Genomic DNA, 64,735 nt, shown 5'->3' on the forward strand with positions numbered 1-64,735 from the left:
AGGAAGAAAAAACAAGAAGCAAAAGAGTACAGGCTTTGTATATCTTCTAAATTATTATTGCTATTTTGCGAGGGTGTTTCTCCGGGGAGCGGCAGGTTGCTGTTGCCATCGACCTGGCAAACACTTATGAGTGTAGGGTCAGTAACCTCATCCACAAGTCACTTAGGTGTGATAAAGAGTGATATTCGCCTTGGAATATATATATATATATACATATATATATTTATTTATTTATTTTAAAATAATATATATATACACACAGCCTCAAAAGTGAGTAAACACCGGCGAATTTTTTGATTTTTTTTAAGATCATGAAAATCATTATAGTCCGACTTAAATCTTTTTTTTCACAACCGAATCTATATTCAACTCAATCTCCAACAAACCGAAACATTAAAATTTTGAATCGACGAATAAATTTTAGGATTTTCATTATCTAAAAAAAATCAAATATTTTTTGGTGTATACTCACTTTTGAGGCTCACTGTATATATATATATATATATATATATATACAGTTTAATTTGTAAAAAGGCATTTAATTTGTGTGCTCTTTTGGGTAAAAAATAAAATATCCACAACAACATCAAGAAACTGAATGAATTGTGTGTATTTTTACGCTCTATTGTTCACATTCGGGTTGTTTGACGAAAATCATCGTAACCTCAACAATATGAACGCCTACCATGGATGTAGAGAGATGTTGGCACTCAGCCCTGTGTAATTCTTATGGGAAGATGTTAACATCTTTGCATTGAATGGTAGATGTTAGATGTGCGCTAGTGTAAAAACTATTAAATTGATGTGGCCAGCATCAAAAGATTTATTTCAATGATTGATATACCGGGAATAATAATCACTATCAGTCCAATTATGAAAAAAAATTCCACGGGAGTTTTTTCCCTTTTTTTATTTTTATTTTTCCTATTCAAATTCTATGTTAAAAAAACGAAAAGGGAAAAAACTCCCGGGGAATTTTTTTTTCATATTTGGGCTGTATTACTTGTTGTTTTAATTATTCACTTTATTATTATTTGATTTTAAGTTAAATTATTTAGTCGGCAAAATATTTGTTTTTTTTTCATCGATCGGAATGATAACTACGGAATTGAAACCATTTCGAAAGAGATGACAGTTTAATTTTTGTTGGTCATTTGAAAGGTTTGTTATTATATACAGTGGTGGCCAGGAAATTAAGACAAAAATTGTTAAATTCCATGTGATTCTCAATTATTTTTTCAAATATTTCCACATATATGAATGCATGAGGACTGTTTTAACACACAAGTGTGTTTTATTCAACTGTGTCAATTCATACATATCCACCACGAACACATACGATTTTTCTACAACGTGACCAACAAAATTTTTTTTAAATATAGTTTCTAATATTCAGACCAAATTTCGTATTTTTAGTTCCATTAGTATCGCTCATATCATGTTATTAACAGCGGATGTTCGCTGAGGTGGGCCAACGTATTTCCACATATCTTTGTCCATATATGTTGTACCCATATTTCCAAAAATTTTTGAGAAACCAGAAATATTAATAATAAATTTAATACCCTTAGGTCCATTTGTTTTGGCTCTATCGCACTTAAAATTCAGTATTTGTCTTAAATAGCTGGCCACCACTGTATAATATATGATCTGTTTAAACGAGACTGAAATACATGATTATGTAATATCAATTCTTTTATGGAACTTTTTTTCATAATATGATAATTTAAATTTGCATGTTGTTTTCGCTCTTTAACTTCGAACAGCTTAAATCTTCCTCAGCACTGGAATAATCCTTTTTCTAATGTTTAAATGATTGCCGCTTAATTATCAAATAAATCAAAATATTCGTCGACCCAAAAGATTAACACGTTAACAGTCCACAGCTCATATATGAACTTTAGAATTATAGACTCTGAAAGCGATTTATAGGAGATTTTGAGCCCATATTTGCGCTATTAAAAAAACACCCTTTAGCTATTTATATACATTTTAATTTATGTAGATATTTACATATATTTATTGGAGTTTACACCGATTTTGAACAAAAAAAAGCGGACATGTGAGACAATTCTCAGACGCTGCCTTCGGCTGTTAACGTGTTAAACTTAATTTAATCGTCAATCAAATGCCCTAAAAACGTGTGATCGATGTTTTGGTTCGAAACACATTAACTAAAAACGGATTTCATAATAATAATAATAATCAGATAATTAATGAATAAGTGAAAAAAGCCATTCGTATTTTTTGTTTCAAATTTTATTTATAATATATTCATTTTTATCTATCGTATAATTGTTTGTTTTTTATTTTAAATAATAGAAGAATAGCTCGGAATTGAAATATATATATTTATATATATATATTAGAGGCCTGCACAAATGTATTTAAACACCAAACACTACCGCTTGTGTGTATGCATTTTTACAAATACTGTCTGATAAACTAACTCATTGTTAGTAAACAGTAAAAAAATATTTCAAATCCTTAAAGTATTTGCTTATATACCCATGTGTATCGTATAGTCGAACATGTGTCTAATAATTTTTGCATGTGAAAAAATCGTTTTTTTATTTTAGTCTCAAAAGAATGCTTTGTATTTACCATATTATAATTTTATTGAAATATTACAAATGTAATAATTAGTTTTTATTTCTTAACACATTAATAAAATATTGTTAATACCTATTTATAAAATAAACATACATTAACTATATTTTTGAATAGTTGTGCAAAATTCAATAATTTTTCAATAAATAGTTGATATACATATAATAAATGTTGTTATGTTATTCCTTAATAATGTACACATATCGTGTTTATGTCTTGTGATCTTATTTATTGTGCCAATTATACTATTTACTTAATAAGGCAGATTTGAATATTACGTGATAATTTGTTATTTTACAGAAAATGAATAGCATGAATATTTTAATTATTTGTTGATCAAAAGCAGACATCTATTTAACTATTTTTTGATTTGTATCTATAAAAAATAAGAAAAAAATACATAAATTGTAAAAAGCCGTTAATAAAATATATAAAAACAACAAGAAATTATAACAAAATTATTTTTTGTTTAGTTGTTGCATTTTATTACTTTGCATCAAAATTTTCAAGTCAACATTTTTTGCCTTTTAATTTATATTGGTAGCCCAAAAAATAAGAAAAACAGGTACACAGGAAAATATTTTGGAAACTTTAGTTTTTCTTCAATTAACGATCTTCATCAAGTAATGGAATTATACAAAAAACGATATTACCTGATATTTCCATATAGGGATACATTTATTGGGTGAGGCATACGTGCTTAAATTATAGAAAAACTGCAGATTAAAGAGATTTGGTTTTCTCAATGTCTCATTTGCTTCTATTCTGTCGCAAAGCTAACCCGACCCCATCAGCCAATTATTTATTTATCATACAGATAAATTCAATCAGCTGACTGCTGTTCATAGTTTTTATGTGTTTGTAAACGAAATTAATTAGATTTTTAAAAAAAAAAATTAAGAGAGGAATTAACATTAATTTGATGGAGGATGAACTCGAAGAACATGAGTTCCAAGTGAATGATGAAAGAGTTTATCATGCCAGGCCTAACTACCTGGCAGACATGCAGGATAATGAATTTTTTAAAAGATTCCGGCTGGCGATGGCCACATTAAACAGCTGATTTATGAAAACATGTTGTCACTTGAAGGCAGGGTTCCAAACTTTCACATCTATTTTGAGGGGTATTGTCTTCTGAAAATAATGTATTTTGTCGGTATATTGAGAAAACCAAAATTGTTAAACGTCAGTTTATCGGCCTAATAAATTTATGTCGACATTTAGTAACAGGCAGTTTGTCGATACTTTGAGAAAGCGGGCCATAAAGTACCAAATTCGAGTTTTTAAACTAATTATTTAATATTAGCCCATCTAAAAGTATTTTACGATGTAAAATACCTAGATGTTTAAATTAATATCTAACGATTAGAATTACCAAACTTTTTTTCAATCATAAGTAACTACGCCTCGATAGATATACATAATTTGTTAAAATTATAGGCACTAAAATTATATTTATATATGTCTTTATTTACATTTAAATCTCAATACTGAAAATCAATTATTATATCGTTCACAATATCCAACATGTATCTTGCAGACCTGAAAAATACAAACTCCAAATAAATAAATCACTTTTTTGAAGAAGAAACAAATACAAAAATGCCTTAAACATGCGTATGTATCTTCTCTTCTGCCATAAGCGCCTTTAGTCTTTGCGTTCTGTTACGTTTCTGTACTGTTCTGTAGCCGGTTATTTTTTTCCATAAGAACGTATCAGCTGTGTGAAATAAAAACCAATTTGGTAACTTTCGTACAATTTTTAGTGTATGCCTTAGGCCGTGCAAAATTTGTTGTAATTATTTTAATGATTTAATTTGCAGAATTTAATTTAAACAAAATTTTATTAATATTTATATATTTCAAATTTGATCAAATAAATTACATTATACATAAGTACAAATTTATAAGTATTTTATAAAATGCTGAACAAAATTATATTTGTTATCCTTATGTAAATGTTAAATATTTCACTCTCAAACATTTTTGGCAACACTATCTTCAAATTGTTTGCATTGTTAGTTTTAATACACTCAGCCTTTCAAGAATTGAATCGAACTTGCATTCAATTTCTCATTCAAGTAGGTGTTTCAATTTTCAATCAAGAAAACAACTGATGACATTTTTTTGCACAATTTGTACTAAATTTTTTTTAAAGTTGCGTACAGCCTACGTCACAGCTTTAAATTTTTATAAATTTTGACAAACAGTAAATGTTTGTATATCAGCTATTTTAGCTGCAACTTAATGTAGATTACAAAATTCTTTGCGCCTGCAATGTTCCTGTTCTGTACCGTTCTGTTGGTAATTTATCCGTAGTAACGTATCAGCTGTTTAAAAAAAAAACAACTTTAGTTTATTTAAATTTATAACTAAGTTAATTTAATTAAAACATTAAGTTGAAAAAACACAATAATTAAAACCGAACCTTTTAAATTTGATTTAATTCAAAACAAAAATGTTTGTAATACAAATGCGTTTGAGCAAATTATTTTTCGTTGTATATCGATTAGTGGTGCCAAATTGTTGAGTTTCGCACAATTTGTAGTGGTTTAGTCAGTTTTGTTTAAATAAACTTGTAAAATATTATATAGCTGATTAAAATATTTGAGCATATATACGTGTAGAGTTATAATTTTATCACAATAATAATAATTTCGTATATTTATATTTTTAATTTTTTTTCTATATATAGTCACTAGATTTTTAAAGAACCGAAAAAGTGTTTTTGAAAAAACCGTTTTCTATTTTAGGTGACGAGATAAACTAACGACATATATGGACACTGCTACACGTTCAATATATGTATATTGACCGCAAACCAGTGTCGCGATATTGCAGTATTGATGGATCGCAGAATAGCCTAATATTCCGAAATATCACAATATATATTGAACATGTAGCAGTGCCCTATATCTTTCAATAAGCGAAAAACCACACAGCTGATTCGTTACGGATTGGAACATACCAGTCGCAAAGTAAGTCTGGGTTTATTAACAATTCGTAATCAGGACCGTTTTCGAAGATAAAGGCTTTGCAAAATAAAAAAAAATAAAGAATGGAACATACAAACTAACTCATCCGCAACAGAACGACTACGTTACAGAAAAACTAACGACATATACAAATTGACTTAACCTAAAAACAAAACGGTTAATTTGTTTCGGAACGAAACATACAAAGTTATTACCCCTTTATTCACCCATCAATACACATAACGAAGTTTTGTTTGTGCATCTTCATTTACACAAACATACCTAAAATATTTCTGGACAGTACTTGCAGTATTTGTTTTTCGCGACTATACAACAGTAAAGTATTTCTTGACTTGTCATGATAGTGCGTTAAAATGCATTTGTGCAGGCCTCTCATATATATACAATTATGTATATTTATACATATGTACTTATTTCCTTTTAAATTTATTTTCTCACATATAATTTATAGTATCCAATACCCGAACATAGAAGTACACAGTTAATAATTTTATTATTATAGACTTTTTTATAATTACATACATTTGTTCCATTATCGAAGTGTTTGTTTCTCCTCCATTTCCAACTATAAATTTGCGAAAATGCGGAAAGGTTACAAAACCAATCCACCAGACTGTATGTGATGATAACACAAATAGTTTATCATTGTTTATATAAACGGATGGGTTCGTATATGCATATAATTGCCTCGAAACAAGTGTTTCCGCGGTCAAATGTATTGAGTAACTAACAATAAGAGAGAGAGATAATTTGTTTAAGAACTTAATCGATTTAAGATGCTTAAATGTAAATCTAATAATCCACACTTTTTGTAACACAATTAACATTACATTATGAGATAATATTACTAATAAGAATTGCATTTGGTTTATTTGATCTGAATGAGCAACTACCTTCCCTAAGCTTACATAACTTGGAAACATGATTCATTTCATTAGGACACTTAGCGTAGTAGGTGAGTTAAATATGCCCTTTAAACTCTATTGCGCCTTCTCTAGCATTTAACAACAAAACTAACTATTAACTGAATTAACCAAAAAAAAAAAATAAATAAATAAAAAAACAAATTGACGTCTAGAAGTTTATACATAAATGTATGTTTGTACCTGACTTTCTATGTAATTTGAATAAACAATAGTTTTAAAATTTTGTAAATGTCATAAATAACAGTCTTCATTTTTATGTCGCTGGGTTCCTTTTGTTTCGTTTTATGATATATACAATTATTTGCTTTAAATTTTTAATACAATCTCGTTATTTATTGTTTGTTTTATAATATGTATATAGTTAAAACTACTTGAGAAATCTTCTATATGGTTGTTGTAAGCTAGGAAGTAGTAGTGGTATTTGAGGAAGTGTGATAGTAGAAAGAGGATTTGAGGGAATTGGTTTTAAACTAGTAAGCCTTATCTAGTCATCCACAATCGAACACACATATTTGGAAATGAATTCGAAGTCATCACGTCCACCGGAGGGTCGTGTTTGAGAATTTTGTGTCTGTTGGGGCTGCTGGGCAGTAGAACGCCACCCCGCGTTGGTATTAGCATTCGAAGGATTATTTGTTGCAGCATTGCTGTTATTTGTAGCAACATTTGATGTATTTTGTGTACTTATATTTGGATGAGAATTATGATTGGATGGTTGATTTCCGTTTTGGCCGGAATTAGCGTTGTTGCTGCCATTATTAGCTGAATTAATATTAGAGGCATTGTTTGCAGGATTGTTAGATTGTTGATTAATCCCGTTAACGTTGCCACCCGGTGTCGAGGGATTTTGTGACCCTGAGGCATTGTTAACATTGTTGGCATTTGTATTTGAGCTGCCTCCACCACCTCCACTTACTCCTCCTGTATTATTTACTGCGGATGGGTTATTATGGGCTGAGGCTTGACCCTGTTGTTGTGCTTGTTGTTGTTGCTGTGTGGCAGTAGTATTGGTGTTCTGTTGAGGCAAATGATGCAATATTGAATGAACTTCATTCTCGCTGGGTGACTCAGCAATAATGGTCGTGTTGCCTAAAAAGCAATTATTCAAGGTCATTTGTGCTTTGCTTGCTTCCTCACGTGTTGCGTATTTGCATAGAGCTATGCCCTGATTCAAATACAAATGAAAATTCAGCAATGGTCCATGCTGCATGCATAAGGTACGTAATGTTGAGCTATCAATCTACATATTAAACAAAGAGAAGAATGCAAAAATAATTGTTATAAAATATTGTTATACATTAAACTTAAATGAAAGGTTTAATTCGTTCGAGCATCAATATCTATTTAAAAATATTGTATTACCGTATACAGTTATCATTATCAAAAACTATGTCTTATACAACTATTTTGCTGCCGAGATACCGTTAGTGGTTTTGTATTAGGTGTGCATTGGTAACCCCAATAATGTCCTACGTTTAGCTTTGAATATACTCATTTTTCAATATTGGGTGTCATATGTAAATTCGTGTGCTCGTTTCGTAATCTTATATGAACATTTCAATAATTAAATTGACTTTAACATTGTGTCCTCATCGCGAAAAAGTTTTCACAGTCAAAGAGGTTAGAAAACCTATAGCAGGCTTTGATTTCCAGAGATAATCAGCTTTATTCTGGTTGTCGTCGTCGACGTCGTCGTGGTTTTTGAGTCGACATCACTTTCTGTCGACGTCGACGCCACCTCGACACTATTTTGGTATTCTGTAACCGTATTGTGTAGACGTCGACTGTTTATCGAAAAATGCAATAACACAAAACACAAATCTCTAATATTTCAGTCAGATGATTCATTTTGTTTTATATTTAAAAAAATAAACTTTTTTATTTCTATTTTAAATTGTGATACGGGCGTTATTTTTTAAAAATGTTTTATGTTTATGATTCCAAAAAAATAAAGAAAACTTAATTTTACAAAGAAAACTCCGCCAAAATTCTGATATCTTTAAACTTCCAGATAATAAGTGAGAAAAAAATTAAAATATGATACCTCCATATTGCTTATTATGATATTTTTTCTAAAGGTTTGAATGCTACTTTCGACTAAATAAGGCCGCCTTTAAGAATGTTCTGGAAACAATATCGCCTTATTTGAAAGATGGAACTAAATCATCATTTATTTCAAAAACAATAAAATTGGCAACAACTTTAAGATTTCTGGCACAGGTGTTGGAAACGATTTTAATTTGGGTTTGTCGCAACCTGCCGTTTCCAAAATATTGACCGAAACTCTAGATGCTTTAGAAATGAGAGTTTTTGGAAACAGAACTGGTTCTTTTCCTTTTCGGAGTACAATATTCTTGTTGAATTGTGTCCAATTCAACAATGTCAGGGTGGGCCAAGAGCATTTAAAACTTTGGTCATATCTTCTCATTGAACTTTAAAATAGCTTGGAACATTTCCTCGATTAAATCTTCTTGCGAGCGATGGATTTTTCCGCAACTCCTCAACAAGTTTTTCAAATTAGTAAGAATTTGTTACTTTAATTTTTTTCCATTTTTTTGATTTTTAACTTTAAAAAAACAACTAGTCGTCACCAAAAATGACGACGACAAAATCAGTGTCGACACAATACAATATCGACGCCGTATTGACTTACAGAATACCAAATGTGTGTCGACAGTCATCGATAACAGTCAATTACGACAAACAGAATACCAATTTTAAATTGTCGACGCATGTCGACGACGACAACTAGAATATGGGTGAATATAATACTACCTCCATTAACACATAGAATTTTGACTTATGATGCAGTATTTGAAGGTATTTGATAAAACTGGTCCATATTTCAAGAAAGTTGAGTACAGAAAGACAAAAGGCTGGTATTTTCGATGGCCCGCAAATTAGACTTTTAATGTAAATCTTGTCGTTATGAAAAATTTCTTAGGAAAATTGAAGGAATACGAGGAATCAGTTCAGCTTTATAAATTTTGGATGTAATATGAGCATAAAAGCACACTACATATGTGCACTAGTGTGGCCCATAAACAAAAGTTTAATGTGCACTAGGGTGGCCCATCATAAACAAAAGGATTTTGGCCAACTTTTTCATCCTGAAAAATTGTTAGGTATATCGGTTGGGGTTAACCCTTTGTCGACCGAAGGTACTTATAAGTACCATAACAATAATAAGCTTACAAAATGAAAACAAAACATATTTTGTCCCTTTTTGCCCAAAAGTACTTTGAAGTACACTATCATCTTTGGAATAATATATTTTTTTGCCAATACATATATTAATAAAATTTTAACAATAATCTATGATTTTTTCTTTCTTTTGGCTGATGCTGACCTAACCAGGTCCCTCCACAAAGTTAAAATTTTGTAAATAACTTCCTGAAGTCCTTATTTTCAATATTTCATAAAAAAATAAAACATTTTCAACGATTTAAAGCCTTAGGTTTTTACGGAAAGAAAAATTTACCATGCATACTTTTACGCCCACTTTTTTTCGATTTATCTAAAATAGAAAAACGGCTGCACCGATATGGCTCCAATCGTAGTAAACCAATTTAAGTTTTTACTAAACCAAAATTTACGACGCCCACTTTTTTCGATATATCTAAAATCGCAGAACGCCTGGACGAATTTGGGTAATTTTTTGTTTAAATGATTGTCCACGCCCACTTATCAAATACATCTGCAAATATGTAACCAAAGGCAGTGATTTGGCTGAGTTAGTGCGGAGAATTCCAATGATGAAGTCAATCAACTTCAAATGGGCCGCTATGTTAACTGTAACGAAGCAATTTGGGGCATTTTTCATTTGCCATTCATGAAAGACATCCAACTGTTGTTCATTTAGCCGTACATCTGGAAAATGGCCAAAAAGTGTACTTTACTGAGGAGAATGTATTACAACGAGTTGATCGAACGCTATCTACAACATTGACCAGAAGTTTAGAAATGTGCCGAAATGCTGAATTTACCCGAACGCTTCTATACTCCGAAATGCCAAGATATTACTTGGAATCATTCGACAAAAAAATATCAATGGCGAAAACAAGGAAATCCAGTTCCAGGTTTCCCTCATTTATTTTTATACGACGCATTAGGTCTCATATACACAGTCCATCCAAGAAACGATGAGTGTTTCTATTTGCGTTTGCTATTAGTCAACGTTCGTGGCCCAACATCATTCCGATATTTACGAACTATAAATGTTGAATTGTTTAACGTATAGAGAAGCGTGTCAACGCTTGCTATTGTTAGATAATGACACTCATTGGAAACTCCCTCGGAGATGCAGTGCTTTCGTCAAATGCTCATCAAATATGTACATCTCAACATATGGGAAGCATGTTGTGATAAAGCGACTGATTTGTGAAATAAGTACAAAGATGCCATGTGTGATATTTTGCATCAGAGGCGTATTAGGCTTTGATATTAAGTAATTGAGGACATGTGATTGATGTTGTCGTAAAAGGTATTATCTGAGTTAGGCATGACGCTCTTATGAAAATTATGAAAGATGGAATTGGAAAGATTTTTTTTGCACGCTCCCGGTTGAATGGGAAAAACTTTTTGATCGCATAATGATATTGAACTTGCTTCATCAGAGTGCTCATTTAGCACTCAAGTTGCCATTGAATATTCAAATCAATGAAAATCCAACATGCATCTGATCGTTTGGGATGAGTGTACAATGGTGTATAAAAAGTCTTTGGTGGCATTAGACAAAACGTTGCAATATTTACGAAACAATCAAAGCGGGTTTTGAGGTGCGATGATTCTGTTGGCAGGTTATTTTCGGCAAACACTGCCAGTGATTCCACGGTCAACGCAAACTGATGAACTTTAAACATGCATTTAAAGTCGTCCGTTTTGTGGAAACACGTCAAGAAACTCAAATTGACTGTGAACATGTGTGTCGAACTGCAGAACGATCAATCTGGAGAAGTATTTTCCAAACAATTGCTGGACATTGGCAACCGAAAAATCCCGATTGACATTTCGAACGACTGCATTTAATTTCCCATCGCTTTCTGCAGTTCACCGAATCAAAATCCGAACTCATCCGAAAGGTGATCCCAAACGTTGCAAAAAATTACAAAAATCATGATTGCTTGAGCTAACGTACTATATTGGCTGCGAAAAACATTGATGTCGACGAATTGAATTTTAAGATTTAAAGTGATATTGCAGTCTAATATGTCGAATGATGACATACAAATCGGTGGATTCTGTTACTCCCCAAGATGATGTCGTCAACTATCCAACTCGCTGGAATTACAATCTCCAACTGATAAGTCTGATCGGATCACGTCTTTGTATTGGCACCCGACTTGCGATAAAAAACCTGATCCATAACGTCATCGAAGCAACAATACTTAAAGGAAATACAAAGAACAAGACGTTTTGCTACCACGGATCCCTATGGCTCCATATATCGTCTGTTCTTGTGTTGGAACACCATCAGCATTATTTGTTTACGTGCCAGAAAATAACAAAAAAATTTCGTGTATCAATCGAAAAAATGTATTTCTTTATTTTAATTGGTTACCTGAACAGCGATCTTTCAATTAAAATGTAAATAGAACACCATAAGTTTCGTTGTACATATATTAAAATCAAATGTAAATCAAACATTATCACTCAAAAATACGTTTTTTTCTATTTTTAACTATTTTTACACATTTTAAACATCTTCACACATATTCACAAATCGATATTTTTTCTAATTTGGACAGGACAACGTCTGTCGGTTCAGCTAGTGATATATAAAACAAGTAATAGTGCTATATTCGGCTGTGCCGAATCTTAAATACCCTTCACCAAATTATACTTCAAAATTTTAAATATTTTTAGGTAAACAAAATTTAATTTTTTTTACAGTTGTTTTTTGAATTTTTTGGAAAAAAAAAAATTTTTTTGTTTGTTATTTTAATTTTTTTTTAAATTTAAAAATTATTTTTTTAAAATTTTAAATTTTTTTTTTTAAATTTTAAAATTTTTTTTTTTTTAAATTTTAAAATTTTTTTTTTTTAAATTTTAAAATTTTTTTTTTTTAAATTTTAAATTTTTGTTTTTTAATTTTTTTTTTTTTTTAAAAATCTGGTTCAAAATTTTTTTCCCGATTTTGACCCATTGTAGGTCCAACTTTCTATGGTCTTATATACGTCGTTGCAAATGTCTTTGAAATATCTATCATTAGATATCCATATTGCCTATATTAATGTCTTAGTAATCCAGATATAGGTAAAAAAATAGGTCAAAAATCGAGGTTGTCTTGGTTTTTTCCTCATATCTCAGCCATTTGTGGACCGATTTTGCTGATTTTAAATAGCAAAATTCTCGAAAGCATGTCTGACAGAATTATTGAAGATTTGGATCCCGAAGATATCTGGGGTCTTCAGAAAACTGATTTCAACAGACAGACAGACAGACAGACAGACAGACGGACATGGCTTAATCGACTCCGCTATCTATAAGGATCCAGAATATATATACTTTATAGGGTCGGAAATGAAAAATGTAGAAATTACAAACGGAATGACAAACTTATATATACCCTTCTCACGAAGGTGAAGGGTATAAAAACGGAAATTGCTTAAAAAATTTTAAAGTTATTAAAAATTTCCCAGGCCATTAACGTGTCTCAGGGTCACTACAACAACAATTGTTGGAACAAAATTAACATATTTTAAGGAATATTGAAATAAAAGCTCAAGGTTTAACGTTTTCCAATTTTAATTTAATTTTAGTAAAACTTTCTGAGTATATTTATAATTATCTGGACTATAATATTCTGAATAGGTTCTACTTAAACTGTAAGGAAATTGGGCTCATTTGCCAAAAATATGGCCAAATAATTAGTTTTTCTCGAAAATTGCAAAAATTTAAATCGCAGGTACGGAAAAACTATAGGAAATATTTTCATATTTGAATTCCCTACTAGCTGATCCGACAGACGTTGTCCTGTTCAAATTAGAAAAAAGTTTATATTCGAATTTTGAATTTTTTAATGATCATTTTGAAAATATGTGCAATGAATCTTATTTACATTTTGATTGAAAGATCGATGTCGGTCGGAGCCACTGGGATCCGTAGTATCAAAACGTCTTCTCCTTTGTAATTTCCTATAAGTATTGTTGCTTCGATGACGTTATTCATCAGGTTTTTTACCGCAAGTCGGGTGCCATTACAAAGACGTGGTTGGTTTATGTTTCGTAACATTATGATTACCGATGAATTGATGATAACAATTTCACTTTGAATCTTAAAATCCAATTCCTCGACATCAATGTTTTTCGCATTAATGTTCGCTCAACCAATTGTAATTTTGTGAAATGTTTGGAAACACCTTTCGTATGAGTTTTGATTTTGATTCGCTAAACTGGCAGAAAGCCACGGGAAATTGAATGCAGGCGGACGAAATGTCAACCGGGATCTTGCAACGCTTTGTCTAATACATACAAATACTTTTTAAGCGCCATTGTACATCCCAAACAATCAGTTTGCTTTGTGGCAAAACTTTGGCCATCACAGTGTTCTTGGAAAGTATAGATATTTACTTTGTGGGATACGAGTTCGCTCTGTATCAAAATAAATGTTTTGTAACTCAAAACATAGAATTTTGGACTTTTTTTTGAAAAATCAAAAACTTTGTTGAGTTTTTTTTTCAAAATGGACCCTTTTTTATTTTTTAGGTCTATTCCTTTAAGACCTATGTGGTCGCTTAGTGGGATGCCAGTGGGATATCTATCAAAATAAATGTTTTGTAACTCAAGATATAAAATTTTTTTTTTTTTTTTGCAAAATCGAACTTTTTCCAAAATTATCCGATCGGAAGACTTCGAAGTTGGTTCACTTAACATGAAATCCCCCATATATAGATTATATTCTCAATAAACTCCAAATGAGATGATCAAAAAATTCTGAAATTTGTTTAACAAAATTTTCCAAAATTTTAAAATTTAGTTTTAAAAACTGCCGTTAAAAAATATTTTTTTTTGCTCATACCTACGAAGCCAAAAACTCATACAAGTAAATATGGTATATTTTAAGTAAAAATGAGCTTTTATTTTAATATTTCTCAAAATATGTTAATTTTGTTCTTACAATTCTTGTTCTAGTGGTCTAATGTCCTGGGGAATTTTTAACAAATTTCTGTTTTTTTATCTCTCATTAGAACGACAATTACGTACACATTTCCGTTCTTTTAAATTAAATTGCAAAAGGATTTTTTAATGGCAAAATTTTTACAAAAACTGAAAACAATTTCATTTTTTCCCCTTGTAAAACTTTCGAGGGCTTGCTTGGTCTTAACCCCAACCGATTTACATACAAATTTTTCAGGATGATTTTTTTTTAACGAATATTCACCAAACTGGGGGCTGAGACTGGTCAAAATCCAACTCTTGTTTTTTTAAGGGCCACCCTAATGTACACAGTCATTTAGACAAGTTTCATGAAAATCTTGGATCGTATAGAACAAGGAGAACGCCTCCATCAAGATTTAAAAGTGATCGAAGATAGATAGACAAATCAATATTCTCCTTTTAAAGTCGACTTTTTTGAAACCATACCACAAATGTCAACTTGGTGCCTATAAAATTTATAGAGATGATCGATCTACGCATGGCGATGGGGTTCTAATTGCATAATTTAAATTTCTTTGATTTATACTTAAGCATTATTTAATACAAGTTGGCGTTATATTTTACCCTTTTTTCACCGTTTTCAGCAATATCCACCCTACATGAATACTTTTTTAACAACGATAGAATCATAAATATTGTCAGCTCCAAAATTATGCTTGTTTTTTAGTATTATAAAACACTCATTTAATTATTGTCTTCGACACCAGCACTAGGTGCACTTCATATAGCATAGAAAGTTCCACTACGTGAATAAAAGCTAATCTTCATTTATCAATGAAGAGATTTTCATCTAAACTAAAACATGAAATATATTTTTTTTATTTTTATATATTTTACCTACCCTATATATGTATATTGAACATTTATATTTACAATTGACATTTTAATTTATAGTATGTATGATTTGGTATGTATGTTTTGAAATGTATTTACCTGTGCGGTTAAATTTTTAAGTAGTAACCAATTTGAGTTCCAGTTAGAATTTGTTCCCGACCAACCTCCAGTTCGACCACCGCCTAGCCAACCATTGGCATTGCCAGGATTTGTTACATTAGGTACGCCGCCTGCACCCCCACCAGTCTTATTACTGCCTAAACCCGGTGGTGGTCCGCGTGATGTTTTGTTCATTGAAGACCATATTTCTTGTTGTGTATTATCTGACCAACTAATGAACATAATATAACAATAATAATTTATAGCATGAAGTTAGAAAAATATAAATATATATAAGGACCTGGGAAAATTTTGATTGCTGGATGAAGGATTAAAGCTCCACGTGGATGATGAAGTTAGTCCTAATGATGGTAAATCAGTCGGGGAATTTTTGCTAGCAGCATTAGAAAAAATATCAGCATCTTTTGGCGTCGGATTTATTGATAATGGAGATCTAGCTACACTTCCAGGAGTTATACTTGGATCATCCTCAATGCTTTTTATCTGCGAACCCTTAAATTAGATAAGTTGTACATAGAAATCATTGCTAAACCAGGAAATGAAGTCAATTTTCGGTGACCTTTTTTTATTTTTCACAAAGATTTGCAATGAAAAACAAAGTCATCAAAGGCGCTACGCTTTAGATGAAAACTTCAGTAAAGTATTGCAACAAAGTGTTAAAAACAAATTATTATGGATTTTAACAAACAAATTTGGTTTTGGTATGATGATTTTTGAAATTCATTTCCTGATTTTTATTCAAGTAGTTACCTTCCACGGTTTTCCAGGCTCGAACTCCTGTACCAAATCGGTATATGCAGTTGCAGCTGAAGGCTGTCCAACTGACCAGTCTTTATTCTCACTATCATTTGAGGGGTCTGGCCAACCATCGTTTATGTTTCGCCCGGTTGACCATGTTCTAAAAATACAGTTAAATTTAGTTATAATTAGAAAATTATACCACAACTAGCATACTACATATAATTTAATTTCAATCAATATCAAACATACATGGATATATGTATGTACAGTAGAGTGCTTCAAAAAAATTAAATTGGAATTTTGACCGACTATGTTGTTCTATGTATTGTAGAATCCAGAGTACGGAAATAAACAAATTTTGTTCTTTGCAGTGAGTAAAACAAAAACCAAACATAAACAATGAGAATGATTGTCCCATTTTGTTTTGTATTGTTTTTGCTCATGAGCGCAAACTGTACATTAATATAAACGTAAGAACAATATTGAAACATTCTGATAAAAAAACGTTTAACAACCGTTTGGTAATTGATTTGAAAATGTTTTTCGTCCATACAATCTTGGAGCACTCTAATGTACTGTGTATCACAAAACTATTTTATTTTTTTATTTTATTTTACTAACGAATCTTTAGGAGAAATTTGATTTTCATTCATCCATACAAATTTAAAAATATAAATTTTTGATTAGTTTTTGCGTTTTATTATTTCAATAACCTATTGGCCATATCGGTCATCAATTTCTACTTAATAATATTTTTTACAAAAAATTTAATGTATTCTAAAAAAAAAATGTAGTTAATTAAAAAATTATATTAAAAAAATTCATAATTTGCAGGACACAAACGTATTTTGCCTTTTAAAATTCCATTTAATTTGTTGAGGTTTTTGGGTTTTGTTTACATTTTTCTTACAATTTATTTATGGTTTTGTTAAAAGGGTACGTTTGATGTTTTTTTTATAATTGTTATTAGTAATAATTTAGTCCTTATTGTGCATAATTCTGAAGATATTTGTATAAAAAATACCGAAAGAAAATAATTTAACATTTCTGAGAGAAAAATTATTTAACCCTTTTACAACAAGGGCAAATCAATTTAATACTTTTGTGATAAGTTTAATTGATGTCGCACAGTGGTATAGAAAAAAAGAAGGAAATAAATCTGTAACTTCTAAACGGTTAGTCCGATGTGAATGAAATTTGACATGCGCAAAGAGGAAGTGTTGTCGAGTTTAAGTTTTGAATTCGGACCTCATGGGCCCACCAAAATAGGAGACCAACTCAGCAATCACTGCTACAACAACAACAACCTCAATTTTAAAAACGATCCTATATCTTCGTTTGTGTTCCGGAATTTAATTCAATGTGACGCACAGAGGGATTTTGGTGTCAAAAAGTAAATTTTTAAAACACTCAATTTCAAAAATCAAATGATGCGGTTTTGTAGAGAAATGTTTAAAGATGAAATGTACACTTATAGTTTTAAGAAAAATGTTATTTTATTTTTAAAAAAATTAAGTAAAGTCCATGCAAGGGTGTTAAGCAATAATTTACTTATATTTTCACGCAATTCAGTGGTTTATATCTTATATATAAATAGGCCACACGTTTTTTTGTGGTACACTTTTAAGTATGTTATTGTCCACCAATATTGATGTAACATATAGGTTTAAGAAGTTATTTTCTATAGATGTGCACAATATAAATTTAAAAAAAAAAATCTTTCCATAAAAGTGGTAAAAGCGTTTTAAATTTGCTTGAAAAACAACAACAACATGTTTGTGAACATCTAAATACACGTGTATTTGTACACAAACGTGAAAAATATTTTTGCGTATATGTACTCAAAAGTAACTGTATAATTTCGTTATTAGTGGTCGAATTTTGACCACCAGGCGATCCTAGTATGTATAATTTTCCTAACAATACCATTTACCTTTAACATATTTCAAAAATATAACATTTCTCCATAAATAAAAAAAAATTATGGGGATATCATAAACCGTTAAGAAGATATGCCCAAATCTATAAGTCTCTAAAAATTATTTTATTTTTGATTTTCCATTGAAAAAAAATGTTGCCCCACTTTCCCCCAAGCTGTTTTTTTAATAAAATGAAAGTTGGAAGTGTCTTGTTTCGATTTAAAAATAAAAATAGTTTTCGGAACAGGATGAAAACTTAAAATTTTTTGTCGAATACTAAACGAAATATCAAAAAAATTCTTATCTATGTATGGGTGTCGTGGCCGGTGGGCGTGACCGATTTTATTGAAACTCGGCATAAAACTCTTCTTTTGTTTCAGAAAATATATGTAAAAAATTTCTAGACTTTTACTTGGATAGAAAAAATTGTATGCGAAAACATCTATTTGGATTGTATAGGCAGTGGGCGTTGAGCGTGGTCGATTTTGATAAAATTTTATTTTTTTTTAGTATGGTCCATATAATTCTAGGTGCCAAAAATGTATGAAGCCATCCCTCTGTGCGACGTATGGTTTGGAGGAAGCCTTAAATATAAGTAATGTAAAAAAACGGTTAAGCTGGTGGCGGTTATATGTTGGTAATCATGTATTTATTGATGGTATTATGGATCATCATGGATATTTGTCCATTCTGAGAGAAAATCGTAACTCCAGTGCCGCATAAATGGGTCTACGGAGAAATATCCCTTATTTTTTACATGATTATAACCCGAAACACACATCATTACAAGTCAAAATATTTTTTTTACAATACCAAATACTTGCCAACACCTCATCAAAGCCCTGACCTGAAGTATTTTATTCTCACGGAAATGTTTTATTCGTTTCCTTTTGGTATTTTCAACACAAAGAGCTCACAACCGCTCACTATAATATAATTACAATTTGATTGCAAAAAAAAAATATTTTTCTGTAATTTTAAGTATGAATGAAAAACAAACATTTCCTAAAAATGCGCAAGCAAAATAGTTTATGTGATATATTAGCGGTATTCACAATCTTGTGCATTTGTATTATAAATTTGTGCAATGGTGTATTTCTGTATATTTTGTTAGTGTAAAGTAAAAATGCAATGGATATACAATGATGCAAGACCATTTGCACAATATTGTGAATACCGCTACTGTATATATTTTACGAGAATATTTGTAATATAAATTTGTATGTACGTATTTGTACTTACCCATCACCTTGTAGACCTAAAGGTCCCATATTACTCGCATTTGTTGTATTTAAACCACCACCCTGTTTAGTGGCGCCAGGTGCACGAGAAAAATCTGTGCTATCCGTAGTGATATCTTTATCTAATACTGGAAGCTTCCATTGATTTAATCTAGATTGTTGGTTTGGTGCGCCTTGATAGCCACCAGACTAATAAAAAACAAAATATTTATTTCCGACTTCAATAATATGGAGGTAAATTATTTTTACCTTGTTTAAGTTAATTTCTGAGAAATTTCCCTGCAAAGCTGATATGGCATCATGGCTTCTTAAATATTCGATATTTGTATTATTGATATGCGTAGCAGCCGGGTGTGAAGTTGGTTGTTGCTGTTTTATGTATATCGCTTGTTGTGCATTTATTTGGTTTTGTAAATTTTGTATTTGCTGCTTATATTTGGCAATGGCCAGCAGCGTATTACCATTATTACCACTACGTGCTAATGATTGCTGGGCCCCTTGTAGATGCTAAATAAAAAGATAATAGATATACATAGTTACATGTGTTAAACATTTCGAATAAAATACAAGAGATTTTTATACATCATACAAGTTCTACTTTGACATAGCTTGCTCAAGTGATATGTACTCTTACCTTAATATTGCTAAGTAATTGATTAAGGAGTAGAAGTGTGGTGGGAGCCAATGGCTGATTTAATATTTGGCTGGACAAATAACCGCTGTGAACGGCTAATTGTATTTGTTGGACCAACATGCGAAGTTGTTGTGTTGATGGTTGATTCGTACTGTTTGATACGGCGGCAGCATTAACAGCAGCGGCATTTACAGCTGCAGCATTGACAGCTGCAACATTAGAACTTTGACCAAAGGCAACAGCAGCATTAACAGATTGAGGTCCACCGGCACCGACATTATGAGGGCCTTGATTAAGGTACTTTTGCACTTGCAAAGGTTGCATTGAGTTAAGGGCATTCAATTGTGGATTATTACCGCCGCTAGCACCGACAGATCCGCCACCCATTGAATTTAGAAGATTATTCTGTATATTATAATATGGTGGAAAAAAATGGGAATTTTTTTAAAATTTTTTAAAAAATATGTTCTATACCAAGCCCTTAGCACTAAATTATCATAAACATTTTTTATTGTTGAAATTAAAAATCTATATATATAAAAATGAAATGGTCCATGTATGTAATGGCATCATGTGAGAACGTCTGGAGCGATTTGGCTGATATTTTTTTATTCGATTCGATATTTTCAGGAGATAATTTGTAAAGAAAAAAAAATTCAAAAGTTCGGTAATTTTTAATATATTGCTTTCTTTTCACTTATCACTTTTCTTAATAAGATAATTTTTTTTGAGAAACTTGAAGAATACATTAGTAAATAGCTACCGGGCGAAGCCGGGTCGGGGCGGTCATCTAGTTTAATATATCGACTGATGCTTTAAAATTTTTAATAAATTGTAAAACATTTATTTATTTGTTTGTTTACAAATTTTATAAACTTAATAGATTTTCGTTTTGTTTTAGCACTAACATAACTAATTTATCATCCCTATAATTCTTTTGTTTATATTTGGAGAATAAAGTTGGTAAAATACATATTTCCCATATAACAGCCATTTAAAGGTCTTTTTATGAAGCATTTGTACAAATTTCTGACGAATTTTGACTCAAATAAGATCCTAAGTACTTAGCAGTTATCCCTAAAAACAATTGATATTAAAAGGAATCATAAATTATTTTACTTTTATCTAATAAATTTAGTTCAAATACGATTAACATTTAAAATTCGTATACTTTTGTGAGGTAATTTTTCACACTTTTTTTCAATAATTTCTAAAACATGTAAAGCTGATTTTTACAAAATTTGAAATTGTGATATAAATCTTTAACATTGTACAGTTAATACCACAGATCGAAAATAATTCCATCCATATACCAAAAAACCCAAATTGTGATTTATATTTTTGTGATAAAAATAAATCACTGAAAATAACAGTTATAAAATGATTTTTATTTATTTGATGGGTTTGAGTAGTGTTAAGAATATTTTTTTTTCTTTAATTATATTTGGTAATAATTTATTCGGCTGGGGGGGCCACTTATGTATGCATATGTAAATAGAATTTATTTTTAATTTGTAATTACATTTATTATATATAATTATACAGTTAATGAAATGAATATAGATCTAACGATACATGTATTATTGGCCAAGAAAGCTTTCTATGTATTGATGTAAATAAATAAAATGAAAAAAAATGGTTTGGTATGACCTTTATTCGTTTTTGTTGTTTTTTAATGGTTTGGTGTGAGATAAACAATTCATTTGTTCTTGTTCTTAATAACTGTTGCTTTCTCTTTTATTTACATACAATAATATATTGTTAGTAATTTTTAACAAATTATGGAAAAATATGATAATATGAAGTAATGAAATCTGAGTAACAGAAATGTTTTTTTTTTATTTAAGCGTTGATTTGCATCAAATGCATTTTTGCGATTTATTTTTCATGTTCGCAAATTAAAGTCACCAGCTGACCTTTACGAAAAAAATAAATTATAAATCACTCATCCAGATTATTTGTGTTTGTTTCTTTCTGTTTCTCTCAACCCCAAACCTAAAATGTTCTCGAATAAATCACTATCTCAATGATATATCAGAAAAAATTACTTTTAAATGGCTGCGAATGAGAATTTACCATTGAAATGAAAGTGAACCCGTTATTTTCGGTCTCTGGTTAATACAATATTACAAATCAGTAGAAATTTATAACCGATTATGGCCAATAAGGCTAGGTTGTTGAAAATAAATAAATAAAAAAAAAATGAAAATGTTAAAATGTCATCATGTATAAAATCGCGATTCTTTTCATAGTATAAAAAAATCGAATACTTATTTGAGACACTGTATAAAATAATGAAGATATTAACAACAATGTTATAAATTCTGCAGAAAATCAATTTCATCGAAAGCAGCAGTGAATGTGTAGGAAATAACGACCAATAGCAATATACTTTGATAAAAACTGCGACCTACTTCTAGGTCGCAGTTTGTGTAAAATATTTTTTTTTTAAATTGATCTTAGGCGGCATAACTAATAAATAATGTATACAAACATTATTTGTTTCTAGTAAAATTAAAATGTTTCATCAACACACATTTAAAAAATCTTCTCTCATAAAATTTGTATTTTGTCTCTACCGATAATTTGGCACTATGATGAAATTAATTGCAAAATGCACAAAAACTCACCGGAGGGAATGATATAGCAGGTTGTGTTCCTCCTGTAGAATAACGCCCAGGAAATGAGCTACCAGCAGCAGCTACGGCGGCATTATGATCAGCATAGGAACTCAGATTATCGTCGTGACGTCTCCAATTATCCATACCAACACCAGCATTGACAGCTGTCAAATTTGTCCTTAACATCTCAGTGGCTTCGTCATAATTCATATTCGTAGCGATTAATGAGCGCTCAACGTCTTCTTTTTTAAAGCCTGTTTCTACTAACATGCGGTACTGCTTGCTTTGCTTTATTAGGTCACTATTAATACAACCAAGATTTACTGCTGCACCACCACCAAGTTTTTGCTGTTGTTGAGCTTTACCCATTATCGTATTGTGTGCAGCTGTTGTCCAATCGTTAGTATTTAGATCGTTAGAGTCATTAGCACCAGATGCAGCATTAGATACGCCAGCTCCCCATCCTGTGCTATTTGAAGCACCAGCCAATTTCGCTTGATTCGATTTATTCCAAGCTGAAGCATTGGGAGGTTCATTCCATGAATTTCCTCCTTGACTCATGTTGCTGACCGCTTGGTTAGATTTATCGTCACCCCAATTACCCCCACCATTCCCACTATTCCCACTAACGGCGCCACCAATAACATTATGATTTTCAACATCTCCCCAGCCGCCAGCATTTCGGTTACCACCAACACCTGTTGTAGGCACATTAGGTGGACCGGCTGGATGGGGCCACATGCCGTTATCAGGTTTATGAGGCCCACCTATGCCACCCGAACCATTAATGGCAGATACTAGCCGTGCCCCTGGAGGACCAACAACTCCAACACCCATAGGGTTATTAGGATTTACAGCAGCTCCTACACCACCTACACCAGTAACGCCTGAATTTCCAGAAGATCCGCCACCAGCACCACCCAGATTAGATACATTTGAAGAATTTTGTCCACCCATTGCACTGCGCATTAAATGATTGCGTGGATTAAGAGGATCAGATATGTCTTTCCAGTGAGATCCACCTCCCCCACCTACTCCTCCAGGTACACGTGTTTGTTGGCCCCACAGCGAAGTTCCGTCATCATAATTGGGTATATTTCGACGTTGTGGTGGTGGTGATGGTTCTTCCCATCCTGAACCGCTAACTGGCGGTTTAGGAGCCATTGAACCTACCATATCTTTCGGCGCTCCAACAACAGACTGCGGAGGTGCTCCCCATTGTGAACCCACTACATTACCAGCTGCATTTAAACCTCCAACGGAAGAAGGTCCGGTTAAACCGCCAGGACCAGGTGCACCTCCAACATTGCCAACTCCACCAACATTGGGCCCTCCAACTCCCATTTTGTTTAAACCTGGCATTTGGTGTTGCGCAATTGGATGATGTTGGCCCCACATCTCTGATGTGCCATTAAGTCGCCCAGAAATGCCGCGAGGATCACCACGTATTGGATCACGTGGGTCCAACATTCTTAATTCACGGGGATCACCAGCTGAAGCTGCACGCATAGGATCACGTGGGTCAACGGAGCGCATATCTAAGGGACCACCACCACCGCCCATGGCGCCAACACGTGGATCACCCCAGCCATTGCCAGATCCACTTGCTCCTACGGCTCCTGGAGTTCCTGGTAAATTTACACCACCTGCGCTTGAAGTTCCTACAATATAAAGTATAATATTAATCAAATATTAATAATACTCATTTCTAAATACACAGTACGTATACAGTCAGAGTCAAAATTTAGTATACAGCACGCATTTTCATTTATGAAGCTAAATATTTTAATTATAGAAAGAAATATATAAGTTTGATTAAACTTAAAATTAAATTTAGATTTTAATATCTTATAATTTTAAAAAACTTTGAAAATTAAAATCGATTTCGTGGAAAATTTATGAGAAAAAGAGAAAAGTGCCTAAAAACAACAGCCAAAATTTAGTATACAGTTGATGGGTACCGCTCTATTTTTTATCACCAAAAGCCGAAAATAAAAAGTTTATATTTTGTTGGTCCCTCATTTAGCTTAATTACGGCCTCTAGCTGCCTTTTCATAATTTCCAAGATATTTAAAATTTAGATATAATTAAGAAATAATTTTGATGGCTAGTTTTGAATTGGTTTTTATTGAAATAAAACTAAAACACATGTGGACATTTATGACTATTGCAACCACCAAAAATTAATTTAATGATGCAAATATAATAAGGAAAACCCAATTCAATAAACCATATATTATTTACAAAAATAAATTAAGCGCCTATGCTTTTCGAAGCAGCTCCTTTATGCTTAAAATGGAGCAGTCGTATGATATGGAAGGTCAATTAACGTAATTTTAATTTATTCGTGTTTGATAGTTTCACTCGGTCTGGTCACAGATATTCCCTTAAATATTAAATTAAAATAGTAAAAAAGTGCGATAGCTTAGTAATCACGTAAGCTAAATATAGGATTCTATGAAATAGAAACAGTGTCAAATTTAATATTATTAAAAATTGTTAAAATTTTCTTGGTTTTTACTAAAAATTCGCCATATTGAACAGAAAATGCATCATTCGTTAATTCTGTTATCCTTTGTAAATTTCATATCGTTGAATTTATTAGTATTAACAGTAAATTACTGTATTGTAACAGTATTATAGTTTTTAGCAATTTTTTATAATTATTTTTTTAAAAATTTTAAAAATCAAGTCAATTTTCTTAGAGTTGCATTTTCTTTTCTCGCACAATTTTACCACAGCTTTTACTAAAAATTTTATAATTATCCTTACGTAAAAAAAATATTGGCCAAATGTCATACAATAATTGCCTATGATCAATAAGAATATAAAAACAGCAGATTTTTTTTTTGAGCAAAATGAGTGCTGTTGAAAATTACATTGAGTGCATAGTTGAAATTACATTATGCTCGCTACTGTATATATTTCTTTCTATAATTAAAATATTTAGCTTCATAGATGAAAATGCGTGCTGTGTACTAAATTTTGACTCTGACTGTATATCAAAATGACACATATAATTTTGGTTTATATTACCTCCAGGTTGAACACCCGTAATTGAAGTCGGAGCTGTAACTGCTGCTTGAACACCAGCTCCAGATACACCTACACCCTGACCCCACTGGGGACCATTAGATGGTCCACTAGCACCAGACCCAGAAGTTACTCCAGAAACACCAACAGTAGACGGACCAGCTGGTCCACCAGTCCAAACATTACTGGCATCTGCACAGTCATCGTCCTCACCCCAAGTTCCACCCAAATTTGTTGAGGGTGTATGGCCCCAGGGAGTTTTCTGGACAGGTTGTGTTGTAGGTTGGCCGCCATTACGTAAATTGGATTCCCATAAGTCAGTACCATTGTTTATAGTTGGCTTCCACATTGGGGGACCCGATGAGTCTTTATTTGTTGGCTCTGGTGAACTTGGAACTTCCCAATTCGTATCCTGATTGACATGCTGGCAACCCCAGCCATCCTGAGAGAATAGAGCTTCGCGCATTGTGTTTAATTGCTCTAATTGATTTTTTGCCGCTGCAGTCGAAATTCCGCCACCTACTAAGCCGCCAATATGATGATCGAGAGAAAGGCCACCATTATTACCAATAATGATGTTATTATTGCTACTACTGTTATTTATCAAGACGTTGCTACTGCTGTTGTTATTACTGATGTTGCTAATGTGTGTATTTGTCTGAGAATTATTTGTATTTGCTGAAGAGGCAACAAGTAAATTATGATTATTACTGCTGCTACCAATAGATGTTATATTGTTATTAATTGAATTGTTTTGGTTACAAATTATACTGCTATTGCAATTTGTGCTTGTATTACTGCTGATGTTGTTATTAAGACTTGAATTAGCAATACTACTGTTGCTTTGACCGGGCTAAACAGCGAAGAAAGAAATAAAGAAAATTATTATTTTTTTTATTAATATATAGCTATATTACATATAATTTTTTACGGTGAATTTGCAATTAAACTTAGGTCGAAAATAATTTTGTTGGTAGAAACACAAAAAAATATGTTGTTAGAAATTCTAAAAACTAAATGTATTATATAAATGTTTTTTAATTTTTTTTTTTTCCAAATTTTTTTTAAAAAGTTTTTTTTGGGGGCTACGGAAAGTTGATTTCAACATACAGACGGAAATGGCTATATCGACTTCGCTATCTATAACGATCCAGAATATATATACTTTGTGGGGTCGCAAATGAAAAATGTAGAAATTACAAACGGAATGACAAACTTATATATAACTAAATTTGTCCATCGTCCTTTCCCCATCTTCATTCTGTCTGATTACAGCAATGAAGATACAGTAACAGTCTCATGGGAAACTAATGAAGGCTGTTTGTTATGGTTGATATCCAGCTATATGGCGTATGACCACGGAGAGCATCCACCAAACGATGACGTCCGTAGTGCTGTGAAAAAGGCGAATGAGTCCAGGATACCTTTGGTCATCTGTGCTGACGCTAACTCGCACCCCATTATATGGGGTAGCAGCGACACCAACACAAGAGGTGAGAGTCTTTTCAGTTTCATACTTAATAGTAGTTTGGAAGTAGTTAATAGAGGTTCAGAACCTACCTTCATTGTTTTAAACAGAAGTGAGGTACTAGACTTAACACTTGTGAGTGCTGAGCACCACAGTATGATTAATAATTGGGCTGTCTCCGGCGACTGCTCTTTTTCTGATCATCTATATATTGATTTCAATATTAGTGTAACTTATATGAGTGATAATACCATTCTAAATAGTAGAAAGACCAATTGGGAGTTGCAGAGTGATGCACTCTCTCGGTCACTACCAAACCCGCCCTCTATTGACAATAGGGACGATATTGAGGTAGCAGTTGAGACACTTACAAAAGCGTTCCAATCAGCTACTAATTTGTCCTGTAAGCCGAATATCTGCAGGTGTAGGAATAAGCTTCCCTGGTGGAATCCTGAGATTGCACACGCCATAACGACGTGTCGTAAATTGTTCAACGAGGCAAAGAGGCTGGGTAACTGGACGGAATATAAGTCCTCAGTGAATCACTTTAAGAACCTTACGAGGAACGCGAAAAGGAAAGCCTGGAGGGACTTCTGTAGCGTCGTGGAAGGATCCTCTGAGACTAACCGATTACGTAAAATTCTATCAACTTCACCGGTTGTACCAAGCTATATCCAGAAACCGTGTAGTAGATGGACTCTGAATAGTAAAGAAACACTTGAGGTCCTACTAGATGCTCATTTTCCAGGTTGCCTCCCAGTCGATGATAAGACTTTGAATAGGGCTGCTGATTCTGTTGCTCCGGGTGATAACTCTGTTCCGATAAATAGGGAAAGAATCCAATGGGCAATCAAAAGCTACGACCCGTTTAAATCTCCTGGGCCGGATGGCATTATTTCTGCTGATCTTCAAAATAACGAAGAAATAGTTGTACCATGGTTCATTAGCATATACACAGCGTGTATTAGATGGACCTATATCCTTAAATGGTGGACGAGATGTAGAGTAGTCTTAATTTCTAAAGGTGGTAAGGCGACTCATACTAGACCAAAGGATTATAGGCCAATTAGTCTTGCATCCTTCTTGCTGAAAACCGTAGAAAGGGTGACTGACGTATATCTGAGAATGACCATTCCGTCGGAACTCATCTCTAAATCTCAACATGCCTACACCAAAGACAGATCTGTGGAAACAGCTCTACATTCGCTAGTTGGCTCCATTGAAAAGTCGCTAATACATATGGAGTATTCACTTGTTGCCTTTCTCGATATTGAAGGAGCTTTTAACAATGTCAGACCCGATGCCATCCTATCTGCGATGGATGAACTGGGAATTGATCTATGTGTACGCCGGCTAGTCGAAAAGATACTCGGTTACAGAGTCATTTGTGCTACTTTAGGTGGCATAAGTGTTTTAAAAGTGGCCAATCGTGGAACCCCGCAGGGGGTGTTGATCAGGGTGGACAACAGAAGGATCAAGACAGTCGCATATGCTGATTTAAAATATCTGGTAAATTTCTGGATACAATATCTAGTTGTATGGAATCAGCATTAAGTACACTGAGTGAGTGGAGTATTTCAAGTGGACTTGGTGTGAACCCACAAAAAACGGAATTGGTTCTCTTCACTAGGAGGTATAACATCGATGACTTTAGACCACCTAGACTGAATGGAATCAGTCTTGAGATTAGGGATAATGCAAAGTATCTTGGCATCATTCTAGATAAAAGATTGTCCTGGAATTTGAATATTCAAAACAGGATTAACAAGGCTTATGTAGCTATTTACTCCTGTAAGAGGGCAATTGGTACAAACTGGGGTATTATGCCGAAGGGTATCAATTGGATATTCAAAGCAGTTGTTAAACCCATCTTGTTCTATGGAGTGTTGATGTGGTGGCACGTCTAGGAGGAAAAGGGTAAAAGGTACCTTCTCCTAATGGTACTTTTTTAATATTTTAAATTATTTCACTTATCGTTAGCTGATACGCATCTGAGTGAAGTTAGTGTTAGGAATAGGGGATAATATTTAGGAACTAAAATGTGAGAACTGAACTATAGGTACTTTTTGTTCTACTAATGCTACTTTTTTGAAATTTCTATAACAATGGACTTAAGGTAGGGTCACACATGGAAAATATTTGCTCAAAAAAGCGTAACCACTTTTTTAGCACAAATTTTTTTGACGTGTTTACTCTTACAATTGTTTTGTAAGATGAAACAGCATCAAATAAAATAAAACTAAATATTTTGTTTTGAATCATCCAAAGTAAAATAAGTTTTTGGAATAAATAAAAGAATTCAAGTATAGGCTGACTTCCAAAATGTATCAATGAAAAGTTTGTATGCAGTTCTCCTACTGTATTTTAATTATGTACATATTTAAACTTCCTAAACAATGCAACTATATACTTTGTTTACATTTACGATATGAAATGAACATAATGCAAATTATAATTTTTTCACTGAAAAATATATAAAAGTATTTATTTGGTATTTATATTAAGTTTATTTATGCAAAAAAAAATAATATTACTTCCATTTGTGAGTCGGCCATTTTCTATATTCTTTTCTTTTTTATTTGTGTGCGTAAATAAAAAATTGTCAAAGAAAGCATCAACTATAAAACCGATGCGTAATTGTTTTTTTACTGCGTTCAAAATACTCATTTTCGGCATTTTGAAATAGTATACACAGTAAGCATTTTGTATGCCGGCATTATGAAACAGTATACTTTGTTGAAATACAAAGCAACTAGCATTTTGGAAGTCAGCCATATTTTATGTGTGACCCTACCTTTAGAAACATGAAATTAAGCATATATCGCACACCCAGTTCAAAAGTGCAGATCGTTTGGAATTAGTGTACAATGGCGCATAAAAAGACAATATGTTGCATGATTTACGAAACAATCAAACCCGGTTTGGTGGTGCGATGTTTCTGTTGGCAGGTGAATTTCCGCAAACATTGCCAGTGATTCCAAGGTCAACGCCAGCCGATGAACTTAATGCATGTTTGAAGTCGTCCGTTTTGTGGAAACACGTCAAGAATCTCAATTTGACTGTGTCGAGCTGCATAACAATCAATCTGGAGAAGTATTTTCCAAACAATTGCTGGACATTGGCAACGGCAAAATCCCGTCACTTTCTGCCAGATCAGCGAATCAAAATCCGAACTCATCCGAAAGGTGTTTCCAATCATTTCACAAAATTACAAAAACCATGATTAGTTGAGCTGCGAAAAACATTGATGTCGACAAACTGAGTTTTTAAGATTCCGGTACGGCTTGCACTCGCAATGACAATTAACAAATCTTAAGGGCAGTCATTGCGTGTTTGCGGTATTAACCTTGAAATTTCATGTTTCTTGCATGGTCAATTGTATGTCGTCTGTTCCCATGTCGTGTATCATAGAGCATTGCAATGAACGAAATTATTATTTTCATTGGTTACCGAAACGGACGACAGCATAGGGTTAAAATTAGAGGCGCAACTGAGAGTAAAAATTATTATTCTCTTCCAAATTGTATGGCTGACATAAAAACAAAATACATTGATTTACATGTATGTATTTTGTTGTTGAAATACTTAGAATTTTGACATAGGTTTATCATTCAAAAATAAAACAACAATTTAATAAAATAGCAATAGAATTTGTTTTTGTACTAAATTACCTAAAAATAAGTACAGTTGTTTATCGGCAATTCTCTCATTTTACTTAATTTATCATCACATATTTTTATGGCACATTAGTGTCCTTATTATTTTTCACATTACTGTATATTAGTAAAGCTACGTATACACGGTTGTCATATTCTTACAATATTGTCAGAAAATGTTCAATAAATGGTTAACACCCATATGTTTCAACATAAGTTCTCATGGTTGTGTTAACCATTTTATGAGCATGTTCTGACAATATTTTAAGAATATGACAACCGTGTATACGTAGCTTAATTCTCAACTTAAGGGTAATGAATATGCATACTAGGGTGGGTCGATTTGTAAGAAAAAAATTCCACTAAGACATATCAAAAAACTCAGAAAAAGTAAACAAATTTAATTTTACTTTTAAGTTTTTTTAGTAGGTACATAAATATTTAAGGTAATATTTAAAAAAAAAATTAAATCAGTCGATTTTTTTTATTACCTACTAAAAAAAACTTAAAAATAAAAGTACACGTTACAATAGAAAATATTGTATAATAATTGCCACAATAAGAGTTGAAAACACTAGATTCAGCACACAACATTATTATGAAGCCAAGAGTATGTAAACATTGCTCATCAAATCTCACAGTAAACCTTATCCAAAAGAATGACCTAAACAAATGAACAACTAAAGGTACTAAAAATAACAAATAATCTAATATTTTTTATACATTTATTTAAATTATTACAATCTATCTTAAGGTAATAAGCAATTGTGATGAACAAATAACTTAATAACAAATTATAATATTACAATTTCACAGAGATTTACATTAAAATTAGCATTATACATAATATAAAATATTATTAGAATATGGTAACTAAATATTTATGTACATATATTTTATACACAGAAAACTATGAAAAACAAGTAAGAGAACTATATTCGGCTGTGCCGAATCTTAAAAAAAAATCTTAAAAAAAAGGTAAACAAAATTTATTTTTTTTCCAAAGTTGTTTTTTTTTCAGATTTATGTTATTTATGTTATCCCACTACCTCTCCAGATTTATTATTTCAGAAAACTCAAATTTATTGGAATCCCAAAATTATTTCAGATATCCCACTACCACAGTTCCATTAAGTAACCCTAGGACTACCATTTCTATATAGTGTCATATCCGAGCCCTTTTCCTAATTTCCATAATGGAAAAGACAAATTTATTGGAATCGCATAATTATTTCAGATATCCCACTACCACAGTTCCATTAAGTGACCCTAGGACTACCATTTCTATATAGTGTCATATCCGAGCCCTTTTCGTAATTTCCACAATGGCCAAAAATCCTCTGCAGATTTATTTTTTTAAAAAACTCAAATTTATTGGAATCCTGATATTACGATGGGTTCAAATATCCATCTATTATTTCAGATGGATTGTTTTTTTTATTTTTTTCCATTTTTTTTTCTTATTCTGAAATTATTTCAGATATTGTAGATATAAATTTGTTTATTATAATTCAAGTATTATGACTGTTAAGTGATTAACAGTGCTCTGTTAACTGCAAAATTGGCTGGGCTAAAATATGTGGTTTATGTCTGTGCTAAATAAATTTAAATTTATCTTCACACACATTAAACATTATACACTCCAGAAATGTGTTAAATATGGATTTTAAGAGCAACTCTTATATGGGGCATAACCCCATATAAAAGTTGCTCTTATAATTCGAATACTTTTTTCTATAAGCAATCTATGTCCAAATTTATCTTTAAATGATAATTAAGGCAAATTAAAATTTGTATATTTAAAACTCATATCAGTCCGTATCTGACGAACACAAAAAGGACTCAAACATAGGTGAAATCATGGACCGATATTGCCAATTTTCAATACCAAATAAACCTTATTAACATAGAGTATTTGTGGAAAATTTCTCGTTTCTAAGATTTGGAGTGTAAAAAGTTGTAAGAATACTTATTATTGTTCATCCGTAAATAGTTTCATTACAAGCCTGATGACATTTCACTATTTTGGATTATCTCAATTTTATGTTATGAAAGAGACATTCAAGGTATCTTCCGTTATAAATATGTATAGTAAAAATACCGATTTGAATATATTTATATATAAAGTAACTTTTAATCTTACCATTCCAGCATATTGGCATACTGGCAAATTCGCTGCTAGCATTGTGCGCCTGCGTAAAACGAGTCCAAATTTGTAATACTTTTTCTTGCTTCCACTTTAGGTTCAACACTGATAAATTATTATAGACAAACATTAAAATGTGTCAAAACAATAGTATATTCGTTGAAATTTTATTGTAAAGTAATTTAAAGGATTTTTATGTTGGGCTTTTTAATTTAAAAAGAGTTTATAGTTTTAACAAAGACCTTCAACAAAATTTCTTTTAAAAATATATTTATGTATGTATAATCACATTTAATTTTATATTTTTATATTCAAATATGATTACTTTTAGAATTGGATTTATTGTTTAATGTAACTAAAAACTACATTCAATATTATTTAATTATATTTAACATTCAATTATAGAGTTCAGCTAAAAAAACATTTTTTTATAAATTTCGTTCTCTGTGGAATAACTACACTTTTTTGGGCAACGCACAATAACTCGACTTTTAACAAAACGGAGTACTTTCGACTACTTGATAGCTAATTGCTGATACTACGTGAACCAACAAGACTTAACTCATATTTTAGAGCACGTGTGTGTATTTTATTCAAATAGTTTTTTAGTTATTAATATTGTTTTACATTTCCAATACTTTCATGAAGACTAATTTTAAAATTTCCCCCGAGGCATGTCAGACAGAACCTACACAAATATGAGGAGAGCAGGATCCATTTGATCGCCGTTCATATATGACAAAATCAACAACAAAAAGAAAACTATAAAATCTTGACGTTTTGTAATATATTTTTTTGCACTGCCTTGTCGACTGCTGCATAACCAATTACCGGCGAACACTACAAGATGAAGCTAATTACTGTGAGTTGTGTATTTTGAATCCATTAATGAGACTAGCGGAAATGAAAACATATACATATTATATATTATATATCAACGTGTAGGAAATTATGTCCTCTTTTCAAAAATGTACAAAATTTTTAAGAATTCAAAAATTTATAGAAGACTTTTTTCAAAAATAGGGGAATAAACAAGTTAGAACGGTATATTCGGCTTTGCCGAATCTTAAATACCCTCCACCTGCATACATATTTTTTAGGTTGATATATATGGGAGCTATAACCAATTATAGGCCGACCATCATAGAATTAGGTATAGCGATTTTGGTATATATGGGGATTATTTATGACGAATTTCAACTTAATAGCGATATTTATGCTAATTTAAGTTACTTTCGGAAGTGAACTTTATATGGGGGCTAGGTGAAATATGGGCCGACCCACAAAAAATTGAGTGTTGTGATTTCTTTTAGCACGAAACTTATTTTTGCTGAATTTTGTATGGATACTGCAATTCTGAAGGCATTTATAGACCATAGAACCATATTTCGGGAAGAAATTTGTATGGGGGCTAGGAGAAATCATGAACCGATTCTTATAATTTTCACCAGAGTTAGTCCTTTTATTATGAAAATAACGTGTGTAAAGTTTTATGGTATTATCTGCAATATATTTACACAAATAACCAAAAATATGTGAAAATTGTCAATTTTTTTTAGGTTGTCTCACATTTTTGTTCATAGCTCTGGTTCTACTGAACCGATATTGCTGATTTTCAATACCAAACTGCTTAGGACAACAATAAACATATATTTTGCAAGTCACACAGACGGACATGGCTCAATCGACTTAGAATTTCATAATGATCAAGAAAATATATACTTTGTTGGGTCTCAGATGAATATTTCTCAATGTTACACACGGAATGAAAAACTTATATATACCCTCATTCACCACATGTGGTGGTGCAGGGTATAAAAATGGTAGCTGATTTTTTTTTTTTGAAAATGTTAATTTTTAAAATGCAATAAAAGTTTTGTTTATGAATCGTTTTTAATGAAATTTTACATTTATAAAGAAACTTTTCATCCAAATCCAGAAGTGAAAAAGATATTTGTGAATTGTTAATGATAATCCCACAATTCCCAAAAAAAAACTTTTCACAAATCCCAAAATTTACATTTTTTGATTTTTGGATCTATTGAAGGCACAAATTTTTTAATGAAAAAATATATTTTTAAAATCTTTATGGATAGGAGGTGGTCAGTCCCTTTTTTTGCCATACTGTGGTATTGTTCCAAATTGCAACAAATAAAGTAAATACTATAATATCTAACAACAAATTTTTCAAACACGTCATATGATTTGTATTTAATATGCAAACACAAGAAAAATATAAACATACAAGATGAAGTTAATTCCGTATTTACATCATTAAATACTTGGTGTACTAAGACTGCTGCTAAAATATCTTTTAACAAAACCAAGCTTCATCATATATGCAAAAAACTATCCTGCGATAGCACAAATATTATCATACAAGGAAACATAATAGAGGAAGTTGAATCATTAAAAATACTGGGAATAATATTTAACAGAACTTACACTTGGTCCACCCACATCGAACATTTAAAAAATACCATATTCAAAAGGTTAAACCTTATAAAATGCATAACATCAAGACGTGGTAACTCCCATCCAACTACTTCCATAAATATTGTTCGCTGTATAATCTTAGCTAAACTTGAATATGGCCTAAACATATACGGCAAAGCATCTAACTCCCAATTAAAAAAAATATATAGCCCCTTTATAATCAAGCTATCAGACTAGCAATAGGAGCACTCAAAACAACACCAATACCAAATTTAATGGCTGAATCTGGTTTACCCACATTAAAACAACGCTTTAAAACACTCACCACTAATCTGATTACTAAAATTATATTCCCTTCGGAACAAGGCCTTATAGGTAGAATTAATACTTTCTTATCGCAACGAACCCCACGTTACCCCTCTTCTATATTCTTGACACTTAAATTTGCTTCTGAAATGGACATTCAACTAAGATCTCAAAAAATATATACAGCGTCAGAACCCCCGTGGAAATTAAAAAATACCAGTTTCATTCCAGATCTAATCCACTTATCCAAAGATAAAACCTCAAATACAGAGTATATATCACTATTCAATGAAATATCTTCAGCTTATAGAAGTCGCAACTGGAAAATCCTATACACTGATAGCTCCAAAACAACCTTTTCAACATCATTTGCAATTATAAATAATTCCCTAGAAACAGAATATCTTGCTATATTGGATTCAAGTTGTTCAATTTTTACTGCCGAAGCCTTAGCAATACTTCACACTTTAAGCAAATACAAGAATATAAAGGGAAAATTCATAATTTGCTCAGATTCCAAATCAACAATTACAGCTACCCAAAATTTGAATAACAAAAACAATATTATATCAAAAATAAGAGATTTCCTAATAAAATATCACATAAAATTTAAACTTATGTGGATCCCAGGTCATATAGGTATCATGGGAAATACTGTAGCAGACGAAGCAGCTAAATATACTACTTTTCACCTATTATAACATATGGCTCTTCTAACAAAACGGATATTCAACGAACTATTTTTAATAAGATTAAAGAAGAAGAAATGATATATTGGACAAACTATCAACACCATTACAAAATTTTTAATTTAAAATCCCACCTTTATATCCAAAAGAAACTACAAGACGTGATATTCAAATTTATAGCCGTCTAAGATTAGGACACACATTAATCACACATCAACACATTTTTAACCGATCACTTCAACAGCAATGCCATCTATGCAACAACAATGTCCCTATAAATATAAAACATCTAATTTACAACTGCAGCTTTAGTAAACAAGCTCAAATTCATTTATTCGGAAAAATTTTTCTGTCTGAACTTTTAACAACAATCAAAATTGAAAACATAAAAGCTGTACATTTACTCCTAAAACACTGTAATATATATAATTATATTTAAGCCATTATTGTAAAATATTAGGTCGAAAACCTTTGTTGTTAGTACCTTACTTTATTTTTATATAGGTACATAATTAATTATGTATTTAAAACTTGTAAATAAATTAATAATAAAATATGTGTGTTTGTAAGATAAGATGATTATATTATCTTAAATTTTGGTTGAAATTGGATTCGGAGGACATTCTATAGAAGTCTGATATCAAACAATATAATTTGTTTAATTATTTGACCAAAAAGTGTTTTGGTACTTGAATGTTGAAAAATTTTAATGCGACTTTGGAAATTTTACCTTTAATAGAGGATGTTATTTATATTAATGTTAAAAGAGATAAGCGGTTTCGAAACCTAAAATTTATATTTTTATTTCAACGCAATGTTCTCTAAAACCATTTCTAAACATCTATAAATAGTTTTATTCTGTAAATAGATTCAAATTATAATTTTATGACGATTTTTTTAAACGAAAACATGAATATTCTATATTTTTTCGACAATTTCTTACGATGGTGCTATTATTTTGACTGCACAAAATCTGGGTATTTTTCAAAAATACAATATAATTGATTGAAAAGTTAATATTTCTTAAAGAAAACTTTACTCATAGAAGAAATAGAGATTAATAAATGATCTTATATTATATTTAATTAAAATTACTATGGAAATATAAATATATTTCCCATGTTAATTGCTTTAATGTTCTGTGGTGATATTATTTTGACCGGCACTGTAAGTCTGTTAGATGAAGGCAGAAAAAGAGATATGTCTGCTAAATCGGTTTCGTGTGGTTTTAACAGAAAAAAATGTTTTTGATATTAAATATGCATAACTAATAATTATCCCAAAATCAAATCTGTTATCAAAAATATCCAAGGTATTTTTATATATTATGAACTGCTTTTGTTTCAATATTGTCTTCATTTGTTTCTATAACATCAAAACCGAAATAAGAGCGAAACCAATCAATTTAAATCAGTTGATAATATATAAAAAATACCCTGCATATTTTTGATAACAGACTTGATTTTTCTGTTAAAACCGAACACGAAACTCTAGTTCTGATGACAGCACTGAAGTAGTTTTTGATGCGTTTAACCATTCAATGGGTGCTTTATCTTTTCATTGTGTGATATTCTGAATGCCCTTAATATGGTAAATTCGAAGTCTGTTGGAGTTGCCATCCAATTCTTGAAACTCATTTATCCCCACATTTTTAACGTTATATAGTATATTAAGATAGTCTGCTTTTACACAGGGCAATTTTTCTTGCGCAAGTCTAGAGTTTATAGGAGAGAGAGGCAAGAAGAAAGAAGAGGGGTACACACTTGCTTGTACTGGCAAGTCTCTTCAATTCTCTTTTGTTTTCTCATTTTCAATATGGCGTCTATTAGGTTTTGACATACAAAATTGCTCACAGACTTGCTGTGTGTAAACAGACGAGCAAGTTTAAAAGGGAATCGACGAGACTTGCTTCAAGTAAACTTGCCCTGTGTAAAAGCAGACATAGGGTCACACATGGCAAATATTTGCTCAAAAAATGAAACTAATTTTTTTTTTCATAAGAAAAATTAGTTTTTGAAATAAATAATAGAATTCAAATATATTTAATTTAGTGGTTACGTCTTTTTCGTCAAATATTTGTCATGTGTGACCCTACCTTTAGTAACACTATCTTAACGACTTCGTACCTATACTTAAATCTATGATTGATACCTGTCCAGCTGACTTATGAACTATCTCAATATTGCCTGGATTATACAAAGTGGTTGAGAACATCATTAAGGATCAAATGCTACTCTCCATTGGGAGGATAATCTCAGAATCCCAATATGGTTTTCGACCGGGGTATATCACTGCGACACTTTTAGTAAGCTTATCTGATAGCATTAAAAATTTTGTGAATGACAACATAATATGTGTGTTAGTTTAATTAGATCTAAATTATACCATGATCACTGTACAAAAAAACACTTTTCTCTGTCTGCCTGTACACATATTATGTCATAACTATCCGGCATATTCTTGGAGTTGCTAATGTTGGCACATGTAGTCTGTTTCTTTCCTTAGTTTTTATTATATTTTGAAGAGAAAAAACTCCTGCCACATTTACAGAAGAATGTGGAATGGATAAAATTCCAGCAACGACTCTAGAAATGTCTGGAAACATATGGACATTCATCTCATTTTATAAATTAGCTACTACCGATAAAAAACTACAAATGTTTTCATTCTTTAACAATATCAATATTGATATACTTTGTAGAAATATGTATATACTTAAATTCACTTCTGTTCAAAAGGTCTACGATAGATATATCACATTCATTTAAAAACATTTTTCCTCATGAAATTACTTGATATTTGGCGGAATAAAAAAGTTATCCTTTTAAAAATACATGTATTCACACATCTTCTTCATGTTAATAATTGTAAGTGCATAAATAAAAAATGCAATTTAAAAGATTTTTAATTCCTGATGAAACAATAATTTTTCGTTTCCGCCATCCTCCTCAAAATTTTCTATGGTAAAATATTATTGTAGTGGATCCCATTGTACCACAATCCGGTCAACGACTTCTTGCCGGGAAAGCCATCTGATGGTTGCATATTTAAATATAATGTGAATATCTGCCCCGAAATATTCTTGGAATTTAACAAAATCGTCTCATCGACTAGCACTGTTGCAAAAATTGTACTTAGTGTCTCTTATAAATTTATCCATTTGTTGTACATCATGAATGCAATGTTATTTATTATTCAGGAGTATATCTTTGTAATATAAGTTTATTGGCCTTAAGAGACTTTTTATATTACTGTTTGAAATAAATAAAAATAAATAAAAAAAAGGAAATTAACACAATAATTTGTTTGTTACACTAAAAAATTCGAAGAGGGCAAAAACTTTTTTAAATTGTACCATATAAGTCGCGGTATTACCATAAAATAAATGAAATTAAATATATCCAATATTCGAACATTGGAGGCCATATCTCGGGAAGTAGATCTCGCGACAAAAAATGTACCTCTGGTAAAAAATTGTTAATGGCGCCATTAAACTAGAAAACAAAGTATAGTCGGTCATGCCTGCCATATGATACCCTACCCTAGAAGATGAGCGCGCACCTTTTTCTTTTAAAATTTACATGGGAGCTAGGACTAATTATGAACCGATCGCCATAAAATTTAGAGGTATGTCTTTTGTATATATGAAACTTATTTGTGTTGAATTGTCTTTGGATACCAATATTTTTAAAAGATTTATGGTAGCTAAAGCGATTTTCGGAAGTAGGCCTTATAAAGATGCTATGAATACAAAGGTTTGCGCCAATTTTGTAGAATTTTGAATCTTTGAAATTGCGACCTGCATTTTGACAACGTTTACATGGCGGACGGACATCGCTTAATCAACTTAGAATGTGGTCCTAAGCAGTTTAGTGTTGCGATTTTTGCACGCTACAAACATCAACACTAACTCATGATCCCCACTATGGTGGTGTAGGGTATAACAAGTTAGTTATAGGTATCTGATAATAGTAAAAAATCTGATGAAACCGCAACACTATGTATCCGTAACAAATCAGTAAATCCTAAAAAGGCCAATTTAGTATTTTTGATGATTAAAATCTATTTATGTGGATGACATTATTTCACTAGTATGTTGCTATGTGCTAGGGAATGTTGGGATATTCTTTTTTATTTTACATATTTTTATTTCATTTATTGTATTTGTACTACAGCCTAAAAAATTAACAACTGTAGTAAAAAAGCCACTACCGACAAAATAAAATATTATTTATTATCAGCATTTAAGTTTTTGTTATAGCGTTATTATCGCTTCACAAATTAACATTTCAGTTGCTGCTGGTGAGCTGCCCGTACAGTGTAGTTATAATGCTCCACTTTTTCTTTTTCTGTTTTTTCTTATTAATTTTTCAAGTAATATGGCAACTATGTATATAATTTTGTTTTTACATGTACATCTGTATATGAAGTATATTAGACGGTTGGTTAGCTAAGCTTCTTTTACTGCTTTCATTTATACTAATTCGTTAATGCCACATTGACGCATTACCCCCATTACGAATGACTGCTCTTACACAAATACACATTTTATTTATTTTTTCTTGTTTTATTTCAATTGCAGACACAAATACTATAGCAACTAGAATTGTTGTTTTGATTCTTTTAATTTATTAAAAAAATTAATTTCTGTATATGTACGTATAATTTTTAAGAGCACTCCACTTTCATAGAAATTTTAATGAATTTGTATTTTGTTCGCAAGTTTTACTGAATATCACATTTTTTTTTTTATTTTTTTTTGTGTTCAATATTGTTGATTTTATTTTCAGTTTTTCTGATTAGGAAACTTCGTTAATAGATTTTCTAGTTCTTTTTTAGAGCTATCTTACTTAAATATTTAAGTATTTTATTGTATTTATGTATGTATGTGGATTTAAACTCTTATTCTTTCGTATTTTTTATAAAGTTTATTATTTTAACAAAAATATATACCATAGACATTCTATACGAAACACAACGACAATGTACACGTTTATTACGAAAACAGTACCGACGACTTACTTTGTATGTTACGTATGTTTGGAAAAACGACGAATATTGACAATTATGCACAGTCTATAACAACCAGCGTTGTCAACTTTTCAATTTTGAAAGCACTAAAACTAAAAAAAAACGCCTATTTTTAGTAAAAAAGCACCAACAATATTAAATTGCACAAAGGAAAATTTTATGAAAAATAAAGAAAATTCATCCAAATAAATATGTGCGATGGAAATACAAATTTTCATAAAATTCTAAATTGCTAAATAATCAAATTATTTGTAAATTTTATTTAAAAGTTACCGTTTCCATGCACATTTTTTACTTAATTTAAGACAGAGTTAACTAAGGTGGTATTAAATATATGTTTTTTTTTATATGTAGTTTTTACCACGGTGTTTTTATTATCACGTAATATTTTGTAATATTCGGAATAATATTTTTTATTAAATATTTGAAAAACTAAAATGCGATATCAAGATGATTTTTTGGAGTTATGTTAACATTAATTATAAAAACATTTCAAAGGTCTAAAACATACTTTTTAAGATCGAATGGGACAATTTAGTTAATAAAAATAATTGTTCAATATCTTAAAATATTTTGATTTGGTGTTACTGAAACTTTTCAAAATGCACAAAATTGAGCTATATTTTTAAAAAATAATGAAAACAGTGCTAAAGTAATGAGTTGACAACGCTGATAACAACTCTGATGTTATCAATCGTAAAAACAAATTATGTTTACGACGTTAACGTGGTATATCCACGCGCAATAAACGTGGATATAATTATGTACTCAACTGTCAAATTATATTGCCAACACCATATGTTCATGTCTGGACGGCAGTAATATTCATTTGCCATATATAGCGGAAAAATAGTTCAAACAGTTTTTAAAGAAATAATGTTCAACATAAACTGCCAAATTTTGGCCTAGTTTTTAAACATTATCCAACTCTCATTTGTTGTATCTTTCTATAATAAGCTATAGACAAATACCGGCGGGTCTACCACAAGGGTCGGTATTATTACCTACACTTTACTCTATTTTCATTTCTGATATTACTGTGCTTTTATTGCAGTAAAATGTCAAACGCAATAAAAATACTTTGATAAATGACAAATAAAAGTAAATGACCTAGCCTTATTGGCCATAATCGGTTATAAATTTCTACTATTTCATTATTATATAGAAATAGCTTGCTCGCTAAAACGTTGTAGTAATACGTTTTATTTTAATTTATGTTCTAGGAGAGTTTTAATACCACTAAAGGATAATATCAAATATCTAAGAATTATTTTAGATACAAAGCAATCATTTAAAGAACACGTAAAATATATTTTTGAATTAAACATAATGTTTAATTCATTTTCAAGTGAGAACTGACTATTTATTTATTTCATTTATTAAAAATACATATACAACTTTTTCTTAATATTAATTCATTATTTAGATACTTGTTGTAATTCTTTTAAGTTAATCCTCATAAAATTGTAACTAATTATTTTATAAAGGTTTCAATATCTTAATAATAAACTGCCAAATAGTGTTACCAAAGCAGAACAAAATTAATAATGTTAAAGAAGATAAGTGAAGCAGAAAAACCAAGAAATAAATAAAATATTCATAAAAAAAAACTAATTTCTTGAATACGTATTCTCCCCTGAACTTACGATGCGTTTACACATGCAAGTAAATTGATGAAAGTTGAGAATACGCATTATTATCGAAAATGTCGAAAATACATCAAAATGTCTAATAAAAGTTCATTTTGTAAATGTTAGCGAAGGAGAATGATGACTACAAAAAGCCACAACCATAAATAAACCTTTTATATATCAGCATTTGTAATTTTTAAGTCTATTGAGCATATTGAAGCCAAATTTTATTATTCTTATTAATAACAATAAAGTGTTACCATGGTATTCAAATGCAAATTAGTAACAATTTTATTTATAAAAACTAATGAAATTGGTATTTTTACGAAAACGATAAGCATTAGTGGCCATTTGTACTATTTTCTTTTACAAAAATACAAAAAATAAGTTAAAAATATAATTATTATTTTACCACCACCTATTAAATTTTTCTAAAACTATTTATTAGCAAATCTGTCTTCACTTGTATGAAAGTGTCGAAAATCACTGTCCAAATTAGGTTGACAGTGAGCTGCAGGTGGCTGCATATGATTCAGTGTGAATGTATTGAGTTTTTGGAACTGTTACTTGCATGTGTAAACGCTAGATTAAACAAAAATTTGTGAATAAAGTTCCATTTTTCTATCGATGTTATATCAAAAATATTCAGCTGACTTCTTAACGTCACCTGTAATATAGAAGGCAAGGCGTATTTAACAAGGTGACAGCAGTGGCGAATTGAAATAAATACAGGCGAATTCACTTATTTTTTATATATAGAGTTTGACATACGGGCGTACGGGCGGATATTTTTTATATATGTAGTTTGACATTTGTGCGTGCTATTTCTATAACCAGCTGTACTGCCGATGGCACCTTATTAAATGCACCTTGATAGAAGGTGACGACCAAGGCGTATTTAACAAGGTGACAGCAGTGGCGAATTGAAATAAATACAGGCGAATTCACTTATTTTTTATATATAGAGTTTGACATACGGGCGAATATTTTTTATATATGTAGTTTGACATTTGTGCGTGCTATTTCTATAATCAGCTGTGCTGCCGATGGCACCTTATTAAATGCACCTTGGTGACGACAGAACTACAACTAATACAACATGTACAATAACAACAGGTACTTTGTTTTTGTTAAAAGATAATTGAACTGTCAAAGTTGCCTGTTGTTGTTGATGTAGCAGCAGTGATTGCTGAGTTGACAGCCCTTGGCCGAGTGAACTCTGGTCATTCCGGTGCGTAGAACCGGCTGTCGTGGGAATGAAGTTGCCTGTTGTTGTTTTTGCATGTGAACTGACAGTTCAATTGTCTGAACAAGTGAATAAAAAAATTATCAGCTGTTCTTCTGAGGTCACATTCTATAAATTCGCCTGGTTTCATATTTTATGAAATAAAAATTATGCGTGGAGATGTAGGGTAAATAAATGAAATATAAGTGTTGCCAATAAACTACAGCCAATGATTTTATTGAAAGGAACAAATAATTTTTTTAATTATATAATCTTCCTTGTAAATGTTTACTAACTAAATATTTACGATATTACAAAAATAATAAATTGACTCTAATGATATTTACAATATTTTTATTTACATATTAATATCTTTGAAGGTAAAATGAAAAAAAAAAAAACGATATATCTGTGGTGGTTTGGAAAAACCAGGTAACTCCACTTTTTGAGAATTGAGATAATACCAATAGAAAGTACGTTTCATTTACTATCATTCTGTCAGATCGAAATTTTGATATAGTTATAGTTATTTTCATGTAAAAACTTGCTAACTCCATACATTTTTTGAAAAAAAAACAAGATAACTCCATATTTTCTTAAAAAATGAAAAATGAGAAGTTTAAAACGACTAAGAGAGAAAGAGCGAAACAGAGCAAATTCGGGTCTTTGGGTTAAAATTTTTAACCTAAAACAAGAAAAAAATGTTCATATGTATATAAGAATAAATGGAACAAATATTTTTTTAAAAAACTGGGTAACTCCACTTTTTCGTAAAAAAACAGATAAATTAACATACTTAGTCAAATAGTAAATTTTTTACCACAAATGATTACTAAAGTTGCCTTAATTCCATAACTTGAGGGTTACACTCACACTTTTAAGAATTGAAACGAACTTGCATTCAATTTCTCATTCAAGTTGGTGTTTCAATTTTCATTCAAGAAAACAGCTGATTACATTTTTTTTCGCAATTTGTACTAACATTGTTTTCAAGTTGCGTGCAGCCTACGTCACAGCTTTCAATTTTAGTATTAGTATTTGGACATAATAATAAAAATAAAACCGCCTAAGATAACATCACATATTACGAATTTATTATGAGTATACAGTAAAAGCATATCACTTTATATTTGGTAATTTACATTTAATTGTGGATAATTTCTAAAATCATTTTTTTTTCATAAAAATAAAAACGCCTAAGATAACATCACATATTACGAATTTATTATGAGTAAAAATTTTTAGAAAAAAAAACTAGAAAAAATTAGTGAGATTTTTAATATTCGCACATACAACACAATTGAAAAAACAAACTAAAAATCGTTGCTACTGCAATCGTATTGGCACTACTCTTTAAAAATACAAAATATAACAGAATTGCCAGACTAAAGACCCAAACATATGAAATACTATTGCTTCAAGGCGAATCTAATAAGGTGACAGCGCCACAGCAAAAAATACATCAAGGCAAAAACAATATGATTTTTGTTTTTGGGAAAACATCGTTAAAATGTCAAAATCAGCTGATAATAAATACAAAATTGTAAACAAATACTTTATTTTGGAAATAATTAATATTTTGTAATTTAATTTAGTTTAGATATACCCGTGAAAATAACAATCTACTTGTTTTCACTCATTTTGAAGGTAGTAAATAAAAAATACTCTCTCTGAATAATTTGAGGCAGAGAATTTAGGAGTTTCTGCTTTATCCTAGGTCTCCACGTTGCAATTTTTATTGCTAAACACAAGCAATAATGTCGGCAGAACAACAGCACAGCGATTGCTGATTGCTTTAGGTCTAGAAAACGTTCATCACAAATACAAAATTTTCAACGCGAGATTTTATTTTAAAAAACACTCAAATTATGTATGCTTAAAAAGCAAATAATTCCATTTAAACCAAAAAATCACTCTGTTGAGCTGAGAAGCTGGGTGAAGGGGGAAAGGCTGGATAATTGGAAGAGATGTTCAAACTCTCTGAGCCGAAACAAAATTGTTTAGATTTTGTACTCAGAATAATTTAAAAAACAATATGAAACGAAAAGGAAGGAATAAAACAAATGAATTAGGAATTTTCTAATTATTTATTAAATTATTTGGAAGGTGGATTCTTACCATAAGGAACAATAGGATTAGAATAGCGATGTGAACAGGTTAAAGTTTGATTTCGGATAGGTGTTCGAACAAATTTTTCAAAAAACAGATTTTTCAAAAATCACTCAAACTATTAGGGGACATATAAGACAAAAATGGTTATTTGTGCCAAAATTTGGAAAACGGGACGTGATAGGGGATGGTCTTGGCTACATTCCCCCATACCTGTTTTTTCCTGTTTATTTTCAACAACCTAGCCTATTGGCCATAACCGGTTATAAATTTCCACTTAATTTACAATAAAAAATTTAAATATCATACAAACTAAATAATTATGATATAAATTAAATAATTACACTGTCCAACAAATTGAGACTTTTTGATTGGAAGAGAATAGCGACCCAATAATTCTGAAAGGGCATGTTGAGTAGCTCATTTTTGTAGAATAAACTTATAGTCCAGCTGGTCAATTTGAACCATTTTTCGAGAAAATCAAAAAAAGTCCTTTCAAAAAAGACATTTAAGGATTATAATATTCTACTAAATTTGTTGCCCTAAAATTTCAGGGGGGGTCACCAAAGATACAAAAGGAAAGGAAATTCTAAAACCGGAAAAATCAGCTACCCTAGGAGAATCATACCGCCCCATCTCCTTATTGTCACCAATAGTAAAGATTTTAGAATCCCTACTATTACCCACCCTGAAAGAGCATTTCCCGCTCGCCACACATCAACATGGATTCAGGGAAGCGCATAGCACAACAATGGCCAATGGCCTCAATTAGCAACGACCGTGTCAACGCACTCGATGCTGATTAATGACATCATGAACTCCACACTCCCAAATGATGTCAAACGCTGGATAGCCAACTATCTATGTGGAAGACATGCGTTTGTCGAGTTCAGAGGCCAGAAATCAAAATACCGCAAGATAAAAATGGGCGTGACACAAGGAGGAGTACTATCACCGATGCTCTTCAACATATGTATATCTTGCCAAGCTTCCGAAAAAAATACATATGTATATGACGGACTGAACCGAACAAATTAAAATTTAGTTAAATAAATTTTAAGGGATGAAATGAAAATATTTAATTGTGATTCTAAATTTTTAAATATTAACACACTGAAATATTAAAGATTTTGAAACATCCTCAAATTGTTTAGTTAATTTGAAAAAACTGTTTTACGATAGGTCGTAGTACTTTAGTACCTCTAACTCACATATTTTTAGACCGAAAAATTGTAAACAGTTATGGAAAGGCAATTAAGCTTTCATAAAATGTATACATAAAATGTATTTTCTATGAAAAACTATTTTTTTGTACAATGTTTTAAAGAAAATTGTATATAGACAAAAACGAGCCATTACCTGTTAAAATCGGTTTAAATTTGCAAAAGTTGGCTTGTAAATTAAAAACTTGACTTGAATAAAACCATGTTTTGTTAAGAACTACATTTCCTTTATACATTGCTATAAATTTGTATAAGCTTACATAGCAAAATAAGCAATGAAAAGCCACTTAAAATAAAAAAGTGGATGAATTTTGTTTTCTTTAGATATTCTTAACAAAAACAATACTTATAACTTACAAATATATAAAAAAATGCACGACATTTTAAAGCGTAATCAATTTTCTTTCTAAACCCGTTTAAAAAATTAAAATCGGACAAAAACTGACTGGTCGATAAGTTGCCGAACATCACTTAAAACATTTTTTAGAATAACTTCTGAATTTGAGAGTGTTCTGAAATTTTTTGACACAATTTGCAATGTACTCAACAAGACCTATAACTCACGCTTTGTCGTTTTCCAAGTTTTTTCTCACTGTAGCACCGTGTAATACATATACATATATGTTGATTAGACAAACCCAAAATTAACATTTTCTCAGTAATTTTTTTAATGTCCAGTTTTTTTTATATGTCCAGCTTTTTAGACACCAATGTCCAGCTTTTTGCAAATCTGAATCTGGCAACCTAGTCACAGTCGAACTGTTACAACAATAAAGATACAAAAGTTGTATATAAAGCCCTTTACACTTAATTAGCAAAATTGCACGACATCTCGGGTTTCACATTTTTTTAAAATATCTCCAAAAATCCAAACATGATCTAAATGAGTTGAAATTTAAAATATAAATAGTCCTTAAGGAGATCTAAAAAATATATGCATACATATGTATGTAAGTTATCTGTTTTAGTTCAAGAGATATTTGGTTTTATTTTTTTTAAATTTGGCCCGATCTTTTTTTGGTTTTTTAGACAAGGAGGGTCGAATTTTTTTTATATTGGCAAATAAAACAGTTATCTCGTCTCTGTAAAAAGTTACACGCATTTTAAGATAGAAAATGTAAAAAGTACCGAATTTTTTACATTTTTTATTTTTTCATTGAATAGAAACAAATAAAACAAACAACTCACACATGAATATAAAAGAAGTCCACATGTGTATTAATATTAATGAGCGTGATCAAGGCGAAGGTGACCTCAGAAGAATAGCAGATTATTTTTTATTCAGTTGCTCAGACAATTGAACTGTCAATTCACTTGTGGTTGTTGTGGCGAAAAATACAACAAACCCAGAAGCAAAAACAACAACAAGAGGCAACTTTGACAGTTCACTTATCTTCTAACAAAAACAAAGTACCTGTTCTTTTTGTACATGTTGTAGTTCTGTCGACACCTTCTATAGATTCGCATTGGAGCGCGGTGAGAAAGCCATTCAATTTTGGGCATTGGACATGTTTTATTTCTCACTATTCACATACGTACAGTGAGCCGCAAAAGTGAGTATACACCAAAAATTATTGGATATTTTTTAAGATAATGAAAATTCTAAAATTTATCCATGATTAAAATTTTAAAGTTTCGGTTTGATAGAGATTGGCTTGAATAATATCTTTGGTTGTGAAAAATATAGATTTAAGTCGGACTATAATGATTTTCATGATCTTAAAAAATCAAAAAATTCGCTGCTGTTTACTCACTTTTGAGGCTCACTGTATATGTACTTTAAAGAAAAAAAACAGTGTATTCATTTATGTGTGCTTAAAATTCTTAGCTACTCATTTTCGAATGTGAGCATAAAAAAATAAATTTGCAAATTTCATTCATGACAATTTATCATGAACCGTCAAAGGCTTCCTCCAAATTACCTCCGAACACTACCTACATGAGGAAACTAAGGTTCTACCGGTCAAAGAACATAACGTCATGCTGACGCAACAGTTCCTTCTGGAATGTAACCGGAGGAGTCATCCAAACTTCAACATCACACAGTTGGAGTCTCACCCGAGGCATGTCAGGCAGCACATTAGAAAATACGAGAGAGCATACAGAGTTATGTGCAGAATTCATTGGATCGTAGGTCGTATATGACAGCTTTGAACGACATTCATAGAGACGCCATCAATTCCGCGGTAGCAGGATACCGTATGAATGTCGTACTTGGAGGTCGCCCACCACCGATAGCAGACGCCGGGAAGATTCTACCGCGGAAAACAAGAGTCGTTCTGGCACAACTAAGATCAGGATGGATCAACAGGCTTAATGCCTTCTGGTCCCGCATAGACCGTGCCGTCCTCAACTTATACCCAGCATGTGGTCAGGGTCCTCATGATACCCTCCACATTTTCAACTGTCCAGCCATCTCTCTTTCACTACCAGTTGATCTATGTACCCATCCTGCAGAAGTAGCACAATTTCTTGGACTTGATATTGCAGAAACCCCAGATTAAATTTTATTAAATTCTTTAAGCTGCTACAACAACAACATTTCATGCAAGGAGTTATTAACAATAAAAATAAAACTGTGCTAAAGAAATTGATTTATTCAATAATACTCTAATTTATTAGTAATAAATTAATCAGTTTTTATATATTATTGTGCAAAAACAAAAATTTTACAAACTTATAAACCAAAATTATAATTTAATGACAGTTAACAATTGTAAACAAATAAATGTCAGCTGTTCTCGCGATGTCACTTTATTAGATTCGCCTTGCTATTGCTCCAACTGCGACTGAATGCTGCAAATAAATAAAATGTATGTATATTCAGAATATTCCAATCAGTACAGCTAACTTCAGCGCTAAGTACAAAAGTTGGGTTGTTTTGAATTTTGAAGCATGTCAAGTAAGAAAACGTTTGATTAAAGCGCCCTGGAGACGTTCAAATAAACACATCAATCACATAGTTGTGTGCGTGAAGTCGTTCTTTTTCGACTACACATAAGCGTTGTCGTCATTGATTGATGAAAATCAAAAAGTTTTGATTTTTTTATTTGGGGACTTTCATTGAGATTTTTGGTAATAATGGAAAAGTGCATCAAAATACAAATGGTGATTGACGTGTTTATTTGTACGTCTCTTTTAAAGCTACAAGCATACCACACTCACACATATGTACTGATTGGCGGGTTTATTTGATCATTTCCAGGGCGCTTAACATGTTTTCTTAATGGACTGATTGAGTTACATTTGTTACGATATTGCGTCAGTTGCAGTTGAAGCATTGGTTTTTTTTGTTCATAGATAGATTATCCCCTATCTATACCTGATAAATTTTTATAATGATAAACGTCAAAATGGTTGTCAAGATAAAAAATTATCGTTATGACAAAATTGTTAGTGCTTTTGCTCAGACAACTTTGTTTTGACAACAAATGTCATTAATTGTTATGACAAATATTTGTCAAGTATAGAAAGGGGGTAAGTTTTCATATGATATAAATTGAATTTAAAATAATATTGTTGTAAATTACAATTAACAAATGAAAATCTATATAATTAAAAATCAATTGTTCCAAATTTTTCCAAAATAGCAATATATCTCCTCACTTTTTATTTAAGAGTTATAGTGTTTAATGTTGTGATACATTTCGGAAATATCTCCGTTGAAATATACTTTTAAAATATTGTTTACAATTTAATTTTTTTTAATTATATAATATTCCTTTAACCAAATGTTTACAAATTAGATGATATCTTTATATGTATATATGAAGATATTACAAAATATAATAAATTGACTCTAATGACATTTGCAATATTTTTATTTACATACTAATGTTTTTAAAGGTACCTACCCAGAGTTTGCTATTTATTATTTAAAGCATCTGTTTTGAATGACTCGTAAACACTTCAAGTAACAATTAGCGTGAGTACTCCATATAGGAAATGCGTACGTTAATGGGTCTTACAACAAATTAAAATAGGAGATTATTGTTTTTCACGATCAGATATCAACTTATATTATTTATATCGGTCAGATTTTTAACATTGTTTTGTATATTTATGACATTATTTCAAATTAACAGTTGACGCCTGAGCAGTCTTTTAGGGGATTTGTTAAATGGGAAAATACTAGCTTGAGTCTAAATACATTTTAATTTTATATTTGTAAAAATATTTGATCCAATTTACAAGTCCTTTTTCCATTGTTTTAGCAGAGCACGGGTAAGCTTGCTTGAAGAAATTAAAGCAGTATCAACTGTGATTAATTAAGGTTAGGTTGGATTCGAAACCATTGTATTTGAAAGAACCAATAGAATTGGCACCCATGTTTTATGATTTAATCTATGGATTCTAATTTTGCAATCATTCTTAACTATTTTATATCCCACAACGGCTTATCTGCGGATACTTTAAGTGAATTTGTTAAAGAAAATATCAATATTACTAAAAGCATGGGAATAAACATTCTCGTCCTTGTATCTGTGGAAAAGCCGTTTTTTGAAACTAGTGATCAAAAAGTTTTTTGCATGTACGATTTCCCACATTAAAGAAGTCATTGCGGAATGGATGGTTATTAATGAATTTTGTTGATGTCAGAAACATATGACACGATTTTAATGTTCTATAATTGCTCTAAAGCGTTACGTTAAGTCAAAATTACGGTTACATTACATCAACGTTAGGCTAACCTAGCCTTTATATTTGTTCCTAGAGCTATGTCCATATAATTTTGAGCTTCTAGCATACTAAACCTGTTGTGACCTTTTTCTCCCTAATGTGATTTTTAATTCTAGATGATTTGGCGCCACGAGACGTTACATGTTAATCACTTGTTTTTCAACTACTCCGACTATATTTCACGGCATCGGCGGCTGATTGGATTTCGAAAATTTAAAAAAAAAACGGCGGCTATTTTCAAGAGCTTTTAAGCTAAAGAAATTTCGGCGGCTGCGGCTCAGACTGCAGTTCTCTGGTTTAGTTATTAGTTTAGTTCAATAAGAAGGAGAATAAGTAATTACAAACACAACAGTTGTTTTCAAGTATATATGAACTTATTAAAGTAAAGTATTCAAATTTGCAACGCGCTTATGTTGTGAAAACGACCGTTTGCTAAGAGAATGTGAACTTCAGTAAACAAATGAAGAAAATACAACCTATTTTGGGGATCTTATAATGGTTATTTGATTATGTCCCTTTAACGGCTGAAGTAAAGGATATTTCTATGTAACCCGGCTATAGTACAGTATTCTTTAATATAATCCCTTTAATTATCGCAACACAATAATCTAAATGTTTATTCTCGACTAAAAAATAAAATCTTCCAGTCACAATAGATATGTTTACGAATGAATTCCTTAGTAACTAAATACAAATAAATTACAAATTGTTAGGAAGAACATATGTATGTAAAAAATAACACAACATGTACATATTTACATATGTATATAATTTTAAAAGTTGTATCTACACTATATTATATACATATGTATGTAGATAGTCATATATATCTGCATAAACACAAAATTAATTAAAAGTACCAAAATATTTGCCTTAATTCGTTCAGTTTTATTTTTATTATTATTATAAAAAAAACCACTTACATTATTCAGTTTTACCAATTAACTGCAAATTTTTATTTTATCTCTTTGTTTACCACACAAAAATAGTATGTATATGCACAATTATATATTTTTTTTTGTGTTCTAGTTTTTGTTGTACAACGATTTATTTTGTTATGATTTGTTAAATGTTATATTTTCCTCTACAAAGTTTTTACATATCCATGATTTGATATACTTTAAATATTATTATTTTATATTCAATTGTTTTTCGTTTGAAACGTTTTCAAAGTACTTTTAATGTTTTGATTTGTTTGATGAACAAGATTTTCGATACACACGAAGAACGACTGAGCGAAAATTGCTACGATTTCATTTATTTCTTTTATTTCGCAAAAAAGTTGCCACATATTTGAAAGCGGCATTACGTAAAATGTTACCAATCATCTTTAAAATCGCGTTTTAGGAAAGACGATTGAAATTAAATAAATGTTACTAAATAAAAAAAAAACAATTGTACATTTCGAATTAGGGCACTGCTATATTGAACGTGTAGCAGTTGCCTTAGAGTTATCAAATATATCTTTATACCCTTCACCTTCGTGAGAAGGGTATATATAAGTTTGTCATTCCGTTTGTAATTTCCACAATATAATTTTCCGACCCTATAAAGTATATACACACCATTACAAAAGTATACATACGATCGACTTATTAGGCTTTTTTTAAACATCTTTATACTTAAAAATACAAGAGTCAGTGAGTGAGTGAATGAATGAGTCAGGCCTTGTATTTTTATATAATAGATGCTTACAAAAAAGCCCAATAAGTCGATCGTACGTATACTTTTGTAATGGTGTGTATATTCTGGATCCTTATAGATAGCGGAGTCGATTAAGCCATGTCCGTCTGCCTGTTGAATTCAATTTTTCTGAAGACCCCAGATATCTTCGGGATCCAAATCTTCAATAATTCTGTCAGACATGCTTCTGCGAAGTTTCCTATTTAAAGTCAGCAAAATCGGTCCACAAATGGCTGAGATATGAGGAAAAAACCATCAAATCTCGATTTTTTACCCAAAATTACGAATTGTTATAATTTTAAAAAAAAAATAATAATTCGAAAAATTTGTTTTATTTATTTATTTATTTATTTATCTGTTTTTCCATACAACAAGACATACATCTTTTAATTATAGTGTGGAACTAGGGGAAGTTATTGTAATACAATTTAGTTTAACATAATAATTTATTAAGTGTGAAAAATTTAAACATTTTAAAAATCAAAAATTAAAATAGTTAAGAATCAATATAAAAGTAAAAATAAAAATAACGAAACTTAACAAAAGTGCAAGTTACTAATTAACAAAAATACTTATCATAAATACAATATCAAGTTTAAAGTGTAAAGTTACGTTATATCATTATTCAAATGTTTCGTTATTTCAGATTTAAAAGAGTTTACGTTGCTGTTTGTTTGTGCTTTATTCGGAAGTCTGTTCCATAGATGGATTGCGTTATAGTAAAATTGCCATTCCGTTATCTTACTTCGGTGTGCAATAGGTATGACCTTATTCCCTCTATTAGACCTTGCAAAAGTTATCCGATTATATAAATATGACGGCACTTTAGTGTAAACGATTTTGTGTAGTAGCGTAAGTGTCCTGATGTTGACCAGATTATTGAAGGTCACGTTGTAAAGCCTTTTACTTAAGGTTGCAATACCATCATGAGTATGAAGACCAAATACATATCTGGCAATATTGTTAAAAAGAGTATTTAACTTCCGCTTACTAGCGGAATCACAGTTAGCATAAACTTCGCAACCATAAAGTAGTACTGGCATTAAATAGGTTTTAGCAATTAGCATTCTAATGTTAACTGGGGTGTAAAATTGTGTTGCCCACAGATTACGAAGCATTGAGTACGTTTTACCTACTACAATATTAACGTGATTATCCCAGCTGAGCGTGCTATTAAATGTAACGCCTAAATTCTTTGCTGAAGTAACGATTTCAATTTTTTCATTGTTAATACAAATGTCAACGTTAATATTTTGTTTTAAGGATTTCTTACGGATTATTAAACATTTTGATTTTTGGGGGTTCAGGCATAGACCATTTCTTGATGCCCAGCAATAAATATTGTCAAGATCCGAATTAAGCTTACATACATTTTCATTTATGGTCTTAAGCGAAGTGTTAATGTATAGCTGCACGTCATCAGCATATAAATGAATTTTACTGTAGGATACATTATTAGGCAAGTCATTAACATACAAAGAAAATAAAAGTGGACCCAAAATTGAACCTTGTGGTACTCCTCGGGTAACAGACAGAGCTCCAGAGTAAGTGTCATTTAAGAACACAGATTGAGAACGATTATCAAGGTACGATTTAATTAATGAAACTGATGTGTCACTGAACGCGAATTGATGATACAGTTTTGAACAAAGTAAGGAATGATCAACAGAATCAAAAGCTTTCGAGTGATCTAGCAGAACCAAAAGTGTTAAATTCCCACCATCAATTGAACAACGTATATCTTCAGTAACATCTATTAAGGCTGTGATGCAACTGTGTTTCTGACGAAATCCGGATTGCCTGTTGGTGAGCAGATTATATTGGGCTAAATGATCGCTTATCTGTTTATGTAATATTTTCTCAAGAACTTTAGATAAAAATGGTAGAATAGCTATCGGCCTGAACTCAGAGTTAGACTTAGAAACTGGTATTATTTTCGCATGTTTCCAGTTAGTTGGAAAAACACTAGTCATGAGGATGGTATTAAAAATATGAGTGATATGAGGCAACAGCTGAGGAAGTAGGATTTTAAGAAATTTAGGGCTGATGTTATCATAGCCAGTAGCATTAGACTTAATAGAAGTAATATTTAGTAAGACCTCAGATTCATTAACACAGCAAAATTCAAAAATGTCACGACGGTTATTGTTATTATCAAAGTTATAGTTGTGCTGTCCAAGAGTAGGAACTGGTATTCTTGTAAAAACATCATTAAGTTCATCTGCACTATATTTACTGACAATGTTATTAAAAATTTGTTTTTTACAAGAAATGAAAAAAATAAATTTTGTTTACCTAAAAATTTTGAAATTTGTATTTTGAAGTATAATTTGGTGAGGGGTATACAATTCGAAAATTTTTTTTACAAGAAATTCGGCACAGCCGAATATAGCTCTCTTACAAGTTTTTTATTATAATTACATTGTACTAGAATTTGTCACAAGCGGGCCACCCAGCGAATTAACCTAATTCGAGTACGCTGATTCCAGTTTTTTTTAGGTTAGCTATGGTTTTCGAGATATACCGTTACTTCGAAAATAGAGGAGCTGGCACTACATATATTCGAGTAACTGAAGAACGGATTAGCTTATTGAATAAACTAAAAAATCGAAATTTCACAATAAAATTACCTTTAAGTAAGACTAAAAGTTTTTTTTATTGTGCGCAGTCGTTTTAGAAATATTATTTTTTTTGGCAAAAAAAATGATTTTTTGTTTTTTAAAACGGCATAAAAAATTGGAAAATGCAGCTACGCTGTTAATTTCTGCGGGCATAGAAAACAAAGTTGCAAACAAAACAAGTTCTAAATGATTAAAATCTATTCACAGCTTTTTATATTATACACAAATGAAAAAAAATATATCCTAATAACATAACATTTTTTTCCCCATATTTTTGCAAAATTGGTTAATTCTTAAGAATTGTATACATTTTTGAAAAGAATACACAATTTCCTATAGGATGATATATATATACATATATATATATATATATTCAAATTTATGGATTTAAAATCAACAACAAACAGAAAATTTACAGGAGAACACTGCAAGATGTGGCAAGATACATAAATCATGATTTATATTCTTTGATATAAGTAAATTTGGAATAAATCTTTTTTGTATTGCGTGCCTTCGGTCGGGCGAAGGAACTTAAAACTCATACATCAATAAAAGGTATTTAAAGCACATTATCAATGATAGTAATTGGAGAAATTGGATATTTTGAGTAGCTTTTTTTGGCAAATTATTTTTTTAAAATAACAACTAAATCACGTAGTTCATACATATAGTGTCGGCTTATCATTTTCCAAAGCCCATTGTATGCATATGTTTACGGATGTTATACAATCGACCACTTTAATTTTGTTTTCTTCATGGATTGGATTTATACTATCGTATAAATCTTCTGATTCCGTATCTGATAATAATTGCATTTGCTTCTCATTACTTTTCACATGAAACTCTTCTTGAATCCAGTTGTTTATGTCTAAATTCGCTCTTTACAGATTTTTCATCCGGGAGCAATTTTCTCACACTTATAAAGCATTTTTCCTTTCTTGGATACTCAGCTTTCTTTAAGGTGCAACGTTTGCCAGGGCCACATTCTGTTGTACGTACGAACTTTTTTTAATGAATTTTCCTGCTTTGTAATGCGGTAAACCGAAGACTTATGCAGCCTATGGAATCTCCAAACTTATTTTTTTTAAAATCTCTCATTTTTGAGAAATCGTTGGCTTTAAAATATGTGGAATAGTAATATAAAATTGAAATGGAATTAAGCCGTCGCGATAACTGGGCTGTCGCGATATACCGAGCTTGCACTGTATATGAGAAATTTAAACACGACAACACTTCCTCTTAGTGCATATGAAATTTCATTCAAATCGGATTTACCGTATATTTATTTGCCTCTATTTTTTTCTATTCTTTATAACTCTTTATAACTCCTGAACTAATTGAGTCTCTATCGACATTTTTTTGCACGAATATAGTAAAGAGTTTATGTGTCCTCATACCATTTTCTTTTTGAATTTTTAACACCGCGATCTTTGATATTTTTTACATTGAAATATTTACTCTGAAATTTGACCTTTAACCTTTTGGAAGTAAACAAATTTATTAAACACATTTTGCAGAACAAAATCTTTGCCTTTATCAAGGCGAATCTATAGAAGGTGACGACAGAACTACAACAAATACAACATGTACAAAAACAACAGGTACTTTGTTTTTGTAAAAAGGTAAGTGAACTGTCAAAGTTGCCTGTGGTTGTTTTTGCTTTTGGGTTTGTTGTATTTTTCGCCACAACAAACACAAGTGAATTGACAGTTCACTTGTCTAAACAACTGAATAAAAAAAATAAACAGCTGTTCTTCTGTCGTCACCTTCTATAGATTCGCCTTGGCCTTTATGTTGGACTTTGAGTAGCTTCGAAGTTATGGGCAATTATGTGTATATAATTTTAGACAATTTTAACAAATTTTTAAATCGCGATATTTTTACATCGGAATAAGTTTGAAAAAGTCACTGATATGAGAAGCATATTGGATATATTATGTATGTGGTTAGGTTAGGAACACTATGTGCACTTCCACTCGGAGACCTTGAGGTCCATTGTGATTCCTTCAATAGATATAAACAGTGAGGATAGATTTAGAATAAAAGAAGAGTCCAAAACCGCCTTGTTTGTAATAAGAGAAAGAAAGAGAGAGAGATCTTGTTACGGATTTAGAATCGCCGTAGAACGTCCCTTAAATAGCCACCCTATTCCCTTAATGAAACCTAGTATGTTGCTCAGTTTGCTGCCAGTAACACTACCAAGTTCGTCCAGAAATCTATTTCCTAGCCACATAAGTCTGTGAACCTGTAACCTAGGGCAGTTGCACATGATGTTCTCTACTGTCTCTAGCTCCTCTGCACCTCCACACACTCTACAGAAGTCTTGTGTGCCATTATCACATTTACCCTTAAAGGCTCCAATTGAGCAATGACCGGTTACCACACCTACTAGAATCCTGAGATTATACCTATCCAACTCTATCAGTGTTCCAGTCGCGATTGCATTCAGTTTTGGCCATACGGCCCTGGACACTTTGCAATCTGAAATACTGTTCCAGGATTGATTTGTATAGTCGCGGAATCTTTCGTAAATTAACCTGTAGTAGTGACATATAAGTGGTTTAACCCCCCGTTATCCAGATCGCGAAGATCTCTGCCTGGGAGACGCTGCACTCGTTAGAGTCTATATGAGCGCTTGATATTATTGTCGACCAAATAAACCCCGGCCCCTGTCCCAGAGTCCATCTTGGATCCGTCAGTGAAAACTGCGCACCCATCAAACAGTTGATCGGATCCAACCCACTTATCCCTAATGGGGAACTCTACTGGGAGTGATGCACCGAAGTTGAAGGTCGCGACCTTATAGTCAGAGATTCCATGATGGAATAATGACCTGCCTCATACAGTATCCTAGTGTGACCTACCCGCAGGGGTTTTACCAAAGAAGACTCTGATAGTCTAAGTAAGTTCCTTGCTGCCACACTTTCAACATAGTTCTCAATGGGTAGTAGGTTTAGGATTATATCCAATGCCGAATGCGGGGTGCTACCTAAGGCACCTGTGATGCCCAGACATGCACACCTTTGAGCTTTATTGAGTATAGCCCTGTAGCTATGTTTCCTCATTGCCTCCCACCACACTGCGCAACCATAAGTAATAATAGGTCTAACAACAGAAGTGTAGATCCAATTAACCATACTTGGTCGCAAGCTCCAGTTTTTACCAATTGAGTTCCTGCATGTATAGTAGGCATTAAAGCCCTTCTTTAATCTTTCCTGCGTATTTATTTTCCATGACAGTTTATTGTCAAGGTTCCTAAATACCGTCTAATTTCGGCAAATTGAAGATCTCTACCTTATATTTCCTGGTAAATAACACCAATTCTGTCTTTGATGGGTTTACACCCAGCCGTTAGTTTTTGCCCAGGACGAGAGATCGCCAAGCGATTCCTGCATGATGTCACTGATAGTTGAGAGAAACTTTCCCTTGATCAGTATCACCACGTCATCCGCATAGGCGACTATCTTCCTACCCTTATATTCAAAGGTTCTAAGAATAGAATTAACCGCCAGTAATCACAGTAGAGGAGAAAAAACTCCACCTTGTGGTGTTCCCCTGGTAACCCGTCTTCTAATCACATCGTCCCCTAGGGTTGAGTTGATAATCCTGCATTCCAGCATTAAGATTATGCAACTCACCAGGAAGTCGTTAACCCTAAGTGGGCATAATACTACCTCATTGTTGTTGAGTTTGACTGATTCTGTACGAGATAACTTCAATAAGGATTACTTGTCTTCTTTGGTTTCACTTGATTTGGCGAAGGCTTTTAATTCGATCAGTTATAATATTATTGTTAGGAAACTAATTGACATCTTAAATTTTTCTAGATCTGCTTGTGTGTTGATTTATTCATACTTGTCTGGCAGAAGTCAAATTGTTGATATTGATGGCGTTTATTCCGACTCACTTCCTTTAATATCTGGGGTTCCCCAGGGCTCTGTTTTGGGACCTCTTCTTTTTATAATGTACAAGCTGACCCGGTGCGCTTCGCCACCCCAATTAGAAGAATGAAATAGTACTATTAAGTCTCCCTTTGTGAATCTAATTGTAAATGTCTAATTTCATATTTCTGGGTCCATTATTATAGAAAATGCAAAAGAAAGTTACCACTAAAGTCACCTTTTGTGAATTCAAATTCATTCGGAATCATGTGTTCCTAATTTAAATTTTAAGGTTTATTCTTATAAAATATTCAAAAAGTACCATTGCAATAAACAAATAGTACCATTGGTTATCACTTTTGAATTCGCATTTACTAAACGATAACCCGTCAAGTTTGAATTTTAAATTTGTATAGCCTTTCCTATATTATCAACTAATTTTGTTTCTATAACAGTTAATATTTAAAAATTATCACAAAACCCAAAAAAAAACGAAACCGCGGTTTTGAAATTCTTCGGTTTTTTGGAGACGCTAAGCCCATTATTATAGTAAATTCACAAAAGTACATACATATGAGAACAAAGAAAAAGTACCAAGAAGTATTGCCTTGAATTTTCAAATATAAGTAAAAATAAACAAAATAAGGCTTTATTTTGAAATAAAACTGCACCACTTGAATATTCACTTATATAGAATTTTTCAGGAAGTACTTATCTGTATGAAATATTATCAGGAGCACAATTTTATAGATGATATAAATTAATTAAATGTTTAAGAAATCACAACACAATAAATTCAGGACCGAACTCTAGCAGGGTTGCCGAAATATATATACAGTGAGCCTCAAAAGTGAGTAAACAGCAGCGAATTTTTTGATTTTTTAAGATCATGAAAATCATTATAGTCCGACTTAAATCTATATTTTTCACAACCAAAGATATTATTCAAGCCAATCTCTATCAAACCGAAACTTTAAAATTTTAATCATGGATAAATTTTAGAATTTTCATTATCTTAAAAAATATCCAATAATTTTTGGTGTATACTCACTTTTGCGGCTCACTGTATATATATGCTTAATATCATGTTTCTAAGTTCATTGTTATAGAAAATTCAAAAAAGTACCAAAAAGTCTCCCCCTAGAATTCTCACTCACTTTAGAACATAAAGCCTAGTACTCTGTTCATATTTGCGAAAAATCATGGTTTTTTCATGCGAAAAATTTTATATGCAGTTTGACAGCTCGCTGTTGCTTTTAATTTCGTGCGAAAGAAGTGCTGCGTATGTTATTTCGTGTTTAAATAAGGTTGCCAGATGTATTTCATATGTTTTCCACAATAAAAACAGAGTACAACTTTTGCGAAATTATTTCGCATATATTTCATTCCAAATATTTTATATGTAGTTTGACAGCATTTCGCACGAAATTTTGAACACAGTACCTAGCTTATACGATTAATTTCATATTTGTATGTCCATTATTACAGAAAATTCAAAAAGTACCGCTACAATATATAAAAAGTACCAAAAATCAGGCACTTGTGGATTCCCACTCACTCCGGTCCATATAAGCTTTACTTCATGTTTCTAGGTTCATTGGTGAAGAAATTACAAAAAGTACCATTCGAATAGAGAAAAAGTACCAAAAGTCTCCCCCTAGAATTCTCACTGACTTAGGACCGTGTATGCTTAATTTCATGTTTCTAAGTCCATTGTTATACAAAATTAAAAAAAAGTACCATTATAATAAAGAAAAAGTACCATGAAGTATCCGCTTGAATTTTCAATCACTTAGGACCAAGGTGCATTTAATAAGGCGCCATCGGCAGCACAGCTGATTATAGAAATAGCTCGCACAAATGTCAAACTACATATATAAAAAATATTCGCCCGTACGTCCGTATGTCAAACTCTATATATAAAAAATAAGTGAATTCGCCTGTATTTATTTCAATTCGCCACTGCTGTCACCTTGTTAAATACGCCTTGCTTAGGACCATATACGCTCAATTTCATATTTCTAGGTCCATTATGTTATAGAAAATTCAAAAAGTACCATCAGAATAAAAAAAAGTAAATTCGCCTTGGTACTGTCGCTACCAAAGTAAATTAATAAAGTAGCGACAGTACTACAACAAATACAACATTTACAAAAACCACAAGCAATTTTGTTTTTGGTTTAAGGTCTGAGCTGTCAAAGTTGCCTGTTGTTGTTTTTGCTTTTGGGCTTGTTGTATTTTTCGCCACAGCAACCACAAGTGAATTGACAGTTCAGACCAAAGTAAAAAAAATAGTCAGCTGTTCTACTGAGTCTACTTTATTAATTTACTTTGGTCGCTACTTTATTAATTTACTTTGGCAGAGGTTCGCAAAAACAAATCCTCTCACCAATAAACTTACTCTCACCAACACATTCAATCAAAGTAAATTAATTAATTTACTTTGCATTCAATTCTTTATATTATTCAGTGCACCTACAAACACACAAATACAAAAACTGAAAAAATAAAGAAAAAGTCATACACCAGTGCTCATGCGTATTCCTAGTTGTCTCGTTGAGTGGACAACGACTACTAAAATGTAAGACCATAAGAATACGTGTGATTTGATTCTGCACAATTGTGCTATGGGCTGCGCATTACTGGTATAAACTTTACTATAAAGTTAAATATCATTCAAATTAAAAAAACCAATGAGTTTACGCTTAAAAGTTACAACCAAAGTAAATTAATAAAGTAGCGACAGTACTACAACAAATACAACATTTACAAAAACCACAAGCAATTTTGTTTTTGGTTTAAGGTCTGAGCTGTCAAAGTTGCCTGTTGTTGTTTTTGCTTTTGGGCTTGTTGTATTTTTCGCCACAACAACCACGAGTGAATTGACAGATTAGACCAAGGTGCATTTAATAAGGTGCCATCGGCAGCACAGCTGATTATAGAAATAGCACGCACAAATGTCAAACTACATATATAAAAAATATTCGCCCGTACGTCCGTATGTCAAACTCTATATATAAAAAATAAGTGAATTCGCCTGTATTTATTTCAATTCGCCACTGCTGTCACCTTGTTAAATTCGCCTTGGATTAGACCAAAGTAAAAAAAATAGTCAGCTGTTCTACTGAGTCTACTTTATTAATTTACTTTGAATTCGCCTGTATTTATTTCAATTCGCCACTGCTGTCACCTTGTTAAATACGCCTTGAACAGTATCAAGGCGAATCTATAGAAGGTGACGACAGAAGAACAGCTGATTATTTTTTTTATTCACTTGTTTAGACAAGTGAACTGTCAATTGACTTGTGTTTGTTGTGGCGAAAAATACAACAAACCCAAAAGCAAAAACAACCACAGGCAACTTTGACAGTTCACTTATCTTTTTACAAAAACAAAGTACTTGTTGTTTTTGTATATGTTGTATTTGTTGTAGTTCTGTCGTCACCTTCTATAAATTCGCCTTGAACAGTATAGTAAAAGACCAAGGTGCATTTAATACGCCTTGGTAAAAGATTATCAAGAAAAACTTGATCGTGTGGCTCAAGGCGTATTTAACAAGGTGATAGCAGTGGCGAATTGAAATAAATACAGGCGAATTCACTTATTTTTATATATAGAGTTTGACATACGGGCGGATATTTTTATATATGTAGTTTGACATTTGTGCGTGCTATTTATCGGCTGTGCTGCCGATGGCACCTTATTAAATGCACCTTGGCGTGGCTGCAGTGTAACAGAAACATTGCTTTTAAATAGTTTCAGTTAAAAAACATGCGGTTAAAGTTCACGTTAACTTTTAATCGTACATTGTGAAAATGGTCGTTAAAGCAACATCCAAATATAGAAATTTTACAGCATCATGTATGTTATATGAAGTACAATGTAAAATTTACTGATTTTACATCTAAACTATTAAAAATTACAAAATATAAATTATTTCAAAAATAAAGCATTTATTTACAATTTTTGTTTATTATCAGCTAATTTTGACATTTTCCCAAAAACATAAGAAAACAATATTGGGAATTTAGCATAAAAACAATTTTACTAAAATATTAATTTTGTATTCCCGAATAACCTTTTAACGATAAGAGCATGATGTTTTAGCCATCTCGT

The 64,735-nt window shown here is 31.5% G+C and overlaps 1 protein-coding gene across 3 annotated transcripts; it reads right to left on the reverse strand.

Annotated features, from left to right (window-relative positions):
- Window positions 1–2,237: 2,237 nt before the first annotated feature.
- gw (trinucleotide repeat containing adaptor protein gawky) lies at window positions 2,238–53,681 on the reverse strand. Of its 3 annotated transcripts, none has more exons than XM_065514617.1 (11): window positions 53,358–53,681; window positions 33,102–33,209; window positions 25,838–26,687; window positions 22,811–24,462; window positions 20,181–20,585; window positions 19,796–20,053; window positions 19,548–19,735; window positions 16,396–16,543; window positions 15,926–16,137; window positions 15,625–15,856; window positions 2,238–7,772 (listed from the first exon to the last, which is right to left on the reverse strand). In XM_065514617.1, exons 2-11 carry the CDS (start codon window positions 33,141–33,143, stop codon window positions 7,017–7,019), a joined length of 4,743 nt encoding a protein of 1,580 aa, XP_065370689.1. In that variant the 5' UTR covers window positions 33,144–33,209; window positions 53,358–53,681; the 3' UTR covers window positions 2,238–7,016. The 3 variants fall into 3 exon arrangements, with proteins under 3 accessions (XP_065370689.1, XP_065370690.1, XP_065370691.1); XM_065514618.1 differs by lacking the exon at window positions 53,358–53,681 and adding an exon at window positions 41,489–41,623; XM_065514619.1 differs by lacking the exon at window positions 53,358–53,681 and having other exon boundaries at window positions 15,926–16,128; window positions 33,102–33,215.
- Window positions 53,682–64,735: the final 11,054 nt, after the last annotated feature.

This window comes from Calliphora vicina, chromosome X, assembly GCF_958450345.1.
Source record: "Calliphora vicina chromosome X, idCalVici1.1, whole genome shotgun sequence".
Taxonomy (NCBI): Eukaryota; Metazoa; Arthropoda; class Insecta; order Diptera; family Calliphoridae; genus Calliphora; species Calliphora vicina.

Excerpts from the sequence above, each read along its gene's own strand:
- gw (XM_065514617.1), bottom strand. The coding sequence starts at position 33,143 with ATGCTAGCAGCGAATTTGCCAGTATGCCAATATGCTGGAATG. Across the intron at positions 26,688-33,101 it reads TATGCCAATATGCTGGAATG|CCCGGTCAAAGCAACAGTAG; the intron begins GTAAGATTAAAA and ends TTCGCTGTTTAG. Across the intron at positions 24,463-25,837 it reads TACGGGTGTTCAACCTGGAG|GAACTTCAAGCGCAGGTGGT; the intron begins GTAATATAAACC and ends TTTATATTGTAG.